We start from the raw sequence: 72,089 nt of genomic DNA, 5'->3' as shown, positions 1-72,089 counted from the left end.
GATGAGAGAGGAATTTGAATTTTAAATATGAGAGGAAATTGAAAGGTTGCGTCCGAGACCATGGAAGAAAATGAACTGAGAAGGATGGGTAACTGCCTTATAAGGCTCAATTTTTTAGTGTTGGACGTCCGAACGAAGTGAAGCGTCCGACACGACCGTCCGAACCAGTGTTTTTAGAAACAGCACGAAGAACACTGTCGGACGTCCGTTCCAATTCATTGGACGTCCGATAAGAATTGACTAGAAACGAAACTTAGAATATTTTTTCTGAAATACCCAGTTTTGTTCTCAAGAACACAAATTGATCCAGTGGGAGAGCTTTTGTGAGGATATCAGCGATTTGCTCTTTCGAACAAACAAACTGAACACGGATTACCCCCTTGGAGACAAGATCGCGAATGAAATGATGCTTTATGTCAATGTGCTTAGTCCTAGAGTGTTGAATGGAATTTTTTGTCAGATTAATTGCACTATTGTTGTCACAGTACATAGGTACACATTCATATACTAAACCAAAATCATTCAATGTGTTTTTCATCCATAATAATTGAGCACAACAAGCACCAGCAGCAACATATTCAGCTTCAGTAGTGGACAATGAGCTAGCATTTTGTTTTTTGCTAAACCAAGATACCAAGCAATTTCCAAGAAAGTTGCATATACCAGTAGTACTTTTTCTATCTATTTTACAACCACCGAAGTCAGCATCAGAGAATCCACATAAAGGAAGTTCATGACATTTTGGATACCACAAGCCAAAGTTTAAGGTTCCTTTAAGATATCTAAAAATTCTTGTTACCGCATTCAAGTGTGAGTCCTTTGGACAGGATTGAAATCGAGCACATAAGTATACAGCAAACATAATATCAGGCCTACTGGCAGTTAAATAAAGTAAACTTCCAATCATACCTCTATACTTCTTTTCCTCAACTTTTGTACCTTCTTCATCTTTGTCAATTTTGGTAGATGTGCACATAGGTGTTCCAACAGACTTTGAGTCCTCCATTCCGAATCTTTTCAACAGCTCCTTGGTGTATTTTGTTTGATTTATAAATGTTCCATCTTGGGTTTGAACCACTTGGAGTCCAAGAAAGAAGTTTAATTCTCCCATCATGCTCATTTCAAATTCCTTTTGCATGATGTTGGAAAAATCCTTGCACAAGCTCTCATTAGTAGCACCAAATACGATATCATCCACATATATTTGCACAATCAAAAGATCTCGTGAGCTCTGTCTTGTGAAAAGTGTAGTATCTACAATGCCCCTTTTAAAACCATTTTCAATCAAAAAACCACTCAAACGTTCATACCATACTCTAGGAGCTTGTTTTAATCCGTATAAAGCTTTTGAGAGTTTAAAAACATGATCTGGATAAGATTTATTTTCAAAACCAGGAGGTTGGTCAACGTAGACTTCTTGATCTATAAAACCATTTAAGAAGGCACTTTTAACGTCCATTTGAAATAATTTAAAATTCTTGAAACAAGCAAATGCTAGAAACATTCTAATGGACTCCAACCTAGCTACAGGTGCAAAGGACTCATCAAAGTCTATTCCTTCTTCTTGAGTGTATCCTTTAGCCACCAGCCTGGCCTTATTTCTAACAACCTCCCCTTTGTCATTCATTTTGTTTCTAAAAACCCACTTTGTGCCAATGATAGGATAGTCTTGTGGTCTAGCAACCAGGGTCCAAACTTTTTTTCTTTCAAATTGGATTAACTCTTCTTCCATAGCTAAAATCTAGTGCTCATCATTCAATGCATCAGCAACATTTTTAGGTTCAAAGTGTGATACTAAAGCAAGATTATCTACTAAGTGTCTAGAGGAGCGAGTTCTGACCTTTTCAGATGGATCACCAATTATAAGCTCCCTGGGATGGCTCTGGACAAATTTCTAGGTTCTTGGAAGATTATTAGGAGTAGTGGTGTCTCTGTCATTCGCTTCTCCAGTTGGACTGTCTTGAGTATCAGCATCCTTTAAATCAGTTTCTGGTGAAGCAGAGCCATGATCATTGATTGCTAACTTCTTTAATTCTTTTTAAACACCTGTATCATCATCTTCACCATAACTCATGGAAATGTCACCATTAAATTCATCAAAAGTAACGTGTATTGCCTCCTCTATAACTAGTGTTCTACGATTATAAACTCTGAAACCTCTTTTGTTTTTACAATATCCCAAGAAAATTTTCTCATCAGATTTCTTGTCAAACTTTCCAAGATGTTCCTTGATGTTCAAAATAAAACATTTACAACCAAAGACTTTAAAGTAACCAACAACAGGCTTTTTGTCAAACATGAGCTCATAGGAGGTTTTGTTCAAGATTGGTCTTAAGAGAACTCTGTTCATGGTATAACAGGTTGTGTTTATGGTTTCAATCCAAAAATACTTTGGTAAATTGCATTCACTGAGCATGGTTCTAGCAGCCTCTTGGAGAGTTCTATTTTTTCTTTCTACTACACCATTTTGTTGGGGGACTCTAGCAATAGAGAATTCATGTGTAATGCCATTGTTATCACAAAAATCTGGAAAGCCACAAAAACGAAATTCAGTGCCATTATCACTTCTAATTTTGATAATTTTCAAGCCAATCAAATTCTGAACTTTAACAAACAGTGATACGAAGTTCTTGAAAGCATCATCTTTATGTGTAAGAAACATCACCCATGTATATCTGGAATAATCATCAACAACAACAAAGCAAAATCTCATACCACCAAGGCTTGTAGTTTGTGTAGGACCAAACAGATCAAGGTGTAAAAGTTCTAGTGGTTTTGAAGTAGAAACACATTTCTTGGGTTTAAAAGATATCTTGACTTGTTTTCCAAATTGGCAAGCATCACATATCCGGTCCTTTTCAAATCTGATTTTTGGAAAACCTCTAACAAGATCCTTTTTAGAGATTTCTTTTAGCAAATCCATATTGAAGTGACAAAGTCTTCTATGCCAAAACCATGGGTTCTCATTTGCTACTTTGAGACATTTGAGATAGGAGGAATCAATTTTCTCAAGAACAACCACATAGATATCATTTACTCTTTTTCCTTTGAAAATAATGTTGAATTTTGAGTCAAATATGAGACATTCATGCTTCTTGAACAATACAAACAGATTCCTATCACACAATTGGCTAACGCTTAATAAATTGTAGTTCAGGTTGTCAACAAGAAGGACATTGTAGATAAAGGTTTGACCATTCTTACCAACATCACCAATACCAACAGTTTTGGCTTTGTTATCATCTCCAAACGTTACCTTTCCACTTGCCTTTGGTTTGAGTTTAATGAATTGTGATGTATCACCAGTCATATGTTTTGAACATCCACTATCAATGAACCATTTTGATTCTTTAGCAATGTTGTCCAGATTCACCTACACATAGACCCACAAGATAATACTTGGTACCCTTTACATGTTGGGTCCTTGAGAGTTAGCATTATGTCTAACCATCCACATGCATCTCATGCCATTTCTCATGTTTTTCTTAACATAACAGTTGCTATTCATATGACCAAATTGAAAGCAGAAACTACACATAGTTGATAAATCACTCGAGTGAACAGGTTTAATGAATATGACTTGCCTTCTCTTGTGGATAGCAAACTCATTTGCATTTTGATTCAATCTTACTTGATGAGTGTTAAAGTGAGATGCAGTGTCATTCTTTTGAAGATGGTTCTGTTTCATATGGAGTAACAATTGACATAAATCATCCATCCTTTTTCTTAGGCTACATTGTTCACTCCTGAGTATGTCACAGAAATTTTTCTTTTTGTTAAGTTCAGCAAGCATATCAGTTTCAGTCCTTTTTAGGTTCTCATTTTCATGCTTAAAACACCTGTTTTGTCGAAAAAGATTTGCATTGTCTTGTATTATAAAGCTAATTTTCTGCTTTAGTTCCTTATTTCTAACATAGAATTCTTTCAAGCTGTTATGCATTTTTTCTAGGAAGGAAGTAACATCAACATCAGACTCACTATCACTATCAGTTTGAGAGTTACATTGGGTTACTTCATCATCTCCAATGGCCATGAAAGCTACTTGAGTATATTCCTCTTCTTCCTCAATTTCACCTTCTGAGTTGCAATCATTCCAGGTAATCTGGAAATTGTTGTACTTTGATTTTCGTTCAACCTTGTTCTCTTTCTTTTTCTTCATTAGACATTTATTTGCATAGTGTCCTGGTTGACCACATTCGAAACACTTATCAGTCTGCTTCTTGTTGAACTCCAGTTTTCCTTTGTTTCTGAAGTCATTGGATTGATTTGGGAAGGAATTGCTGGATCCACCTTTCCTGAATCTTCTCTTGTTGAGTATTCTTTTGAAGCCTCGTGTGATGAGTGCAATATCACTGTCATCACCTTCCAAATCATTCCCATCCTGTGAGGTTGTTTCATTTTCGTCTTGTGATACTTTCAGAGTAATACTCTTTCTTACCTTGGTGTCTTCTTCATCCTGCATCTTAGATTTAAGTTTCAGTTCGTAAGAAATTAGAGAGTTAATCAGAGATTCAATGCGTAAAGTATTCAGATCCTTGGCTTCCTCAATGGCTGTCACTTTGCTTTCCCAGTCCTTTAATAGAGCATTCAGAATTTTTCTGTTCTTCTCACCTAGAGAGTACTCCTTGTCAAGCACCTCTAAATCCTTAATCAGATCATTAAATTTACAATACATTTTGTCAATGTTCTCATGAGGCTCCATCTTAAAAGATTCATACTTAGTGACCAGAATGGATTTCTTTTGCTCTCTCACATTCTCGCTTCCCTCATGGATCTCTCTAAGTTTATCCCAAATTTCTTTTGCAGATCTGCAGCCTTTGACTCTAATGGACTCATTTGAGTCTAACGCACTGTATAGAACATTCATAGCCTTGGTATTTAGAGTGAGATGAGTTCTATCTTCAGCAGTCAACTCACTTCTGGTTTTTTGTCTCGGCCTATGAGTAGTTTCATCAATAATAGTTGCGTCATATGGACCTTCACTAACAATAAACCACAACTCAATATCAATAGATTGTAAGAATATAATCATCCTTTCCTTCCAACTCACATAGTTTGATCCATTGAACATTGGTGGTCTAGTGACAGATTGTCCCTCAAAGAACATGGCATTGTTGGTTGTCATGTTTACTCCCAAGCCGATTGAGCTTAATCTCTAGGAGACCAAGCTTTGAAACACACTTGAGATAGGTAAGTTACTTCCATTTCTCACATCATTAGATCATGTGGCTTTTGCTATAAAGTCACATTTTAATGATCTACCACGGCCTACAATGGTGGATTATTCTTTAACTAAACCTCCTTGAAAAAAAATGAGGTGATATAGTCAAGCTAATGACTATAAAAATGCGCTTGTTGGGAGGCAACCCAACGATTTCTTGTTTTTAGTAAGCTTTTAGTTGTTTAACTAGTGTTTTTGTGTATTTTATAGGTGGCAATGACAAGAAATGAAGCGAATTATTTCAAATGCAAAGGAGTTTATAAGGAGTAGAGACCGATGTGAAAAATGCTTAATTTCATGATATGAGGTTAAGTTAGTCATTTACATGAAATTGAAGTGCATTCAAGTATTTAAATGTGTTCATGACCTATTTGCACTCTTTTGACCATTTGAACACTATCATGTGTATTGCAAGTGTCGAGGGGACTATTTGATTCAAGAACCTCAATCCTCAATTTGCATTCTACATGTTTTTGATTTGTTTTGAGGTGTTGAGATTCATGTTTAAGTCATTTTCCATGTGCGTGAAGTGTTGAATTGTTAAAAAATTTCATTGTAGAGCACGAATTGGAGAATGTGTTTCAAATTGGGGTCAAACTGAAAATTGCAGAAACTTCTGCAATATGTGCAGAATCAATGGATCCGAGGCCTCGGATCTACTTCTGCAATCAGAGAAAAATTTGAGTTTTTTGATCCGAGCTCACTCATCATGATCCGACCTCGGATCCTTTCAAAAACGAAGGCTCGAATTACTTTTTCTTATTCTTCCCTCTCTTCCTCTTTCATTTTGTACTTGAGAGAACTTGATCATTGATGACAAAATGAATAAATGGAACTTACTTTGTTCATGAAGATGGGCTTATTTGTGAAATTAGCTTTCTTTTGCTTTGGATACTAATGCATGTACTTGATTAGCAAAGATTAGCACATTTCATGTTTTTATCCCTTGAACATTGTATGGTTCCACATGCTTGATCCTTGTCCCTTTTCCCTTGATTTGCATGCTTACTTCATGATCGTTGCAAATTTTTACTTAGTTTTTTTTATGTTGATTTTACCATTTGAAGTGGTGTATTAATTGAACTCTCCTTTCTTTGCAACTAAGGTTGGAAGTTCATTGCTTGGCCATGAATTTGGATAGCGCAAGTTTATTAGGGGAGTACTACTTTCTCTTACTTTTGTTATTTTTCCTTTCTCACATTGAGAACAATGTGAAGTTTAAGTATGGAGGAGGGAAATGTTTGAACTTGCATTCTAATGCCATGTGATGATATTTTGTGGATTTAAAAGCTTAGAAATGTTGGAATTGTGTTTGAAATACTTGCCATGTGGATAGTTTTCTTGAAATTGGGTTTGTTAGCAGGGAGTTTCGTCTATTTATAAGGGGAAACTCTGTCCAAATTTTTCTAAAATCTTTTCCAATATTTCACTATGGCCTAAAAATTCTTCAAATTTTGCACTTTTATTTAAGAAGGGCCAAATTGTTCCAACTTTAAGTGTCTAATTCTTCCACTTTTGGAAACTTTATATGTATTTTGGAAGATTTAATCCTCATTTGATTTGGAAATGATTATTATGTAATTAGAATTTTTGCATTTTAGAAAGTATATCTAGTAAAGTGAGGAGAATTATGCCTATAATTTTGCATGTTTAATGTGAATTCTCCTCTTTACTTAATTTTGTAAGTAAGTGATTGATATAATCAATAAAAGCTATACTCTTTCTTTGATTATTCTGCCGTATTTGTTAAGAGGAAATATCTATTTATTGTCTTTTACTTTTGAAAAAGAAAAAAAAGAAAAAAATCAAAAACAAAAAAGAAGAATAAGAGTATTTTTTGTTCTACTTCAATGATTCATGTACCGAGTAACCGGGGGTCGGATTCTACAAATGTCGATATTTGCGTAAAAAGGTAATTAAATTAAGAGTATGCATAGCAATTTAAATAAGTGAAATATTGAGTAACCGGAGTTCTTCACCTAAAAGTGTCGCTCTTGGCATCAAAAGACGTTTTCACTATTTAAGTCAGATATCCGACCGTAAATCCCTCTTAGTTAAACATTTTGAGAAAAGAGATGATTTTGGGAGGAGGAAAGTTATAAATTGACTATATGACTTGCTTATTTGTGAAATTAGGTTAGGGTGAGAGATTAAATTTAACTTGTTGAATTTAGGGCATAATTATCTTTTCTTTACTTGATATTATAAGTATTTAGTGTAAATTGAACAAGTGCATAATGATTGTTTACCAAGTTATGAGGAATTTAATTTGAAAAAGTGCATATAGTGTTTCACCTCTTGAATCATTGTTGTTGGAGATGTGTTGATTGCCTGAGGGCAAGCAATGATTCAAGTGTGAGGGAGTTTGATAAGTACATATTTTGAGTGTTTTAAGTGTGTTTTATTATTTAGTTTTGGTGTGTTTTAACAACTTTTATAGCTAATTAACTAAGATTCAAGTAAAAATATGCATTTTGTGGTTTAAATGGAAAAAATTGCATTTCTATGGATTTTTATGGTGAAAACTTCATGTTTTTATAGGTTTAATGATTCAATCATCAAATGGCATAAATTCAGAAGAGAATTGGATGATTGATGATGGTTTGAAGTGATAAAAAGAGAATACGAAGTGCAAGAAATGAAATGCAATCAAGTTCTAAAGAAAAGGAGTTTCATAGCTTTGACACCTTGTGGTATTTTGGCTATATCTTGGGTTACAATGATCGGATTGAGGTAATTCTTATACCATTTTGAAACCAAGAGATAGATCTACATTTAGTATGAAGACATTGAAGTATAGTTTAGTCCTTTGAATAGTCAAAAAGTCGAAATACTAAAGTGCAATTTCGTAGTCGAAAGCTGAAATAAGGTTCTGACCAGTCAAGGGTATTTTTTCATTTCTTGGTTCACAGAACTCAAAATTGGGTGATTCTTGATGTACTAGAAAGCTCACTCAAAGACCTACAAGTCTTGTGTTTTACACTAAAGCTAGTTCAACCTCTAACATCGAGAAAATATCAGTTGAAATTGGACAAAAAATAGAGCAAGTAATCCGAGCCCGTGTCTGATCTTCTGGAGAAGTGGATCCGAGGCCATAGGATCTGAGCTTGGATCCACTGTAGCAGGCCTCTGATTCCAATGAACAGTGAAGGTAAAAATGAAGAAAAATGCGCGATCCGAGGGCTATTTTGAGCGATCCGACCTCGAATCTAGCCCTCGGATCATTACTTTCGGCTTACCAACTTTTGTTCTGTTCACACAAGCTTTTTGACCCATCTTTCTTGCAAGAATATCGGTGGAAACAGCCCGAGACAGCTGTAAAAGAAGCTTTACAACTTATTTTTAGCTTGTTCATGGGCTTAAGGCATGATTTAACACTTGTCTATTACAAGAAATTCCGCTATAAAAAGAAGCCTTGAAGAACATTTTCATCACTTTGGGAGGCTAGAGAAACTCCACAAAAATGTAGTTCTCATTAGTTTTTCTTAGTTCAATTAGTTTAGTAGTTGAGTATAGAGTAGTGTAGTTCATCCTACTTGTTTATTAGCTAGACAAAGATGAAGATGGAGATGAAGAAGGCAAGGAAGAGCTCATGTGACAAGGGTTACTTTTCCTTTCCAACTCTTTATCTTTTGTACTTGATTCAAAGTTTAGTTAATATACAAGTTTTGGATTTTATGTTTACTATGTGTCTTTAAATTTTATGCCTTGGGTTTGGTTGAACTTCCTATAATTGTTAATGTTTATTATTTGGCTATTTGATTGCTATTATTTGAGCAAGTTATTTAGCACTTTAGCTCTTTAAATCATAATTAATCTGGTACCATTAATTGTGATTATCTAAGGTATTATTTCTGCAATGAAAATTGAGATTTAACACTGGTTCAAGAAGTGTTAAACATAGGGAGTACACTCACGAGAGTAGAGGTGAACCTATGTGGTTTTAAGTGATTCATTTCTTGTAATTTTACAGAAGAAATGAACTTGTACCTAATTTCATAACCATGAGAATAGGTATGGATTAGTTATGAGTATAATCGATTCACTACGAAAGTAGGAATCATATGGATAAGGAAATTACACCATAACTAATCAAGATAGTAGTTCTCAATGATCCAAATATAGCACTTGCATGAGTAGTTAGGGATACCATAACCTAAGGAGCTTTCATTTGTTATTTTTCATAAGTTCAGTAGGATTCATTTCTTATAATTCATTGATAGTCTAAATAATAAAGAAGTTTTAGTAGTGTCGGTAATTGTTCAATCTTTCTCGTGGGATCGACCCGATATATACCCTTAGCTACTAGTTAACCTGTATACTTGCAGTAAAACGGGTGTAAATCGAATTTTTTAACTTGTACGTATAGCAAAATCACGTCAGATCCAACTCCACCAGCAGCACCCAAAACAAGAAATTATTTACCAGCTGAAAGCCCAGCGTTTTCAGGGCCCCCATACGCTGTTTCAACAGCTACAGGAGGGCTTGTTGCCTCTGCAAAACTCAAATTCATGGGCTTCAAAGCTAGTACTTTCTCCTCCACTGCAGTGTACTCCGCCAGTGACCCACATTCCTTTGGGTACAAAGCATGCTCATGAATGTCTCCATATGCTTCATCCCCTACCTCAAATTCCTTCACTTTGCTTCCAACTCTAACTACCACGCCGCAACATCATATCCAGCAACAGTTTACCAGATTAAGAAAAATGAAAGAACAGTAAATCTACACAAGGACTACCTAGTAAATAAAACAAACAACAATTTTTCGGCTGAAAAAAAGAAAAAGAAAAAAGGTATTTACTGGGGGAGGAGAACCAATGGCCTTGAAATAACCATGCATGTGTTTGAAGTCGATTGGATTCAATGATGCAACAACTACTTTGATCAAAACCTGGTCATCATTTACGTCAGGAACATCAACCTCAGATTTCAATTTAAGGACATCTTCGGGTTTCCCATATTGGCCATAGACCCAGGCCTTCATTTTAGAGGGGATGTTAACTGGAGTACTAGTTCCCATGGCCTGTAGGGCACTAAGTGTAGTGCGTGTATATATGCTATAGGTCCTGTGTTTATTGCAAGCAAAAAGAAGGATTATAGGTGACAAGGGTTTTCACTCCCCAATCTCCATTGCTACTATTTTTCCATTTGTATGTAACAATTCTTTCTTTTTCTTCTAATTGGGAACTCAGTAAATATCAAGTTGAAACTGTTGCCTTGGCCAGTGGGTGGGATGAACATTGTGTATGACTGTGAAGAAATCTTCAAATACTGTTTCAACTTTCAACAACACCGATGCGACCGCTTAAATAAAAATATAATGATGCTGGTGTTTCTTTGTGACCTAAAAGTGTATATTTTCTATTCATGTATAGAAGCACATGTGAAAGTATAAACATTATATGCTCAAATTACCTATTCGTAGTGCATTAAGTCTATGGCAACTTGATAAGGAAGGAGTATCCAAAAAAAAAAAAAAAGACTAATTCTATTTTTTGTATCCTGAAATTCATACCTCCATTCTAATTTGCAGTATAAATTTTAATTTTAATTACTTTGCATCCTAATGTCTCATATTTGTTCGATTTAAATTCAATATTATTGTTAGTAATATTGTTAGTAAAATTAATGGAATTGAGGACCATGCAAATCAATAAAATGTCATTATTTTATGGGTAAAAAATAAAAAAATCCCTCGTGGTAAATCTAATGCACAGAAAAGCCTCCTATGGTTTCAAAATATACAATACGACATCTCATATTTTGAACTAAATTATAAAGGTGACGGAATCCGTTAAATTTAACGGAAATGACTTATTGGAACTAAAAAAAAAAATTTATACCTAATTTTTATCAAATATACCTATTCTACCTGTGACGCCTCCACTTCTCTCAAGGGCGAACCCAAGGGTATTGGCGGAATGCCTGCCCAACTCTCGCCAGGACTCAGTACTAATTCAATTTCCACTCAATAATAACCAATCGATACTAAAAATCGAAGAGATAAAGGAAGGTCAATTCCTCAATAAACGTTCAAGTCTTACATCATAATCTACCTAATTACTTTACATTCCCAAAATATACAGCTTCCAAAATCAATTTCTAAACAAATGCATTCACAATTCTAATCAAGTGAAGCATCAAGTAAGTTTCTCCAGGATTCCTCCCATTTCAGCTCCTGTTAAGGAAAACAAATCTAACGGGGTGAGCGGACGCTCGTGAGGCCAAGAAAACGTGCAAGACAAGTAATTCAATAGCAATAGCACTTACACAATAGTGAAAACTATAACATTCAAGAAATTCACAATTTATAATAAACCCCCTTGAGTAGGATGTAGGAGCTCTAAGGAGCTAAACCTTTGTTTACTTTGCCCCAAGTTCAATTCAATACCTTCTCGTGACGATACCCTGTTACCCGGATAGATAATTAAATGCATAGCACTTTACGTATTCCATTTATGTTTCTGAGACGACTCGAAAGGCACCTCCCACCCAAATCGGTGTGGTACTTACTATCGCTCAACTTATGGTCTGAGACGATTCGAGAGGTACCTCTCACCAAATCGATGTGGTACTTGCTATCGTTTAGAGATCGATGAGACACCGCTCCAATCGACTTAGAATGCTTAATGGTTCTGAGACGATTTGAGAGGTACCTCCCACCCGAATCGGTGTGGTACTTGCTATCGTTAAGAGGTTTAGGGTACTGAGACCACTCGAGAGGTATCTCTCACCAAATCGGTGTGGTACTTACAATCGTTCAGTGGTCGATGAGCAACGCTCAAATCGACGATTTCAAATAGAAATCACAAATACGAATTACATCCACATTACTATGTACAAGTCGAATATGAATTCACATAGAAAAATACGAATATAATTTCGTTCGAAAGAGAACGAGTGCTGTAACGTACACACTCGTCTCAAAATTTTAAATTCACATAACAGATAAGAAACAGTTAACCATTTAGCAACAAGTTCATGCACTTGACACTCACCAATCGAACAAGGGAGTAAGTACGTAAACAAGCTTTTAGGTGTTCCCCTCGAGAGCCTCTTGAAGTTCTCCTTGAGCACCTGAGCAAATAGTAATTGACTATCACACATGTTATTTATAAACCCCCCTTGTTACAGGAAAGATTGTACTCTTGTACAATCTAGAAAAATATCACAAGAATGAGCCTTAATTTCCTTGTAAATCGAGGCTCAAGAGTGGGGTTTTAAAATACAAGAGAAATCTGATTTCCATCTTTAGAATCAAGTGTAAAACGACAAAACGATCAAATAATATCAAAGGTAAAAGGTGAGTTCTAACAACTCAATTTCCTTTAAGTTCAGAAATTTTAGATTTGTCGAGAGATCTTTGAAAAATCGTATCTCACTCTCTACAAGTCCAAAATTGGAAAAATTGGTACCGTTGGAAAATACTTTCAAAGTACTAAAAGTTCCTAAAAAACACTTTTCCATGATTCCAATTAGAAGACATTCCAAATGTGGCTCAAAGTGGCAGTTTTGGACCATTACGACAGTTTCGGGTTGATTTTCGGCAAAGTTTGGAAATTTGGTAAAATTCACACAATGTGAACTAGCATCTCTAATTTGAAACTCAATTAGAGTTATAATCAAATTTTACAACACAACAAGCAGAACAAGAATCAGAGTTTTGAATACCAAGATATAGTGGCTCAAAGTTACTGAAATTTCCTCCTCAAATAAGGGTTTTCCAGGTTTAAAACATAGATTTTGAATCTTTGGTTGAGCATCAAAATGAACTCGTAATGCCACCAAATTTTGTATGATTATACTACCATGTAAGGGCAATTCCTATGTCAAATTTCATACAAAAATTCATTCGGGAAGTCGGTTAACAAAACCATTAAATTTCCACAATTTGCTAAGGCAAATCTGCCTTGCACTTTCGTTTTTCTTTTCTCAAACATTTGGCCAATGAAAATTCCTCGAACATGATTCATTTATGAAGACGAAGTCTAGGAAACATCCAAAATACATTTGGTAGGTGATTAACACCAAGAATTTCGAATAACAAGTCCCAAATCAAGATTAGCTATAAATCAGTCCAGAATTAGGGTTTTCTTTCACGAAGATAGCTCTGAAATCTGGCCACAACTCACTCAATTCAACTCAGAATTGAGCATGGTTGGTGGCATTGAAAACTACATTCATAAGGTTACAATTTCTTGGAAGGAATCTTTTTTAAAATTCTGTTCATAACTAGCTCATATTTGAGTATCAAGTCGCAGCTCAAAACAGGGCTTCCAGTACATACGAGAAACAAAATACGTAACTTTACAAGGTTGGTACGGCTCACTTAGGTGGAATCAGAGCATGCATTATACCATTGGAAAACTGGAAATGTCTAGTTTCTAGTGCCACAAACGGCACTTGATTTCGACGTCGGAGCAAAGAGTTAAAGCTGTTTGAAAATCACTGCCAGAGCAATACGGGACACAATTCCAGTTTTGGTAAAATTTCGAAATCTCAACATTTGCTTATCCAAATCACATAATTTTTTTGTGGAAACTTTCCACACAACCTATATTACACATCTACATAAAAAATAAGTCAATTGGACCACAAAAAAGTGCACCAAAGTGCACGGCAATAGCAGGGGCAGAAATGGTAAAATTTCCTTTTCACTTCCTTTGAGTTTTCTTCCACAATACAACTTATTTTCACTAGATTAAGCACTAATCCAACATAAATAACATCAAATCTCATCAAATCAGTTCATCAAGCCATTGTGGGATTTCATAGAGCCCACTCACAAGATTTTCAACAATATAAAGCTACCCATGTGAATCTATGAGCTCACAAGTGCAAGATAACTTTCATAAACCAAGATTTAAGAGGTTGATCGTTGTTTACCTTTGTAGATGACTAAAGCAGAAATTTTTGGTCTTTTAAAACTCAAGAAAATCATGAGAAACAAGCTCCCTTCCTAACTTATGTTGATCTCCAAGTTATTTGCAAAGTGTGTGTCAATTTTGAAGAGAAAAGGTGCAAGATTTGAAGTGGAATGATGATGGGTGTTTCTCTTCTTCTTCTTGGTGAAGCTCGGCTGCTATAAGGAAGAAAGGAAGTGACGTTTCTGATAAAGAGGCTTCCTTGTGAAGCTTATAAGTCTGTGGACAAGAATTGCTCCAAAAGTCAACTAGGAATAGGGCGTGTATGCGTGCGTTTCGTGCTTGATTGCTCTCGTGTTTGTTTCACTAGTGCACTAAACCTCTAATGCACTTTCATTCATACTATTATTATTCATTCTTAATAGCCCCAAAATAAAGGTCTTAAATCCATCAATTAATCGCGCGTGCGAAAACGCGTACTTCCAATTTATGCGCGATAAGGTGAAATTTCTAAGAAATTCTTATAACGATAGTATAACTAACTAATACTTGAGTACTTAAACATAAAAAGACCTCTTTTAAGACGAATGTACAAGTTTCCAATTTACCAAGCTCATTGTACCCTCGCATCGATTATAGTCTCCAAACGCATATTCACTATTCTCACTAAACGAGCTTTCGAAAAAATAAATTTTGTAATGAGTCATTTTTATAAATGCATGTAAGCCATAGTTCCATGTAATTAGGTCTAAAAAGATTGAAATAAAATATTCGGGGCAACGGGCAGTTAAATATTTAAATAAGCTAATAATAGGAGTTTAAAATAGATAAATTTGCGAGTTCTCACACTACCCCTTAACCCTCAATTCTCTCAATTTAGAGAATAAAACAAATGATTTTTTTGAGATGTTTTTTGTTTAATTATATCAGGACATTTTGGTCATTTCATCTATTTTCGTTAAGTTTAAAGGATTCCGTCACCTTTACAATTTAGTTCAAAGTATAAGGGATCGTGTTGTATATTTTGAAACCATAGAAGGTTTTTCTATGTATTAGGTTCACCACAGGGGGCTTTACTGTTTTTTACCCATATTTTATTTCAGTTGCGAACCCTTTTCTCTTTTAACAACTTTCAGCAGAGTCATTGAATTGCACAATCTTTTATTCCATTAGTTCCGGAGTTGACGATGTTATCAATTGCACTTGAGTGAGATAATGGAAAGACACTTTTTAATTATTAAATCCATAGGCCATAGCTAATAATAATTAGGGATATTTTCAAAAACCTCCCCTGAAGTGTCTAATATTTTGACAGTTTCATTGGTCATCCCTGACGTGCGCGGGGTATACATATAAATTAAACTCATCCCAATCAAGTTTTACATTTATAAGCTCCTAAATACCCCACATGTGATTTATCGCAAGTATACGAATCGTGAGCGAGTATAGGGTATTAAGGGTCGATCCCACAGGGAAGATTGCAATTACCAATGTTTTCAAATTCCTTTATTATTTAGACTACCATAAATATAAAATTTATGAAAATAACACTAAAAAACTCCTAGAGATATGGAATATACTACTCTTGCAAATGAGAATACCGGTTAAGTGAATGTTATTATCTTGGCTAATTATGGCGTAATTTCCTTATGTATGTGAAACCTACTCTCGTAGTGAATCAGTTATACTTGTAAATAAGCCATACCAACTCTCGTGGTCATGAATTAAATACAAGTTCATTTCTTCTATGAAATTATATGAATAAGTCACTTAAACCACATAGGTGCACATCTACTCTCATGAGTGTATTCCCCAGATTTATCACTTCCTTGAACTAGTGTTAAATTCCAATTCTCATTACAAACTTAACACCTTTAGACAATCAAAATTAATGGCCGGTTAATCATGATTAGAAAAGCAAAAATGATAAATAACTTGCTCAAAATAATATCATCAAATAACCAAGTAAAGATCATAAACAAGATTTAGAAAGTTCATCCATACTCTAGGCATAAACCTTAACTAAACATGGTAAAAACAAATACCAAACTTGTATTATAGTTAAACATGAATTCAAATACAAAAGAGAAAGTGATAGGAGAGAAGTCACCCTTGTCACATGAGCTTCAAACTCTCCATCTTTGCTCCTCCAATCTTCCTCCAAATACAAGAAGGATAAACTACTCTACCTATACTATACTAAGAAAAACTAGTGAACACTACATTTTTGGTGAGTTTTCCTAGCCTTGCAAAGTTATTTTGAATCTTGCAAGTCCATGGCTTTATATAGATGAATGCAGTCAGGAAATGAGGCTTGAAACATCCCTTTTACAGCTGCTAATTGGTTGTCATACATTCATCCATACCTGTGAATTATTGAAGGAAAAACAGGTTGTACCAGTGGAGAGCAACTATTTCTGACTAGAATCTGGCTACTTCAACTGCTATTTTCTCTATAATGGGAGTTGAATTGGCTCTTGTGCAAAACATAGAAATTGTATTCCATTGAAATAGCTGTCCAATGCCTTATAAATCATCCAATTTGGAGCTCTCTAGACCAAGATATGACCAAAATACCAAAGACTGGTCATAGCTCTGTTTTCAACTTTGGACCACTGAGTTGAATTTCGGTATTTCAAGTTTTGGACTATGAAAACGGCTGAATTGGACTTTGATATCTTCATACCAAATGTAGATACGTCTCTTAGATTCAAAATGGTATAAAGATCATCTCAATTCAATAGATGTAGCCCAAGATTTGGCTAAAATACCAACAGATGCCAAAGCTGACTTTTGTTTGATTCTTTTGTTCTCAAATTACATTTCTCATCTGAGTTGAATTTCGGTATTTCAACTTTTGGACTATGAAAACGGCTGAATTGGACTTTGATGTCTCATACCAAATGTAGATACATCTCTTAGCTTCAAAATGGTATAAAGATCACCTCAATCAAATCTGTGTAGCTCCAGATATAGTTAAAATACCAAAACGTGTTAGAGTTGTCAAAACTGACTTTTCTTGATTCAAATTGCATTTCTCCTTTTACACTTCATATTTTATTTTCACCACTTTAATCCATCTTCAATCATCCAAATATCTTCTCAATGCACTTCATTTGATGATTGAATCATTATACCACAAAATATGAAATTTTTACTATAAAAATCCATAGAAATGCAATTTTCACACTTTAACCATAAAATGCATATTTTCACTAGAATCTTAATTAATTATTTATAAAACTAAATAAAACACACCAAAACTAATTAATAAAGCACACTAAAAATACGTAAAATATACTCTTATCAAATACCCCCATACTTGAACCATTGTTTGTTCTCAAGCAATAAGAAATACAAACCAACAATGATTCAATTTTTGAAAATAAACATATGTGTACCTTTCCACTTTATTTTCTCAAAAACAAGGTAAACAACCATTATGCAATTATTCAATTAAACTCAAATACTCATAATATCAAGTAAAGGAGAGCCTATTTGTGACAACCCCACTTTTCCCTAAGGCAAACCAAAGGGGTTAGCGGACTGCCTGCCCAGCTCTCGCCAGGACTACGGATCAGTTCACGTCGATCTAATACGTTCCGGAACATACCCAGGCGCGTAAACAAGTCAAAATCACAAAATAAAAAAAAATGAAAATCGAAGCCGATGATGAACAGTACCGTCCACGTCAGAATCCGGATACTAGGCCGAGAGTAGCCAAATTTTTCTTTTGCTGTTTGAAATACGAGTTAATCCGAAATCCAACCAAATGTCAACCAAACATATATACATTGAAATGTAACATTTACAAGCCAAAAGCCAAAGCGGCATATCAAAACGATTCATCATGGATATACATGTTCGGTTTGCCAATCAAAAGAAATTGAACCCAATACACATTAGGGTTTCATTCAAAGAGCTATTCAAAAGACATTTACATGAGCTCAACTTGACAACCAACTAACACAACCTTTTCCAAAAGTGGTCATTTCCTGTAAGGAAAACAAATGGAACGGAATGAGTTTAAGCCCAGTGAGTTACTACCACATAAGCAACAAAGAGCATATAGCATAACCTTTCATTTCAAGTACACAATTAAAGAATAAAACAAGTCGGTAAAAGGATACGGACGGCTCACAAGAGCCCATTTCCACGCTTACATTCTTGATCCAATCTCATTGACTCTCCGTCAACGTTTATGAGTACCAACCGTAGAACCCACTTCACTCCCATCCCTTCCACCAAACATACCCCAACCGGGCCCGCACTCCAATCAGTAGCTTTTGGTAATACTCGAGTTTACCGGAATCAAGAGTTTCATTACTACAAGATTCCCCAGTACAGTCCCCGTGGCATGTCAATTTTCACGACCAAGCCCTCGCCGGCTCGATTCAATTGACTACCAACGGGATTGAGCTCAGTAGTACAGTAAGGCCGTTGGATACTCGTCCAAACGACACCAAATCAGTTTTTCATGAAGTGAATTCAATATCTCATATAGCAAGTGCAGTATATCAGTGAAGCGGTAAACAGTCATTAACGGTATCACAAGGAGTGAGGGCGGTCAAGTACACCCTCACCTCAATCAATTCCAATAGCCAAATAAGCCTTCAAGGCATCAAAATCACATATAGCAAAGCCACATTGTAACATTCAAGTGAGTAGTATACTCACTTATCAATTAAGTGTTGTTTCATGCACTTCCGTCAAGAGAATGTCGTGAACCACCGTCACGCCCTAGAACACATAAACAAGTACAATGAGACTCGATAACGAGTCATAAAGCAATGCCAATCACAACCCCAATAGGGTTTCACATTCATATACAAGCATCATGAGTAACCAGAAATTCAAGAAATGGCATTAGCTTTGGCCCTGAATAAAAAACAGTTTTGTCCTTATTTTGCGGTAATGGCACCAATTTCACTACGATTACCGGATGAGGGTGTAAGACCCACCGTTTCGAAGCTAAGAACCAGGGATACAACAATGTAGAAGGTCACTCAGTCCAATTCCTAGCACAACTAGGTCAAATATGCAAAATACCAAACCAGAACGGCAATAACAGGTTTGCAAACTGCATTTTGCTGTAATCAGTACAACTCAGTCTATACAGGTCCAAATTCCGAAATTCCAAAGGCATATGGTAGCTAGGACATCAAGCTACATTTCATCAGAAGACCTCAAAGGCCAAATCGTGCATTTTCATGGTCAAAAATGGAAGACTACACGAAAATAGAAATCTGGGCGCGAAACAGGTTTCGAAAACAGTCCAGGGTATTTCGGTCATTTCACATGCTACAGTGGTCGGATCAAGCTGAAAATTTACAGGCAACTATTTTATAGCCTTGGCTACAACTTTCATGTGTTGGCCAAAATCTAATTCGGTGAGGATCAGGGTGAAAAGTCACGGTCAAATTGTGTGAAAAGGCAACCCTGTTCGCAGCACCCCTTCCTAGACCAGTCTCGGTATTTTCGACTTATCTCATTCTACACTACTCCGATTGACCTGAAATTTACAGGAACCTTTAAAACATCAATACCTACAACTTTCATGTTTTAAGCCAAGGCCAATTTGGCCTCTAACCATGAGATACAAAACCGGACAGAATTGGGGATATAAAACCCTAACTTTCTCAAATTCCTTCCAAACCAGAAATTGGTTACAATCATCTATCCTATACACCTACTAGAGTCATTAAACATCAGTTCCCATCATCAAGGATAGCCACAATATTACATTCATATTAAACCAGAAAATTCATCAATAAATTGAAAACTTCATCAATTCATCCAAAACCAAGAAATAAACCACATATTTCATCACTTTAGCTCCCACTAGGCACAAATTAAGCTTCATTAAGTGTAGGAGAAAGTTCAAACACCACCCACCTAGTAAACAAGAGAGGAAGAGTTGTTGGACACCTTAGCTTCCTCAAACACTTCACCAAATCACTTACTAACACCAAATGGAGGGGTTTTATGGAGTAGAAACAAGATCAAGCAATTGTTTTGGAGGATTTGAGCTAGATGGTAGACAAAACTTTGAAGAGTTCTCTTCCTTCTTATGCTCAAGGTAGCCGGCCAAGAGAGAGATAAAAATGGTGATTTTTGGTTAGTTTTTGGTTTATTTAATCAAAGGGTAAAACATGGAATAGTAGTCAAAAAGTTATATCCAATCTCATGGTGACACTTGTCACCTCCATTAATGCAAGTCTATCCTTTTGTTTCCTCTCATATCAATCACCTCTCATCCTCTACTTATCTCTTAACACCCGATAAAATTTCAACCAGTATCCAAAACTTAACCTAATTGGCCGAATTTTTCTGAACTTTTCGCACTAGTGAGTCCCACGTCCGATATATATCCTTAATTTTTCAAAAACTCTCCAATACTAGAAAAATCATCTAAAAACATAATTACTCATAAAATTCACCAGGAAAATTTTTCCTAAGCCAGAAAATGCAGAAAACATGCCATTAAAGGGGATAAACCCTAGGAAAATTATTAAGAGGAATTTACGGGTTCTCACACTCTCTCCCCCTTAAAAGAATTTCATCCTCGAAATTCCTTATCATTGACTACTCCGGGATTAAATTGAGCATTATACTTAGCTAACAAATCTGTACCCCCTTCACTGGCCAGATTCAGTAAATTCTTACCTTCCACGTCCTCTAATGGGTCAAAGACTTGATGTTGTTCTAAGGAGTACACCCGAGAGGACACTTTCGATCCATCCTTGTCCCCCTTCGACTGGGCAGGGTTGGTCGTAGTTGGTGGCAGAGTCCCTTGCCGCTCGCGCAGGCGAGCTGGACAGTTAGCAATTTGATGTTCGGCACTCCCACAGAGCAAGCATTTTCCTCCTTTCTTCCAGCAATTGTCCTCCGAGTGGTTAATTTTCCGCAATACCCGCAGGGTCCGCGTGCTACAGAAGCCGCGCCTCCTCTTGACGGGCTCTCTTGTGACACTCCCGGCATCCTTACTCCTCCCGTTCCCCGCCCAAACTTGGGAGGGGTACTTTCATCCCCCTGCCCCGAACTACTTCCAGGAAATCCCCTCTTTTTCGCCTGGAAGTTTTTCACCTGGAGCTTAGCATTCTCTACTCGTTGTGCCTTCTCCACTGCTTCGCTGAAGGCGTTAATTTGGGCTGCCGCGAGATCCTTCTAGATTTCTACGTTCAGGCCCTGGACAAATCGCCGTATTCTTCGTTGCTCGGTCATGATGAGTTCGGGCGCAAATTTGGATAGGCGGGTGAACTGGCTCTCATATTCCGCCACAGTTTGAGCTCCTTGGCGGAGTCGAATGAACTCGTCTTCCTTCCTCTCCTGAACCAGAGGAGGGAAAAACTTCGCATTGAACTCTCTGATGAAGTTCACCCATGTCCTAGGTGTCTGTTCTCGTTTCCACTTCTGCCGAATTAAGTTCCACCAGGAACGGGCATCCCCCTCAAGCTGGAACACGGCAAAAGTCACCTGCCGTTCGTCAGGGTAGTGTAGAGTTGCAAATATATCCACCATCTTTTCAAGCCATCTTTCGGCAACGTCTGGGTCGGGTCCCCCAACAAACTTTGACGGAGCGAACTTTTGGAATCGTTCGAGAGCTCTGTCTTCGCTCTCGATATGGTTACCAGGGTTTCCAGGGTTAGGGTTTGGATTTTGGCCCTGTTGCTGCACCACCTGTGCTAGCAAGTTTGTCATTTGCTACATAGCAGCAGTTATTTGCACATTAGGGTTTACTTGCGGTTCCAGATTGGGTCCAGTAGAGGTTTCTCCCGTACCCCTAACCGGTGTGGGTTGTCTAGTTCCGCGCCCACGTCCCCGACCACTCCGTGTACCTTCCATGAGTTTTACTTGGTTTAGGCAATAATACTAAACCAAAATAAGCACGATGCATGTGAGTAACACTCAAAACTTTTATGATAACACACATTTATACATTCCAAACAAGATCAAAACATATATATACAAGCCGGTCAAAATTAAGCCACACACATATATACAGCCAGTTAAGTCAAGTACAAACATAAACGATCCACCGAGGAATGGCCTTTCTAGTTCACCAAATCCTTTCTAACCTAGTCCCTCATATCTTTTGTATCCGGGCGCAAGAATCCCATCTAAGATAATTCACAACTCGAGCCGGCCGGTCCCAAGAGTAAACCATCCTTATTAAAGATTCCTACCCGACATACATACCTAGCTTCCTCGAGTCCCATGATAATGATTCGTACACTTATCACATGCCCGGTTCATAACTTATGCTCAAACGAGCACTTAGACATATTCATGAAATTAGGACCACAACACCACTTGGCCCAGTCTCACTCCGCGCAGAGACCACGCGAAGTGGCTCTGATACCACTTGTGACAGCCCCACTTTCCCCTAAGGCGAACCAAAGGGGTTAGCGGACTGCCTGCCCAGCTCTCGCCAGGACTACGGATCAGTTCACGTCGATCTAATACGTTCCGGAACATACCCACGCGCGTAAACAAGTCAAAATCACAACCCCAATAGGGTTTCGCATGCATATACAAGCATCATGAGTAACCAGAAATTCAAGAAATGGCATTAGCTTTGGCCCTGAATAAAAAATAGTTGTCCTTATTTTGAGGTAATGGCACCAATTTCACTACGATTATCGGATGAGAGTGTAAGACCCACCGTTTCGAAACTAAGAGCCAGGGCTACAACAATGTAGAAGGTCACTCAGTCCAATTCCTAGTACAACTAGGTCAAATATGCAAAATACCAAACACGAACCGCAATAACAGGTTTGCAAACTGCATTTTGCTATAATCAGTACAACTCAGTCTATACAGGTCCAAATTCCGAAATTCCAAAGGCATATGGTAGCTAGGACATCAAGCTACATTTCATCAGAAGACCTCAAAGGCCAAATCGTGCATTTTCATGGTCGAAAATGGAAGACTACACGAAAACAGAAATCTGGGCGCGAAACAGGTTTCGAAAACAGTCCAGGGTATTTCGGTCATTTCACATGCTATAGTGGTCGGATCAAGCTGAAAATTTACAGGCAACTATTTTATAGCCTTGGCTACAACTTTCATGTGTTGGCTAAAATCAAATTCGGTGAGTATCAGGGTGAAAAGTCACGGTCAAATTGAGTGAAAAGGCAACCCTGTTCGCAGCACCCCTTCCTAGACTAGTCTCGGTATTTTCGACTTATCTCATTCTACACTACTCCGATTGACCTGAAATTTACAGGAACCATTAAAACATCAATACCTACAACTTTCATGTTTTAAGCCAAGGCCAATTCGGCCTCTAACCATGAGATACAAAACCGGACAGAATTGGGGATATAAAACCCTAACTTTCTCAAATTCCTTCCAAACCAGAAATTGGTTACAATCATCTATCCTATACACCTACTAGAGTCATTAAACATCACTTCCCATCATCAAGGATAGCCACAACATTACATTCATATTAAACCAGAAAATTCATCAATAAATTGAAAACTTCATCAATTCATCCAAAACCAAGAAATAAACCACATATTTCATCACTTTAGCTCCCACTAGGCACAAATTAAGCTTCATTAAGTGTAGGAGAAAGTTCAAACACCACTCACCTAGTAAACAAGAGAGGAAGAGTTGTTGGACACCTTGGCTTCCTTAAACACTTCACCAAATCACTTACTAACACCAAATGGAGGGGTTTTATGGAGTAGAAACAAGATCAAACAATTGTTTTGGAGGATTTGAGCTAGATGGTAGACAAAACTTTGAAGAGTTCTCTTCCTTCTTATGCTCAAGGTGGCCGGCCAAGAGAGAGATAAAAATGGTGATTTTTGGTTAGTTTTTGGTTTATTTAATCAAAGGGTAAAACATGGAATAGTAGTCAAAAAATTATATCCAATCTCATGGTGACACTTGTCACCTCCATTAATGCAAGTCTATCCTTTTGTTTCCTCTCACATCAATCACCTCTCATCCTCTACTTATCTCTTAACACCCGATAAATTTCAACCAGTATCCAAAACTTAACCTAATTGGCCGAATTTTTCCGAACTTTTCGCACTAGTGGGTCCCACGTCTGATATATATCCTTAAGTTTTCAAAAACTCTCCAATACTAGAAAAATCATCTAAAAACATAATTACTCATAAAATTCACCAGGAAAATTTTTCCTAAGCCAAAAAATGCAGAAAACATGCCATTAAAGGGGATAAACCCTAGGAAAATTATTAAGAGGAATTTACGGGTTCTCGCACTCTCTCCCCCTTAAAAGAATTTCGTCCTCGAAATTCCTTATCATTGACTACTCCGGGATTAAATTGAGCATTATACTTAGCTAACAAATCTGTACCCTCTTCACTGGCCAGGTTCAGTAAATTCTTACCTTCCACGTCCTCTAATGGGTCAAAGATTTGATGTTGTTCTAAGGAGTACACCCGAGAGGACACTTTCGATCCATCCTTGTCCCCCTTCGACTGGGCAGGGTTGGTCGTAGTTGGTGGCAGAGTCCCTTGCCGCTCGCGCAGGCGAGCTGGACAGTTAGCAATTTGATGTTCGGCACTCCCACAGAGCAAGCATTTTCCTCCTTTCTTCCAGCAATTGTCCTCCGAGTGGTTTAATTTTCCGCAATACCCGCAGGGTCCGCGTGCTACAGAAGCCGAGCCTCCTCTTGACGGGCTCTCTTGTGACACTCCCGGCATCCTTACTCCTCCCGTTCCCCGCCCAAACTTGGGAGGGGTACTTTCATCCCCCTGCCCCGAACTACTTCCAGGAAATCCCCTCTTTTTCGCCTGGAAGTTTTTCACCTGGAGCTTAGCATTCTCTACTCGTTGTGCCTTCTCCACTGCTTCGCTGAAGGCGTTAATTTGGGCTGCCGCGAGATCCTTCTGGATTTCTACGTTCAGGCCCTGGACAAATCGCCGTATTTTTCGTTGCTCGGTCATGATGAGTTCGGGCGCAAATTTGGATAGGCGGGTGAACTGGCTCTCATATTCCGCCACAGTTTGAGCTCCTTGGCGGAGTCGTATGAACTCGTCTTCCTTCCTCTCCTAAACTAGAGGAGGGAAAAACTTCGCATTGAACTCTCTGATGAAATTCACCCAAGTCCTAGGTGTCTGTTCTCGTTCCCACTTCTGCCGAATTAAGTTCCACCAGGAACGGGCAGCCCCCTCAAGCTGGAACAAGGCAAAAGTCACCTGCCGTTCGTCAGGGTAGTGTAGGGTTGCAAATATATCCACCATCTTTTCAAGCCATCTTTCGGCAACGTCTGGGTCGGGTCCCCCAACAAATTTTGGCGGAGCGAACATTTGGAATCGTTCGAGAGCTCTGTCTTCGCTCTCGATATGGTTACCAGGGTTTCCAGGGTTAGGGTTTGGGTTTTGGCCCTGTTGCTGCACCACCTGTGCTAGCAAGTTTGTCATTTGCTACATAGCAGCAGCTATTTGCACATTAGGGTTTACTTGCGGTTCCAGATTGGGTCCAGTAGAGGTTTCCCCCGTACCCCTAACCGGTGTGGGTTGTCTAGTTCTGCGCCCACGTCCCCGACCACTCCGTGTACCTTCCATGAGTTTTACTTGGTCTAGGCAATAATACTAAACCAAAATAAGCACGATGCATGTGAGTAACACTCAAAACTTTTATGATAACACACATTTATACATTCCAAACAGGATCAAACATATATATATAAGCCGGTCAAAATTAAGCCACACACATATATACAGCCAGTTAAGTCAAGTACAAACATAAACGATCCACCGAGGAATGGCCTTTCTAGTTCACCAAATCCTTTCTAACCTAGGCCCTCATATCTTTCGTATCCGGGCGCCAGAATCCCATCTAAGATAATTCACAACTCGAGCCGGCCGGTCCCAAGAGTAAACCATCCTTATTAAAGATTCCTACCCGACATACATACCTAACTTTCTCGAGTCCCATGATAAAGATTCGTACACTTATCACATACCCGGTTCATAACTTATGCTCAAACGAGCACTTAGACATATTCATGAAATTAGGACCACAACACCACTTGGCCCAGTCTCACTCCGCGCAGAGACCACGCGAAGTGGCTCTGATACCACTTGTGACAGCCCCACTTTCCCCTAAGGCGAACCAAAGGGGTTAGCGGATTGCCTGCCCAGCTCTCGCCAGGACTACGGATCAGTTCACGTCGATCAAATACGTTCCGGAACATACCCACGAGCGTAAACAAGTCAAAATCACAACCCCAATAGGGTTTCACATGCATATACAAGCATCATGAGTAACCAGAAATTCAAGAAATGGCATTAGCTTTGGCCCTGAATAAAAAATAGTTTTGTCCTTATTTTGCGGTAATGGCACCAATTTCACTACGATTATCGGATGAGGGTGTAAGACCCACCGTTTCGAAGCTAAGAACCAGGGCTACAACAATGTAGAAGGTCACTCAGTCCAATTCCTAGTACAACTAGGTCAAATATGCAAAATACCAAACCTGAACCGCAATAACAGGTTTGCAAACTGCATTTTGCTGTAATCAGTACAACTCAGTCTATACAGGTCCAAATTCCGAAATTCCAAAGGCATATGGTAGCTAGGACATCAAGCTACATTTCATCAGAAGACCTCAAAGGCCAAATCGTGCAGTTTCATGGTCGAAAATGGAAGACTACACGAAAACAGAAATCTGGGCGCGAAACAGGTTTCGAAAATAGTCAAGGGTATTCCGGTCATTTCACATGCTACAGTGGTCGGATCAAGCTGAACATTTACAGGAAACTATTTTATAGCCTTGGCTACAACTTTCATGTTTTGGCCAAAATCTAATTCGATGAGGATCAGGGTGAAAAGTCACGGTCAAATTGAGTGAAAAGGCAACCCTGTTCGCAGCACCCCTTCCTAGACCAGTCTCGGTATTTTCGACTTATCTCATTCTACACTACTCCGATTGACCTGAAATTTACAGGAACCTGTAAAACATCAATACCTACAACTTTCATGTTTTAAGCCAAGGCCAATTCAGCCTCTAACCATGAGATACAAAACCGGACAGAATTGGGGATATAAAACCCTAACTTTCTCAAATTCCTTCCAAACCAGAAATTGGTTACAATCATCTATCCTATACACCTACTAGAGTCATTAAACATCAGTTCCCATCATCAAGGATAGCCACAACATTACATTCATATTAAACCAGAAAATTCATCAATAAATTGAAAACTTCATCAATTCATCCAAAACCAAGAAATAAACCACATATTTCATCACTTTAGCTCCCACTAGGCACAAATTAAGCTTCATTAAGTGTAGGAGAAAGTTCAAACACCACTCACCTAGTAAACAAGAGAGGAAGAGTTGTTGGACACCTTAGCTTCCTTAAACACTTCACCAAATCACTTACTAACACCAAATGGAGGGGTTTTATGGAGTAGAAACAAGATCAAGCAATTGTTTTGGAGGATTTGAGCTAGATGGTAGACAAAACTTTGAAGAGTTCTCTTCCTTCTTATGCTCAAGGTGGCCGGCCAAGAGAGAGATAAAAATGGTGATTTTTGGTTAGTTTTTGGTTTATTTAATCAAAGGGTAAAACATGGAATAGTAGTCAAAAAGTTATATCCAATCTCATGGTGACACTTGTCACCTCCATTAATGCAAGTCTATCCTTTTGTTTTCCTCTCACATCAATCACCTCTCATCCTCTACTTATCTCTTAACACCCGATAAATTTCAACCAGTATCCAAAACTTAACCTAATTGGCCGAATTTTTCCGAACTTTTCGCACTAGTGGGTCCCACGTCCGATATATATCCTTAATTTTTCAAAAACTCTCCAATACTAGAAAAATCATCTAAAAACATAATTACTCATAAAATTCACCAAGAAAATTTTTCCTAAGCCAGAAAATGCAAAAAACATGCCATTAAAGGGGATAAACCCTAAGAAAATTATTAAGAGGAATTTACGGGTTGTCACACTATTATACCGTCATTATAACAAATTCAAATTAATTGTTCATCCTTACTCAATCTTACAAGTAAGTAACTCATATGGTTAATAATAATGCTTCCTAAATTCATGATCATTTTTTTATTCTGTTTAAAAAGATATTTATTCATATAACATAGCTAAATATTACTTAAGACGTGAGAATGCCTTTTGACGCGAGGATCGACATTTTTAGATGAAAATCACCGGTTATTCACCACTTCACATACTCAAGTTGCTTTGCATACTCTTAATTTAAGTACCATTTTATGCGAAAGTCGACATTTTTAGATGAAGACACCCGGTTACTAAGTACAAGAATCATTGGAGTAGAACAAATCTTTTTTTTTCTTCTTTTTTTTCATTTTTTTCTTTCCATTTTTTTCTTTTTTTTAATAGCAAAGATAATAATAATTTCCCCAAAAGAATAATCATGAGAAGAGTATTGCACTTATTGACTATATTTATCATTTAACTTATAAAATCAAATAAAAATTAAATAGGCATAATTTTCTCCACTTTACAAGATATACTTTCCTATAAATGTACAAATTATAATCACATAATAGTTATTTCCAGATTAAGTGAGAAAAGAAGTTTTTAAATCACATATATTTATCTCAAATGTAGAAGGAATTTGAACTACTAATGGTAAGGAACTTGTTACCCCTTTGGATAAAATTGAAAAAAATTTGAAACTTTTTGGGGCAAATTCGCAAATTTGGACAAGATTTTAAAAAAATTTTGAATTTAAACACAAGTCCAATATTTGCAACCAACAAGTCAATCACATACAATGTATGTAATCTCAAATTTCCCCCCACACTTAACATGCACATTGTCCTCAATGTGTAAAAAGGAAAATCAAGATAAAGAAAAAAAATACTCCCCTATTGTTGCGATCGAAATATCAAAGCATGCAGTTCACGAACCATTGTCTACTTATCTCCAATGTTTCATGCATTCCATTTGATAATCATTAGTAATATTAACCTAAAGATGGAAAATGAGAAAGAAACGAAAAACACAAAATAACTCAACACATAATTTAAACATGAAATCATACAAAATAAAATAGTCAAAACATTGGGTTGCCTCCCAATTATCGCTTTTGTTTATAGTCGTTGGGTCAACTTTTGCACCTCATTTCTCAAGGAGGCTTTGTTAATGAATAATTCACCAATTTTGGTTGTGGTGGATCATTAAAAGGTGGCTTAATAGCAAAAGCCACATGTTCAAATGATATGAGAGGTGGAAGAAGCTTACCTATCTCAAGTGAGTCATAGATATTATCTTGAACATGCACCACTTGAGTACTCACCAAAGGAACATCTACATAAATTTCTTGGGCTATAATACCTTTAGAATCTATACAATCAACACATTCCTCAAGAGGAGTGAAAAATGAGTCGTTAAGGCTCACCTCTTGAGGTTCAATGTTAGCTCCAAATGTACTATCTTGTGAAATGGACATTTTCTCATTGAAACACAAATTGGATTCATCATTTTGATCAAAATATAATCCATTTTCACTTACAACATTCCCACCATTCATAATAGGGTTATTTTGTATATTATTAGAAGAAATAACTTCACACAATACATGTAATTGTTCTTGTATTCTACAAAAGTGAGAGATTAATTCATCTAATCTTTCCTCAATCCTATCAAGACGATCGGAAGTCACATTAGCTAGCTTTTCTATGGCTAAATCAAATTGATTAGAAGAATTTTCTACAGCTAGTTGCCAAAATGCATTAGAATCATTAGCTAATGATTCACTTTCTAATTCCCATGGTAGAGGCGCATTAGCTAACTTCTCTATTGCCAATTCCCAAAATGGTTTTGATTCATAGTGGACACATTCAGATTGGTAATCATATAAACAAAAAGAAGCACTATTAGCACATTAATTATCCCAACCATAAGCACAAGAATTGTCCCAATTAGGACCATATTGATCAAGATAAGGATTGCAATGCCCAAATTCATCATAATAATCCACATTTTGTGCTTGTCTACATGTATGAATAGCATGATAACCTCCACACAAGTCACAAATCATTTGATTAGAATTAAAAGCATTAACATTCCTTTTTTCCTCAATCTCATGCATCATGATGTCCATTTGCACTTTTAACATTATAACATCAAATTTAGCCTTTAAACACTTTAAACCATTTTTGAAAGACATACCTTCGGTAATTTCTTGATTACCTCTATTGAAGGAGTTGTGCACTTGGTAACCATCCATTGCCGATCTTCCACTTCTTATGCATTGTCTCCCTATATTTTCTACTCTCCTTGATCCCCTAAACATGTCTTTAAAATAACTCAAAAACAAGTTTAGTCAAGAAGAATAGATAACTCTAACATAAAAAAATAAAAAAAAACATAAAAACTCACAAAGACACTAAAAACAAAAATTGAGACAATAGACACAATAAACACAAGAAAAACAATTAAAAATATCTAAATTAATAAAGTTGCTCTTAGCACCGATATTGACAAATCTTCCCCGGCAACAGCGCCAAAAACTTGACGTGCGTGGGGTATACATATAATATTAAGCTCATCCCAATCAAGTTTTACATTTATAAGCTCCTAAATACCCCACACGCGATTTATCGCAAGTATACGAATTGTGAGCGAGTGTAGAGTATTAAGGGTCGATTCCACAGAGAAGATTGCAATTACCGATGTTTTCAAACTCCTTTATTACTTAGACTACCCAAAATATAAAATTTATGAAAATAAGACTAGAAAGCTCCTAGAGATATGGAATTTCTTACTACTCTTGCAAATGAGAATACCGGTTAAGTGAATGTTGTTATCTTGGCTAGTTATGGCGTAATTTCCTTATGTATGTGAAACCTATTCTCGTAGTGAATCAGTTATACTTGTAAATAAGCCATACCTACTCTCGTGGTTATGAATTAAATACAAGCTCATTTCTTCTATGAAATTATATGAACAAGTCACTTAAGCCACATAGGTGCACCTCTACTCTCGTGAGTGTATTCCCTAGGTTTATCACTTCCTTGAACTAGTGTTAAATTCCAATTTTCATTGCAAACTTAACACTTTTAGATAATCAAAATTAATGGCCGGTTAATCATGATTAGAAAAGCAAAAATGATAAATAACTTGCTTAAAATAATATCATCAAATAACAAAGTAAAGATCATAAATAAGATGTAGAAAGTTCACCATACTCTAGGCATAAATTTTAACTAAACATGGTCAAAACAAATACCAAACTTGTATTATAGTTAAACATGAATTCAAATACAAAAGAGAAAGTGATAGGAGAGAAGACACCCTTGTCACATGAGCTTCAAACTCTCCATCTTTGCTCCTCCAATCTTCTTCCAAATCTAACTACAAATACAAGAAGGATAAACTACTCTACCTATACTATACTAATGAATTAAGAAAAACTAGTGAACACTACATTTTTGGTGAGTTTTTCTAACCTTGCAAAGTTATTTTGAATCTTGCAAGTCCATCGCTATATATAGATGAATGCAGTCAGGAAATAAAGCTTGAAATATCCCTTTTACAGCTGCTAATTGGTTGTCATACATTCATCCATAGCTGTGAATTATTGAAGGAGAAAATAGGTTGTACCAGTGGAGAGCAGCTATTTCTGACCAAAATCTGGCAACTTCAACTGCTATTTTCTCTATGATGCCAGCTGAATTGGCTCTTGTGCAAAACATAGAAGTTGTAGTCCATTGAAATAGATGTCCAATGCCTTAAGAATCATCCAATTTGGAGCTCTCTAAACCAAGATATGACAAAAATACCAAAGACTGGTCATAGCTCTGTTTTCAACTTTGGACCACTGAGTTGAATTTCGGCATTTCAAGTTTTGGACTATGAAAACGGCTGAATTGGACTTTGATATCTTCATACCAAATGTAGATACGTCTCTTAGATTCAAAATGGTATAAAGATCATCTCAATTCAATATATGTAACCTAAGATTTAGCTAAAATACCAACAGATGCCAAAGCTGACTTTTGTTTGATTCTTTTGTTCTCAAATTGCATTTCTCAGCTGAGTTGAATTTCGGTATTTCAACTTTTGGACTATGAAAACGGCTGAATTGGACTTTGATGAATTCATACCAAATGTAGATACGTCTCTTAGCTTCAAAATGGTATAAAGATCACCTCAATGAAATCTGTGTAGCTCCAGATATAGTTAAAATACCAAAACGTGTTAGAGTTGTCAAAACTGACTTTTCTTGATTCAAATTGCATTTCTCCTTTTACAATTCATATTTTATTTTCACCACTTTAATCCATCTTCAATCATCCAAATATCTTCTCAATGCACTTTATTTGATGATTGAATCATTATACCTACAAAATATGAAATTTTTACTATAAAAATCCATAGAAATGCAATTTTCACACTTTAACCACAAAATGCATATTTTCACTAGAATCTTAGTTAATTATTTATAAAACTAAATAAAACACATCAAAACTAATTAATAGAGCACACTAAAAATACGTAAAATATACTCTTATCAATCCCTAAAGTGTCTAATGTTTTGAAAACCTCAAAGAAAGGCGATATAACAATAAAAATTACATATCGATATAACAATAAAAATTTCTACCTCCACATGCATAAAGGGTGTCAAGATTCTTCTAAAATACAATAGTTGTATATTGCTCTAAGAACTCTCTTGAGAGGGATTCACTGATCAGCCTAGCCCGAGGAAAAGAAACATATAAAATTTGCTATACAGAAACAACTAAAAGCGTTTTCCTATAAAAACAAACATCGTATTTTCCAAATTAAATAGAAGATGAAACAAATTTCCACCTGAAATATCTGATGCAGCAAAGTACTGACAGGTGCCGAACCTGTACAATAATAATTACTAAAAAGTCCTAATTACCACTACAATTAATTATAGAGCAAATCCAAGTACTGGAGCAGGGACCCTAGGTGTGCAATAGGTTACTTGATTCACCCTGTTCCCGAAGAGTTTGTTTGATCCGATATACCAAATTTGTCTATAAAAATATTAATTTTGCGTATAATGGCAAGTAGGGTCGATTTCACAGGGAACGGGTAGGAAGTTGTTTCTTTCCAAGTCAATAGAATAAAATTGGGGGATGATTAATAGGATGTAAATGAAAATAAAATAAAATAACTAGAATTTAAAAGATAATTCCACAAGTACGATTTACTAAAAATAGCAATTAATAAAATTCTACCCAAAGGATCAACTGCTCAGACACGGTCCAATTAAATGATCATCGATGCAAAGATATTTCATTCATCCGTCACTAGATTGGTTATAGCTATCAACAAGTTCTGACAACCAGTTCTTCCTTACTTTTTCGACAGTCAAGGTACGACCATTGACTGTTTCTTTAACCAGAAAATAACCCTAGGTACGACCGTAGGAGTTTAATCATCCAGTTGCATTAAAACTAGAAAAAATCCAACCCTAACCAATAAACACGCTAAGAGGGTTTATTTAAATTAGATCTTTCGTTTCCCCAACATAAAATCAATTATGGTGGTTGTCACTAGTTGTCAACTAAACGAACAATTACGGATTCAATTTAATTAACGTGACAGTAGGCTATTAAATTAAATCAAATATCCGGCCGTTGATATTCAATTAATAAAATACCCATGAACAATTAATTCAGGAAACGCATGAATAGCAACAAATTGGAAGAAATAATGAAGATTCAATTAGATCTCACAGATATTATGGACCGCGCCTTCGCGTCGACCTTTGGGTAGAGGAGAAAATTAGCCGCTCCTCATCATATCAAACTCGCGTGATTTGATTAATATCATCCACACAATTGTCCAGAAATTAATTGTCGAGGAATTGGGAAAGGTGAATTAATCGAAATAACAACAAAGAGAAACCTGGCTTCGTCTTCATATTGGAGCCGCAATTACAAAGCAAAAGACTCACGAAGAATTGTCTAGTGCAAGAGTTAAAAGTCGAAAAGGGAAAAGAAAAACTAAGGCTAAGGTATCAATTGGACGTGAATTTGGCTTTCTGATTGCTGCCCCCAAGAAAGCAAACGTCTGACACTCAAGAAAAGAAAAGCCAAAGCTGATCCTAATCTAATTGCTTAGGACGTCCCTGTCGCTCTGCTCTTTTTTTTTTTTTTCTATTTGTAGCGCCGCCCTTCAAAAACATTCTAGGAGCAGGGCTTTGTCTAAGGGCTCTGATCCCATATATCTGGTCCACGTGGACCCAACCCCCCCTAGTTGCTCACTTTTTGCTGCTGTCAATCTCGCGGGGCCGGCTTTTAGGTGTAACTTTTCAGTTTCTGGCGTGGGCACGCCATGAAATAGAGAGTCTTTTGGAAATTTGCCTCGTGAAAGCACTTTTTATACCAATCACCTACAATTCATACAAATATGAAATATGAGCAAAACCTCAATATTTGGCACAGTAAGTAGTCAAAATTAAGAAAAATAACAATGCAAAATGTGCCAAATAATTGCTCTATCAAATCCCCCCACACCTAGACAATGCTTGCCCTCAAGCATTTCAGAGCTCAAAAGTGTAACCAAGAGAGCAAAGGTCATGTAGTAATCTATACTAACACAAGCATCTCAGATCCCTAACAATGTTGCCAAAATTAGAACACACCGGACAGGTGGTAATTCAAAGAAAATATATGAATATTAGGAACGCTCAAATCAATATCACGGAATGGCATTACCATAGGCTTGCATATTTATTAAATCACCACCACTCAAAAGTGAACTAAATACACAAATCAAAGGGACTTTGATAGGGTTGTAATGGGGCTTAGGTAAAAGGCGGGATAGGAAGGTATAGATAAGGGGTAATGTGTCAAGAGACTATCCGAAACCCACCATATAACCACAATGCTTCACCGGAGGAGTTTAACAAATAAGGCAGTTACACCTGCTGTACACACTGTACAAGCGCCGCCATTTTTTTTTTTATACAGGCAGCTTGCAAGGCGTGGGCACGCCCTGTAAGCCAGAGTCGCCTATCCACTTCCTTCACTTTGCCCCCTTTTTTTTTAAAGGAGAATGTCTTGCAAGGCATGGGCACACCCTGTAAGATAGAGTCTTCTGATCAGCAGCTTGTCAATTTCTCCCTTTTTTGTTCCAAATGCTCAAAGATAGCACCATACAGATCCTACTCTAACACACTTGCGACCCCAGATTTATTTGCCTTGCACAAATGATGGAATTCAGACATCCCTTGACAACACAGGGGTGAACAAGAAAGTCTAAAGAGGTTCTGGGTTATCAACATGGCTAACAAACAAACTCGATGGATAAAAACTCAAATTGGTTTACTATTGGGAGACAAGATGAAGGCATGGTTTTTAGAAAGTTAAAGGAGCTTTAATCCTAAATGCCCTTATCATTTCAAATGCATCCAATTCAACAAAATGTGGTCTCGATATGGACAAAATAGCAAGTTCTAGAATGCCAATACCATGTGTGATACCCACTCAATTAAACAAAAATAGAACAAACAAGAATAATGTGCTCAAGCAAGGCTCAAAAGCTTCCAAAAGTTACAAAAGTGGGTGAAGTCCAGCATACTCAATATTCAACGATATTGCCAAGGAAAAACCAGATGCACAACCAGCATATATGACCACATACTTGTGTACCATGATTGTATAATTCATCATAGCAACACACTCCAGCACTAACAAACATAGAAATGAACAAAAAGCCAACTAGCTACATTGTTCTCATCATTTTTTTCATTTTCTTGTTTTTCGATTTTTTATTATTAACGTACCAAAGCCAAAAGAACTAATGGAAACAAGAGAAATAATGGGAACCACTCTCCCCCACACCTAAAATCGATATTGCCCTCAATGGAGAAATGACCAATGAAGTAGTAGGGGAAAAGGAGAGAAACTTTCCTGACCACCGTGAGAGGGCACCGAGACACTAAGGTGGAGGAGGATGAGGCGGGGTGAAACCAATGCGAGAGAAGAAAGCCGCTTGATTCTCTGCCTGGATACGGGCGAAGACCTGTAGCGCTGCAAGACGGCCATCTAATCTTGATACTTGGGTGTTTAGCTCATCGAAGGAATCTTGGAGGTCCTGGTAGCGGGACTCCCAAACAGGAGAAGCATGATAGGAGGACGGACCCGCCTGATCTGGATGGGGCAGAGAGTCACTGGAGGGAGCAGTCGGAGGAACCCGGTGCTGTGGCCCGCCCTCATCCGGGGGCGTAAACTGATAGACATCTCCTACTTTGAAAATGACCCCCATCCGCTCCAAGCTGCGCAAATCCAGGGGGTCAATTTCCCGAGCTAGAGCGAAGTTGTGCTCTTTGTCGAGGTTAAGCAATCCCAATCGAATGGCCAAATGAGTAATGAGTGAGCTCAGAATCAACGGTTTATTGTGCTTTTGAATGACTGATTGCATTTGAGTAGCCACCCAACAGCCAAAGTTAACCTAAACTTTGTTTCGCATGAACCAAAGAAAATAAAATTCCGCCTTGGTAAGACTGCCGGAGGAATCCTTCCGCCCCGAGAAATTGTGAGCCAAGAACCTATGAATGGCCTTCAAAACCGGATCCTTTAGATGAGAGGCCTTGGACTGACTCGGATTGTAAAGTGGACGATCCGTGGACCACTCCCTCCAAATGTCAATGTACTCAGTAGAAAACGGTTTGGTGTAGTCACACGCACTGTTAATATAGGCTCCGGATGCAATGGTATCCTCACTAACAAACCCTAAAGTCAGATTAAACTCATTAATGGACATACTATACTGGGTGCCTCTTAATCTGAATTGGATAATCTCCAGCTCATCCAAAGTGATGAATTCATTTCGGATGAACTCGAAGGTGGAGTAGAATTCACAACACAGCTCCTCAAACGTAGGGTAGTCAATGATTAAATACTTTTGCCAACCTATTGCCGAGAACAACTGTTCAACTTCTCGTGCAATTTGCAAGTAATCCAGGGTTGGGGCATGAAAGCCCTTACACGGAGCAAAAGGACGGTGCACCAAGCTATTAAACCGGTCCTGCTGTGCCCTTGTAAGATTAGTGATTGGTTCCCCCCACTTCTCAGGAGACATGGTGCTCTTATTCAGGCCCAAATGGGACCGAATGGGGGGTTGAATCGGGGCGCGCCTCTGTCGAGGTTGGGACCCAGACGGCCTAGCAGTTTTGCCTTTTTCGGAGGCATTCGGGGACCACAGGTAGAGTATAATCAATGATAGAGACAGCCAATCAACCATCCAAAAGAGGACAAGGGACCACAGTCAACAAATAATTCTCAATAGTCAGTAGTGGTAGAGCAAAAAGGGAGCACAATTACCCCACCAAACGACGACAAGGCAACAAACACAAGAATTTCCCACTGGCGGCACTTGGCAGACAACAATAAAGAAAACAAGTCACAAATTGCAATAGCAGTCAATAATAATCAACAATCGGCTAGTTACTGACCACGTGTACCAAAATCAGATTCACCAGAACCCACAGATGTAGCAAATCCCAATCCGAGTCAAAGACAGCAATAAAATTTCAAATGCAAAGACCAATTGACCAAAAATTTAGTAAAATAGGGGTACCACTTTTATTTTTTGGTCCATGCTGGAGGCGGCCGTGGTGGTGACTCACGGCGAGAAGGAGAGGGGCCTAAGGACGGCGGCGCGCGCTCATGTGGGTGGGGAAGGACGCGCTGCTGAAGGGCTGTTGGCCGAGCGGGCAGCAAGAAGCTGGCCAACAGGGAAGGCCGCGCGCCCGCTGGGGTGCTACTTGGCGCGCAGGGTGCGTGAGGCTGCTAGCGTCTGGCAAGCGCGAAGAGGAGGACCACGTGCTGCTGGGCACGCGCAGGTCTGCTGCCGGGTGAGAAGGGGGGCGCGAGGGAGCGAGCAGGTTAGGCCTTGGCGTGACAGGTCGCGCGGGCTAAGGCGCGCTGTTTGCTCGCGCGCGGCTGGGCGCGCGCAGATCTGGTCGGCAGCGTGAGCAAGCGGCCCGGTTGCCCGAGTGGGTAGGTGGCGGTGGATAGTGGAGCTTCAGAGTTTGGAGCAGCGGCGGCGGACAGCAATGGTGGAAGCGGCAGCGCGCAGGGTAGAGCTGGTGAAGCGGGCAGATGCGTGCTGCTGATGCACGGCGCTCGCCTGCTGCTGCGTGCTAGCGCGCTGCTGGAGAGGCGCGGGGGCGCGATGGAGGCTTTCGAGGTCGCGCGCGGCTGCCCGATCTGTTGGCGTCGGCAGGCGTGTTGTGGCTCTGTCTGGCCTTGCGGACGGTCAGCGATGGGGGCTGAGGTGGCGTACGAGGACGGTTGGTGGCGGCGGACGACGGACGGCGACGGGCAGCGGTGGGAGATGGCGGCTTGACCAAGACCGGGAGAAGAAGTATTGAATCTTAGGCAAAAGAAATTTGGAAGAGATTGGACAGGACCAGTCAAAGAAGGAGGAAAAGTGGAAAAAGTAAGGTCTTGGTCAAAATATTTTTCTTTGATTTTCGTTATCGGAAGGGTTGGAAGGCGTGAGCACGCCTTGGAGGACATGGTCTTCTGACCATTGCATCTAAATGATGTCCAAAAGAATTTCAGTCAAGGCGTGGGCACGCCTTGGAACTGCTAGGTTCCAATTTGCTCAAGGCACCTGGTGTACCCCTTCTAAGGCGTGGGTACGCCTTAGAATCCCTGGTCTTCTGTTTATCAACACAAAAGCAGTTGAACTAAAGAAATAGACCACAAATAATGCAAAGTAACGAAAAATAACCACAACTATTACTGTAAGCCTTGGGTTGCCTCCCACGTAGCGCCTTTCTTTAATGTCTTTGGTTAGACATGGCCATCAGCTGTTTAGGCCTCACGAGTTGGATCATCAAGAGATATAACCTCCACTTGCTCACTATTAAACCCTTCATAATAAGGCTTTAGACGGTGACCATTGACTACGAACTTCTTCTCCGTCTTCAGGCTTTGAATCTCCACTGCGCCATAATGAAAAATATTAGAGATAGCAAATGGCCCAATCCAACGCGAACGCAACTTACCCGGAAAGAGCTTAAGTCTCGAGTGATAAAATAGGATTTTTTGCCCTACTTCAAATGACTTCCTTGAGACTTGTTGGTCATGAAAAATTTTGTTCTTCTCTTTATAAATTGCAACGTTCTCATAGGTTTCATTCTTTAACTCCTCCAACTCTTGCAATTGGAGTTTTCTATGCCCCTCGGCCTCCATAAGGTCCATGTTACACCTCTTGAGTGCCCAGAATGCTCTGTATTCAAATTCCACCGGGAGGTGATACGGCTTCCCAAAGACTAACCTGTATGGGGACATCCCAATCGGTGTCTTATATGCGGTTCGGTAAGCCCAAAGAGCATCTTCCAACTTCAAATTCCAGTCCTTTCTATCAGGCCGCACCATTTTCTCCAGAATTGACTAAACCTCCCTATTCGACACTTCGGCCTGACTGTTCGTTTGCGGATGATAAGGAGTGGATAATTTGTGGAGCACACCATACTTAGGAAACAGCGGAGTGATTGTCTTATTACAGAAATGGGTGCTTCTGTCACTCATTATAACTCTCGACATTCCAAAACGGACAAAAATGTTAGATTTAATAAAATCTGCAACCACTCTCGAATCATTAGTCCGGGTGGCATTCGCCTCCACCCATTTGGAAACATAATCGACAGCAAGGAGAATATATAAGAAATTAAAAGACGAGGGAAAGGGACCCATGAAATCTATATTCCAAACATCGAAAATCTCAACAAACAATATGGGAGTTTGACTCATTTGGTCTCTACGAGAGATATTCCCTACCCTTTGACACTTATCACAAGATTTGCAGAACACATATGCATCCTTAAAAAGAGTAGGCCAATAAAAACCGCTCTCTGACACCTTACGAACTGTTCGTTTTGGCCCAAAGTGCTCTCACATGCAAATGAATGGCAAAAATTCAAAATAGAATGGAACTCACCGGCACTCACACACCTTCTTATCACTTGATCAGAGCACTGCCTTCACAGGTAGGGGTCATCCCAAATATAATGCTTGGCATCACTCTTCAGCTTATTTCGGTTAGCCTTTGGCCAACCTGCAGGCAATTGATTCGTTACCAAGAAATTTATAATGTCGGCATACCATGGTACAGACGAATCAATGGCTAGCAATTGCTCCTTGAGAAACGACTCTCTTAACGGCAGATCTTCCTTATTCGTGAGCAATCGGCTCAAATGGTCAGCCATTAAATTCTCGGCTCCATTCTTATCCTTGATCTCTAAATCGAACTCCTGCAGGAGCAGGATCCACCTAATGAGCCTCGATTTTGCATCCTTCTTCGCCAGCAGGTACCTCAAAGATTCACTAGTGAAGTCGAAGGGCACGTCTTTCTGTAGCAACTTGAACAGGGGTGCTCCTATCTTTGAAAAGTCTTTGATAAACCTCCTGTAAAATCCTGCATGGGCCAAAAAAGAACGTACTTTCCGTACATATACGGGGTAAGATAGAGCAGAAATAAGGTCTATTTTAGCTTTATCTACCTCTATTCCCTTAGCCAACACGATGTGCCCTAAGACAATACCATGTTCGACCATGAAGTGACACTTCTCCCAGTTAAGAACCAAATTCGTTTCTATGCACCTTTTCAGAATTAAAGCTAGATTATCAAGGCATTCCTCAAAACTATCCCCGTATACGCTAAAATCATCCATGAATATCTCGATTATCTTTTCTACATATTCTGAGAAAATACTTACCATGCACCTTTGAAAAATTGCTGGAGCATTGCAAAGACTGAAAGACATCCTACGGTAAGCAAACGTACGAAATGGGCAGGTGAATGTGGTCTTTTCCTGGTCCTCTAGTGCTATCGCGATCTGGAAACACCCTGAAAAATCATTCAAAAAGTAATAGTAAACACGACCAACCAATCTTTCTATCATTTGGTCAATAAAAGGGAGAGGAAAATGGTCCTTTTTTGTCACGAAATTTAGTCTCCGGTAGTCAATGAACTGACATCAGCCAGTAGCTTTCGTAACCGGGACTATATCACCCTCCTGATTCTCCTCTACGGTCACCCCTGCCTTTTTCGGGACCACTTGAACGGGGCTCACCCAAGGACTGTCCGAGAGAGCGAAGATGGTCCCCACCTCCAGGAGTTTGAGTATTTCTTTTTTCACAACCTCCAGCATTAACGGGTTTAACCTCCGTTGTGCCTGCCTCACCGGCTTTGCATCGTTCTAGAGTCTTATCCAGTGCATGCACATCGAAGGGTTTATCCCTTTGATATCTGTTATGCTCCACCCGATTGCATCTTTATGATCTCTAATGAGTCGCACCAGTCTTTCCTCTTGACTTGGAGACAGGTAAGCAGAGATGATCACCGGAAGTGTTTCTCGGTCTCCCAGGAATGCATACTTCAAATGCTTCGGGAGAGGTTTGAGATTTAACTCTGGTGCCTGCACCACCGATGGCAATAATCTTGTATGAGTTTCTGGCACAAAAAGGGAAGTGAGCTTATACCTTGGATGAGTGGTTGGAAGTGAATGTAGAGCTTCAATTGCTTGATGCAACTCATCCCTCATGTCCACATCAGGGGTCACTCCCAACTCGAGATGCCTTGTCAGGGCCACTTCCAATGCGTCTTTACCATCGAACTTGAAAGTTTCCTGTACAAGAGACTCAATAACACTCAAAGAAAAGACTGAGTTAGAGCCCTCTGGATATTTCATCCCCTCAAAAATATTGAAATGTGCCCTTTCATCATCAAATTTCATTGATAAAGTACCCTCATTCACATCTATCTTAGTCCTGGCAGTGCTAAGAAACGGTCTACCTAACAAGATAGGCGAGGGATTTAACGACTTTTCATCTCCCATGTCCAGGATATAAAAATCTGCAGGAAAGACTAATTCATTTACCTGAACCAAGACATCCTCAACTAACCCCTCAGGGTAGGCATTAGTGCGGTCGGTTAGTTGGATTATGATGGTCGTTTCTTTTAGGGGTCCTAGATTTAGAGACGTATAAATAGTTTTTGGCATCACGTTAATTGACGCCCCTAAATCCAACATGGCCTTCCTGATCGGTGTATTTCCTATTTTACAAGGGATCGTGAGCATACCTGGATCCCTACATTTGGGTGGGAGCTTTCGTTGGAGTATGGCTGATACGTTTTCTCCCACCGCTACTCTTTCATCCCCTCTCAACTTTCTCTTATGGGTGCACAAGTCCTTGAGAAATTTTGCATACTTCGGTACTTGCTTGATTGTTTCCAACAATGGGATGTTGATCTCCACCTTTCTGAATACGTCCAGGATCTCTTTCTCCTTTTCTGCCTTCTTCGTTCTCTCTAACCTGTATGGGAAAGGGGGTAAATTTGATTTAATGGGCACAAATGGAGTAAGAGTTACCTCAGGGTTGCCACGGATGCGTCCTTCTTCTTCCATCTCCTTTTCGATCTCATCTTCACTCTTACTTTGCAGGTTCGTGGCCTTAGGCCCCTCCACCTCTTTACCACTCCTTAATGTCATGGCACTTACATTTCTGGGATTTGCCTCAGATTGCGATGACAATTTTTTATAGACGTGGGACTCCAGGCGATTAATGGCAGTTGCCATTTGACTCATTCAAGTCTCCATGTCTTTCATGCCTGCTTTGGTATCGTATTAGAACTGAGTGGTACTCGTGACTAAGGACCTAGTCTCTTGCTGGAGTTGAGCAGTAGTCGTGACTAAGGTTCTAGTCTCTTGCTGGAGCTGAGTGGTGGTCGTGGCCAAACTCTTGACAATTTCCTCCAAAGAACTTCCTGAACTGGAGGACGAGGGTTGAGACTTTGTTTCCACGGTTGTTGGAATCCTGGTGAACGATTAGAAAATGAATTCTGTGGCTTATTACCATAACTGAAATTGGGGTGGTCTCACCAACCCGGATTGTATGTGTTGGAGTATGGATCGTACTGTCTACGAGGCGCGGGCACGCCTCCAGCCATGTTCACTTGTTCAGCCCCATTCTCTTGCAACATAGGACATGAGTCAGTGGGATGACCCATATTTGCGTAAATTTCACAAGCCTTTGCTTGATGCATGTTTCCCACGGCTAATTGTCGAACAAAAATGTCAGCTCCGATATCTGCTGCTGAATGGACGACGTCTCTACCTCGTTGACCCTACGGGCAGGGTTACTCTCACGGAAGCCAAACTGCTGAGAATTTTCTACCATAACTTCAATGAGCGGCCATGCTTCCCTCGGGGTCTTATTTGCCAATGCGCCTCAGCTCGCAGCATCAATGATACTCCTGTCGGACGACTAGAGTCCCTCATAGAAATATTGGATCAATAGTTGTTCACTAATTTGATGCTGTGGGCATCTAGTGCACAACTTATTGAACCTCTTCTAATAGTCATATAGAGATTCTCCAGGATACTGTTTAATGCTGCATATCTCCTTTCTCAGACTTGTAGCCCAGGATGCAGGGAAGAATTTTTTAAAAATTTCTTTTTAAGTTGGACCCATGTGGTGATACTACCTGCAGGTAGGTAATACAACCAATCCTTCGCTGCATCCTTGAGGGAGAAAGAGAAGGCCCTGAGTTTGATCTGCTCCTCAGCAATTCCTGGAGGCTTCATGCTGGAGCATACCACATCAAATTCTTGGATGTGTTTATGGGGTTCTTCACCTGAGAGGCCATGGAACGTGGGTAGGAGGTGAATTAATCCTGACTTCAATTTGAAGGAGGTATTCTTAGCTAGAGTTGGAAATGTGATGCACAACAGCTGTTGGGGCAATTCCGGAATAGCCAGCTCCCTTAGTGTTCTTGCATTTGCCATAGAGATGTCTTCTTGGCCTGGGTCACTTAAATTTTCACAACTCAAATTTGTTGACTCAACCTCAGGATCCAATGCTAGATTGCTAGATTGCTCCTCCCTGAACTGTCTAGTTTCTTTCCTAGTTTGGTGCGCAATCTTCTCTACTTCTGGGTCAAAAATCAGTTCACCTGTACGAAAAGAACAAGACATAAACTAGAAAAAAATGTCAGACAAATCTCAAAAAAATAACTTAGAAAGAAACAAAATTAACCAGAACACTGCTCCCCGGCAACAGCGCCAAAAATTGACAGGTGCCGAACCTGTGCAATAATAATTATTAAAAAGTCCTAATTACCACTACAATTAATTATAGAGCAAATCCAAGTACTGGAGCAGGGACCCTAGGTATGCAATGGGTTACTTGATTCACCCTATTCCCGAAGAGTTTGCTTGATCCGATATACCAGATTTGTCTATAAAAGTATTAATTTTGCGTACAATGACAAGTAGCGCCGATTTCACAGGGAACTGGTAGGAAGTTGTTTCTTTCCAAGTCAATAGAATAAAATTGGAGGATGATTAATAGGATGAAAATAAAATAAAATAAAATAACTAGAATTCCAAAGATAATTCCACAAGTACGATTCACTAAAAATAACAATTAATAAAATTCTACCCGAAAGATCAACTGCTCAGACACGGTCCAATTAAATAATCATCGATACAAAGATATTTCATTCATCCGTCACTAGATTAGTTATAGCTATCAACAAGTTCTGACAACCAATTCTTCCTTACTTTTTCGACAGTCAAGGTACGACCATTGACTGTTTCTCTAACCAGAAAATAACCCTAGGTACGACCGTAGGAGTTTAATTATCCAGTTGCATTAAAACTAGAAAAAACCCAACCCTAACCAATAAACACACTATGAGGGTTTATTTAAATTAGATCTTACGTTTCCCTAACATAAAGCCAATTATGGTGGTTGTCACTAGTTGTCAACTAAACGAACAATTACGGATTCAATTTAATTAATGTGACAGTAGGCTATTAAATTAAATCAAATACCCGGCCGTTGATATTCAATTAATAAAATACCCATGAACAATTAATTCAGGAAATGCATGAATAGCAGCAAATTGGAAGAAATAATGAAGATTTGATTAGATCTCACAGATATTATGGACCGCGCCTTCGCGTCGACCTTTCGGTAGAGGAGAAAATTAGCCGCTACTCATCATGTCAAGCTCGCGTGATTTGATTAATATCATCCACACAATTGCCCAGAAATTAATTGCCGAGGAATTGGGGAAGGTGAATTAATCGAAATAACAACAAAGAGAAACCTGGCTTCGTCTTCGTATTGGAGCCGCAATTACAAAGCAAAAGGCTCACGAAGAATTGTCCAGAGCAAGAGTTAAAAGTCGAAAAGGGAAAAGAAAAACTAAGGCTAAGGTATCAATTGGACATGAATCTGGCTTTCTGATTGTTGCCCCCAAGAAAGCAAACGTCTGACACTCAAGAAAAGAAAAGCCAAAGCTGATCCTAATTTAATTGCTTAAGACGTCCCTGTCGCTCTGCTCTTTTTTTTTTCTATTTGTAGCGCCGCCCTTTGAAAACATTCTAGGAGCAGGGCTTTGTCTAAGGGCTCTGATCCCATGCATCTAGTCCACGTGGACCCAACCCCCTAGTTGCTCACTTTTTGCTGCTGTCAATCTCGCAGGGCCGGCTTTTAGGTGTAACTCTTCAGTTTCTGGCGTGGGCACGCCATGAAATAGAGAGTCTTCTGGAAATTTGCCTCGTGAAAGCACTTTTTACACCAATCACCTACAATTCATACAAATATGAAATATGAGCAAAACCTCAATATTTAGCACATTAAGTAGCCAAAATAGGACAAAATAACAGTGCAAAATATGCCAAATAATTGCTCTATCGAGTACCAACCAGTGCTGCAGTTGCATATGCATTAGATTTTAGCCTTTCATCCAGGGCTGTGCGCCTTGAGCAAGAAAAGCTGGCAGCTACCTAGTAGTATAGATTGAATAACAACAATTAGGGAAAAAGATGCGCTGAATTTGATATCGGAAGTTTTCAGATATGGGAGACAAGCGTGTGTCATCTAAGATAGAAGTGATATAATTTGAAAAGCACAATTTAGACAAGTCTAAACGGATTCTTCATAATACCCGAGTTCTAGACACCAAAATATCAGGATGAACAATTAAAAAATTCTTCTCAAGATTGACATCACACTTTTCCTCGTAATCAAATTCACCAACGATGTGAATGGTATCTCCAGGTGCAACAACACTATAAAACCTGAAAAAAAAGAATAGATATAACAACTAAATAACACAAAGATTTCACTCACAGATATTCGCCATTTGGAATCCAATACCAAAGGAGCAAATAGGGGGTGGTTCAAATATTTGATGAACAGGACCACTGGATGAGAAATACAAGTAACAGAATTGATTTTATATGGAAACTACATTAACGTGATCATCAATTCTAATTGAAAATCAAAAAGCGCATCCGATTTTCATTGCTTCCAGATTGAGAAAATATGGAGTTGAACTTCTTATATTAACAGTAAAGTTCACCTTGCAACTATTGAAGATTAAGAATGTATGTTGCTAGAGATACGAAAAATATAGTGCTACTCAGGAGAATACTCCTCATGTAGCAGTTTGTTCATTTTACTTCCTATTGACCAGTCAAAAAATTTTATGGACACCTATATCAGTCATGAGTGGGATAAATGATTATAAGTATGAAAGCCTAAACTTATTGAGACTAGCCAATAGTCTACCAGAACTTGTTACTATCTCATAAAGGCTAAGACTCTAATAGCAAAGGCACTTTGCCTGAACAAGACATATGTAAGCTCAAGAGTTTCCAACTCCATCTTTTGAGATGGTGTCGGATAAGTCATGATGTGCTGAAAATTAAGACATTTTACAGAAAAGACTATGTATAAGACAGTAGATTAAGTGAATGTAAAGAGAAGGCTCTTTTTTTTTTCAACAAACGATAATAACTTTATAAATATTAACACTTGATACTACAAGGATTACTTACAAAAGGGGTAATAGCCCTTTCATCTAATCTATTTGCCTCTATCAACCAACTTGGTAAGTGACTTTCCTAATCTATGTCATTAACTAGCTTTGATGCAAAAAGTGCTAGCCTATGACTTGCTGTATTAACAGTTCTTGGCTCCCAAGAAATTGTGCAATAGTCAAAATCTAATGTTAGATCCTCAATGTCTTCCAAGATGGTTGCTAGGATTCCATCTTGTACATTGTTGCCTTCGATGTAGTCTGTGGCCATCTTACAATCTGATAGGATGGCTATCTTCCTCCAGCTTGCTTCATGTACCATTTGGAGAGCTAATCTAATAGTTAGTGTTTCCTCCATTAGAGCTTCACCCTTCTTTCGTTCTACTACTCCCTTTGCTCTTAAAATCTCGCCTGTCCAATGTCGTGCCACTATTCCTTTTCCTGTTCTGATCATCCTTGCATTGAGTGCAGCATCTGTACTGATTCAGATAACTCCTCCTACTGCTAGTACCTTCACCTGCTCCTCCTGTCTCACACTCTTTTATTCACTTTGTTCACCCCCTCCTGCTGCCGCGCCTCCTCATACTCCAGCCATTCTTGATGTGCTCTCAGAAGTATTTCCTGCGCTTCACTCCTTTGTTGTTCAAAAACCCCCTTGTTTCTTGCTTTCCAAATGTGCCATAGCATGTTTGTTGTCAAATTTATATGCTCCGTCCAATGATCCTTTGATCCTATCCTAGCAACCGCCTCCTACCATCTCCACAAATTACATTGCAAGTTTCTCAGCTCCTCCCATCTAACTGGTGCTAATTTCCACACTATTTGGGCTCTTGGGCAAGTGAAGAGCATGTGTTCAACTGTTTCTACTTCATCCTCACAAATTGTACAGATCTTATCCCATCTTCCAGTTCTATTATAGATGGCTTCTTTCACAGCAACTCCATCCTGCAAACACTTCCAGATGAAGTGTTTGATTTTGTGCTTTAGATTCAGATTCCAAAGTTGTTTCTAAACACTATGTTTCCTTATTTCCCAGCTCATTTCCTCCCCCAACTTTTGTCTTTTTTTGATTTTACTACCATCCTGCATAACCTGTCTTGACTGTATAGACTCCAGATTTTGCAAAATTCCAAAAAAATTTATCTGGTCCTTTAAACATACTAAGAGGCATGCTAGTGATTTGCTCTCTATCTGCTTGATTAAAAACTTTCTACAGTATCTCCACATTCCATCTTCCTTCTCGTATTAGCTGGCTGACTGTTTGTAATTAGCAATTCATGGGACATGTAGTTGAAATTCGTCCTGTCTCTAATCCTATCACCCATCTGTCATTCCATATGTTCACCTGTGTTCTATCCCCCACTCTCTTCCATAATCCTTCTTCCAAAAAACTTCATGCACTACGTATGCTTTTCCAAGACCAAAAGGCTGGTTATCCAAGGATTTATGATCTTTTAAATACTTCCCTCTTATCACTTTACTCATAAGCTGATTTGGATAGCAAATGATTCTCCAAAGTTGCTTAGCAAGTAAAGCTTTATGAAAAGCTTCCAAATCCCTAAATCCCAGCCCATCTTTTCCTTTGACATCAGCTAGCTTCTTCCAGCTAATCCAGTGAAGTTTCTTTTCCTGCTCATTACTGTCCCACCAGAAATTTGCTATACTCTTGCAAATGTCCACACACAGTCCTTTTGGCAGTTTGAAACAAGCCATTGCATAGTTTGGTATCGCTAGTATCACTGATTTGATAAGCATTTCTTTCCCAGCCATGCTCAACATTTTAGTTGTCCAACCTTTCAGCTTTTTGGTGACTGCACTTTTGATATAACCAAACACTTGACTCTTTGTCCTTCCTATCGCCATTGGTAGCCCCAGGTATTTTCCAACATTCAAGTGAAGGAGATTTTAAAGAGATATTCAATGGCTTCAGGACAGTTAGTGAATTTTGAGAAATCAGCAGTGTACTATAGTAGGAACACCCCAACGACAAGTAGAGTAGCCATCTATGAAAAGCTGGGGAACTTAAAGGAGGCAACCAATGGAAAATACCTGAGACTACCAATGGCGATAGGAAGGACAAAGAACCAAGTGTTTGGTTATATCAAAAGTGCAGTCACCAAAAAGCTGAAAGGTTGGACAACTAAAATGTTGAGCCTGGTTGGGAAAGAAGTGCTTATCAAATCAATGATACTAGCGATAACAAACTATGCAATGGCTTGTTTCAAACTGCCAAAAGGACTGTGTGTGGACATTTACAAGAGTATAGCATATTTCTGGTGGGGCAGTAACGAGCAGGAAAAGAAACTTCACTGGATTAGCTGGAAGAAGCTAGCTAATGTCAAAGGAAAAGAGGGGCTGGGATTTAGGGATTTGGAAACTTTTAATAAAGCTTTACTTGCTAAGCAACTTTGGAGAATCATTTGCTATCCAAATCTGCTTATGAATAAAGCGATAAGAGGCAAGTATTTAAAAGGTCATAAATCCTTGGATAACCAGTCTCTTACCTCAGCCTTTTGGCCTTGGAAAAGCATACATAGTGCATGGAGCGTCTTGGAAGAAGGATTATGGAAGAGAGTGGGGGATAGAACACAGGTGAACATATGGAATGACAGATGGGTGATAGGATCAGAGACAGGACGAATTTCAACTACATGTCCCATGAATTGCCAATTACAAACAGTCAGCCAGCTAATATGAGAAGGAAGATGGAATGTGGAGATACTGCAAAAAGTTTTCAATCAAGCAGATAGAGAGCAAATCACTAGCATGCCTCTAAGTATGTTTAAAACACCACCTAATAAATTTTTCTGGAATTTTGCAAAATTTGGAGTCTATATAGTCAAGACAGGTTATGCAAAGGCTGTGCAGGGTGGCAGTAAAATCAAAAGAAGACAAAAGTTGGGGGAGGAAACGAGCTGGGAAATAAGGAAGCATAGTGTCTGGAAACAACTTTGGAATCTGAATCTAAAGCACAAAATCAAACACTTCATCTGGAAGTGTTTGCAGGATGGAGTTGCTGTGAAAGAAGCCATTTATAATAGAACTGGAAGAGGGGATAAGATCTGTACAATTTGTGGGGATGAAGTAGAAACAGTTGAACACATGCTCTTCACTTGCCCAAGAGCCCAAATAGTGTGAAAATTAGCACCAGTTAGATGGGAGGAGCTGAGAAACTTGCAATATAATTTGTGGAGATGGTAGGAGGCGGTTGCTAGGATAGGATCAAAGGATCATTGGATGGAGCATATAAATTTGATAGCAAACATCCTATGGCACATTTGGAAAGCAAGAAACAAGGGGGTTTTTGAACAACAAAGGAGTGAAGCGCAGGATATAGTTCTGAGAGCATATCAAGAATGGTTGGAGTATGAGGAGGCGCGGCAGCAGGAGGGGATGAACAAAGCGAATAAAAGAGCTGTGAGGCAGGAGGAGCAGGTGAAGGTACTAGCAGTAGGAGGAGTCATCTGAATCAGTACAGATACTGCACTCAATGCAAGGATGATCAGAACAGGAAAAGGAATAGTGGCACGACATTGGACAGGCGAGATTTTAAGAGCAAAGGGAGTAGTAGAACGAAAGAAGGGTGAAGCTCTAATGGAGGAAACACTAACCATTAGATTAGCTCTCCAAATGGTACGTGAAGCAAGCTGGAGGAAGATAGTCATCCTATCAGATTGCAAGATGGCCACAGACTACATCAAAGGCAACAATGTACAAGATGGAATCCTAGCAACCATCTTGGAAGACATTGAGGATCTAACATTAGATTTTGACTATTGCACAATTTCTTGGGTGCCAAGAACGGTTAATACAGCAAGTCATAGGCATGCACTTTTTGCATCAAAGCTAGTTAATGACTAGTAGGATTTGAAATATATAGCACTGTCTGCTCGCGATACCACTGACTATACTCATCGGATGGATATGTAAGATCTTCAGCTACAGTACCGTCTTCCACATGCATATGTCGATCAGTCCACACATCAATATATGCTCCATGTGTAGTTATCCAGTCTTGATTCCCCTTGCCACAATGATCCAGAGAATGTAGTGCTGCTTGATTTTCGGTCAATCTAAGATCAGGCACGAGCTGATGATATCCAAACTATCTCATAACTCGATTCAGAAGATGTGGTTCGACAACTTTCCAACATATAAGATACGTGACAGATCTCCAAATGTTGCGTCCTGCAGTACAATATGCAGGCAGAGAAGCGAGAACATCGTCTGAGGATGGTTGCCATATGAACTGTAAGATAATAATTATTCAATGAAAAACATACAATAAATGAACACAATAATTATCCTCCAGTACATAATTATTTAGAAAATTTGGGCAGCATCTCCCTTATAACTGGACGAAAACTCCCTACCAACCAATTCATTTTGACAAGAACAAGCATAATCTTGTTGCTATACAACCAACATATACAAATTTTAAGCATCCTACTCAGATATAACGGCAAAGAGCAATCACAATGACATCAAATGATAGTTAGTGTACCTCTCGAGCACGTAGGCCTGTCAACTGATCTCGGAATATAGATACAACATGTCTTGCCACTCTATGTACATCAAATTGAACATTCCACCTGCAGAGAATTCTGAATGTTATGTCTTAAAGGAAACAGTTGATTCGTATTAGTATTATACAAATATATTTGATATACATACCAAACTCCATATGGACCAGGATAGTGCTCTAACGGCTTCACTCGATCAGGGCACATTGTTGGTATACGTTCCCACGCCCATAGCTATAATTAAGTTATATTTGAATATGTTAACTGACCATATAATAATTTTATAGTTAAATTTAGACACGTTGAACGAGGGTAATGTACCTGCAGTAAAACTAATGGTCCTGCGATGGTCGATCTAGAGGGAGATGTGGCGCTACACAATGATCGATATAGAGTTGCTAATATCGCACTACCCCAACTATATTGCCCAACAGTTTTCAAATCTCGTAGTAATAGTATATACAGCAGCAGGACTTTATTACCGGATTTATCTGACAATAAATGACCGCCTAATATCAGGAGCAGGTATATGCAGGCCTGCTGTCTACATTGGACATCCGAAGCATCGGATGCCAACTCTGTATCTAATACTCTAGATAAACACCCCAATTTGAGCCGTTGCCCATCAAAATCTGACATCATTGGAGAAAAACCAATCAGCTCCTCACATAAATTCCTCAACTCCTGAAAACTATGAGTTGTATCTATCCCTATAACTGGAGGACCATCTATGGGTAGACCCCACAGGACCTCTACATCCTGTAAGGTAACCGTAGTCTCTCCAACGGGGAGATGAAATGTATGAGTCTCGGGCCGCCATCGCTCCACTAAACTAGTGATCAAAGTATGATCAAGCATCATATATCCACAGTCAAGCACCCCTTCAAAGCTAGCCAATCGAATATAATGCCGAATAGTCTCACAAATAGGTGTATGCTCCCAAAAATCCTTATCACATCATCTGACATCAAACTGATCACCTAGAATGTGCCCGATGTGTAGTACCTGCTAAGATAATATCATACACAAATGGGTCTGGATGCAGGGCTGCCTGTGTAGGAATGTCGGCCATACCAAAAACAATAGCTGCAAGTACATTATGTACTATATAAGGCTACACACATTTGAATAGTAGAATAGGAGTTTCATAATTCATACTAATGCAGCACTTTAGATACAGAGCTATTAAAAATGATACAAAAATATAATGAGTTAAACATTGATCAACAAAATGTATTTCATATAATATACTAATTCCATAATCCAAAAAACCCCAAAAATAGGAGTGCACTGGTTCCTATCTCTAAAACGCCCGACGTCAAGCTTTAAAATTTGGACAATTTCTTCTATTGTGACTCGACTGATGACAATTTGTACATCTTCTTGGTTCCTCTGGGTTTCTCTTATCCATCTCATTCCGAATTCTTCTAACTCGTACCCTTCCCGCCCAACGTGCAACATATTTACTTCTATCTGCCTGTAACTCCCAATCTGGTTGGAGCCAAGTATCCGGATGTGACAAAGGGTTAAACCTTCCTGAATACTTTACCGCCCACCATTTTTTTGTAAATTGGGGATCTACAAGCGCTCCCCGATTATCACCTCCATGCCTGCACACGGCTATCACGTACGAACAGGGAAGTCTGTAGCACTGCCACTTACCACAAGAGCATGTTTTATCAAAATACTTGACCGTTTGTGTATTACCCTCTTTGCCATCCACACGTCGACCAATCACAACTTTGTACACCCCCGATGAGCCATTGACCTCAACAACCCTATGGAGTCCCGCTTTCTGGTTCGAATTCTTAAACCGCCACCATATCTTTGGAGGAATGGATTACGGCAATGTCTGGCATCCTCTCTTCTGGTTTTAAACAACTCAACTATCTGATGAAATGTCATATCAATACAAGCCTGGATAGGCAAATGACGTGCTCTTCTAAGTACATTATTATAACTTTCGGATATATTGGTTGTAAGAATACCCCAACGGTTCTCACCGTCATGTGTTAGATGTGACAGCCCCACCTTCCCCTAAGGCGAACCAGAGGGGTTAGCGGACTGCCTGCCCAGCTCTCGCCAGGACTAACGGTACAGTTTACGTCAATCTATAACGTTCCGAACATTGCAATGCCCGCAAATAAGCCAAAATCACAAAAAAAAAAAAACGAAAGTCGTGGCACTCCGAAATCCAACCAAACATTATCCAAACATATATATACATTGGAAATCAGCATTTACAAGCCAAATGGCGTACAAGTTATCTCATAAGATCATACAAGTGCATTTAGGCCAATACAAGCCATCCATTAAGGGAAACCATACACTTAGGGTTAACACCCTCAAGGAGCTAATCAAAATACATGTACAAGAGCTCAACTTGCATTCAACTATCATGACCTTTCCAAAAGTGCTCATTTGCCTGTAAGGAAAACAAATAACACGGAATGAGCTAAAGCCCAGTGGTATACCACCCAATAAGCGATCAAAGTCACATAAGCATGAACTTTCATTTGAAGTACGCAAATAAGCGATAAAGCAAAACGGTAAAAGGATACGGTTGGCTCTCAAGAGCCCAATTCCACGCTTGTAATCTTGATCCAACCCCATTGACCCTCCGTCAATGTTAAAAGTACCAAACCGTAGACCACACTTTACTTCCATTCCTTCCACCTATCATACCCCAACCGGGCCCGCACTCCATTCAGTAATATTTTGGTAATACTCGAGTTTACCGGAACCAAGGGTCTCATTACCACAAGGTTCCCCAGTACAGTCCCCGTGGCAATTCAATCTTAACGACCAAGCCCTTGCCGGCTCGATCCAATTGACTACCAAACGGGGTTGAGCTCCGTAATGCAATAAGGCCGTTGGACATCATCCAAACGACATCAATTCAGTTTCCATGAAATGGAATTCATCAACCAATATATCAAGTTCAGTAATGCAATAAAACGGTAGCCATTCAGTGACAATATCAAAAGAGGTGAGGGCGGTCAAGTACACCCTCACCTTAATCAATTCCAATATGCAAGTAAGCCTTCAAGGCATCACATAAACATTTAACAAAGCCACATAGTAACAATTTAGTGAGTGGTATACTCACCAAGCAAGTAAGTGGTATTTCATGTACCACGATCACCAAGCCATCGTGCACTACCTTCAAGCCCTAGAACATATAACACATACAATGAGACTCGATAACGAGTCATATAGCAACGCTAAACACAACCCCAGTAGGGTTTCATATACATAAATGAGCATAATAGCAAACCAGAATTTAGAAAATGGCCTTAGTCTTGGCCCCAAATAGAAAACTGTTTTACACTCATTATGCGGTAATGGTACAACTCTCACTACAAATATCGGTTGGGGGTGTAAGACCCACCGTTTCGAAGCTATGGAACAGGGCTACAATAATGTAGAAGACCACTCAATCCAGTTCCTAGCTTAACTAGGTCGAAAATGCCAAATACTATACCAGAATTACCAAAACAGGTTTGCAAAACACAGAAAACTGTAATCGGTATATCTCAGTCCATACAAGTCAAAATGCCGAAATTCCAAAGGCATATGTTAGCTAAGACCCTCAGCTACAATTCATCAGAAGACACCAAATCCAAAATCCATACCAATTCCAGTCAAAATGGCCAATTACTATCGCAGTTTTCGCATTCTGTCCAAATCAGAACAGCTACAGTAATTTCGTCATATCTCATTCTACATTAATCCAAATGACCTGAAATTTTACAGGAATCTACATCACATCAAAACCAACAACTTTCATGTTTTGAGCAAAGTCTAATTCGGCCTCTAACCCAGTGATCTAAAACCGGACAGATTTGGGGTTCAAGAACCCTAACTTTTCCAATTTCACACCAAATCCAAAATTGATTGCATTTAACCACATTTCACATCCACTAGAGCCATTTCCAACCATTACAATTCATCATACAAGCCCCCAACATCAAGATCATATTAAACCAGAAAAATTCCCAATAAAATAAAAACTTCACCAAAACAAACCAAATCAAGAAACAAATCATATATTTCAACTCTCATGCCTCCATTAAGCACTAATTAAGCATCATTAGAGGTAGTAGGGTGTTTCAAGCTTCACTTACCAAGAAACAAGAGAGAGAGGGATATTGGACACCTTTGATCTTCAAACAAACCTCACCAATACACTTATTAACACTAGAAGCAAAGTTCCTATGGAGTGAAATGGATGGAAACAATTGATTTTGGTTGATTTGCACCAAGTGGAAGCTTAAAATTTGAAGAGCTTTCTTCCTTGTGGAGCTTGGGATGGCCGGCCAAGAGGGAAGAGAGAAGAGTGAGTTTTTTGTAATTTTTTTGAGATATTTAACCTTTGGTCAAGAAAGTCAAATTTGTGAATAGTATTTCTTAAAAGGTAACCAATAAGAAAGTGACATGTGTCACCTCCATAAATGCATTCCTATCTTTCTTTTCTCTCTCACATCAATCACTTCACACACACCACTTATCTCTTAACACCCGATAAATTTTTAACAGTATCCGAAACTTAACCTTATTGGCCGAATTTTCCGAACTTATCGCACTAGTGGGTCCCACGTCCACCATTTACTCTTAATTTTCTAAAATTTCTCCAATGCTAGAAAAATCATCTTAAAACTATAACTGCTCATAAAATCCTCTCAGAAAATATTTCTAAGCCAGAAAATGCAAAAACAAGCAATTAAGGAGGAATAAACCCTAGGAAAAATATTAGGGTTTTACGGGCTCTCACACTCTCCCCCCCTTAAAAGAATTTCGTCCTCGAAATTTCTCACCTTAATTCCCGAAAAGGTTTGGGTATTTCTTTCGCATTTCCTCTTCCATCTCCCATGTAGCTTCCTCCACTCCGTGGTTTCTCCAAAGCACTTTCACTAACGGAATCTTCTTGTTTCTGAGTTCTTTGACTTTTCGATCGAGTACTTGAACCGGTTTCTCCTCATAGGCCAGTGATTCATCTACTTCGATATCTTCCGGTTGTAAAACATGAGATGGGTCAGGATGGTACTTCTTTAGCATCGAGACGTGAAATACATCGTGGATTCGAGAAAGACTGGACGGTAGCTCCAATCGATACGCGACCGCTCCAACCCTCTGAAGGATCTTGTAGGGTCCAACGTACCGTGGTTGGAGTTTCTTTCCTTTCCCCGCTGTAAGACTTCGTAAGGGTGTGATCTTAAGAAATACTTGATCTCCAACTTCAAATTCCAAATCCTTCCTTCGGTTATCCGCGTAGCTCTTTTGGCGACTCTGGGCGGTTTGAAGTCGTTGCCTTATCAACTTGACCTTCTCGTGAGCCTCTTCCATCCATGGAATAGTTGTCGGGTCCAGTGCCTTCTTTTCGCCAACCTCATCCCAGTAAATCGGTGAGCGGCACTTGCGTCCGTAGAGAGCTTCGTACGGAGCCATTTGAATTGACGAATGGAAGCTATTGTTGTACGCGAACTCCACCAAGGTCATGTGCTGACCCCAACTGCCTCCAAAGTCCAGAATGCAAGTTCGTAGCATGTCTTCTAGCGTCTGAATCGTCCGTTCCGACTGGCCATCCGTCTGAGGGTGATAGGTTGTGCTCAAATTAAGTTTCGTCCCCAGGGTTTCTTGGAACTTCTGCCAAAATCGCGACACAAACCGTGGATCCCGATCGGAAACGATGCTCACAGGAACACCGTGTAGTCTTACTACTTCGTCCATGTACAGTCGGGCCAATTGATCCATTGAATACTTCATGTTCACCGGCAAGAAATGGGCCGACTTGGTTAATCGATCCACGATCACCCAAACGGCATCGTGTCCTCTTTGCGTCCTCGGTAAACCGGATACGAAGTCCATTGTGATGTTTTCCCATTTCCACTCGGGTATCTCCAAGGGTTGTAACAGACCCGATGGTTTTTGATGCTCTGCCTTCACTTGCTGGCAAATAAGACATTTCTGCACGTACTGCGCGATTTCCCTTTTCATATTATCCCACCAGTAAGTTCCCTTCAGGTCTTGATACATCTTGCTGCTACCCGGATGGATTGTATACTTAGACCTATGAGTTTCCTCCAGAATTTCCTCTTTCAACACCTCTTCCTTCGGTACTACGATTCGGTTCCGATATCTCAAAAGACCCTCAGGACTCAAATTGAAGTCCGTTGTTTCTCCCTTTTCCAATTTCTCTCTCCACTTCCGCACCATCAAATCCTTGCCTTGCGCCTCTTTTATACGTTCCAGTAGAGTGGATGTAACCCTAATATTGCCAAATATCACCTTATGGCTCCCAAGACAGGGTTTCCACTCGCACACGGATTCTAGCAAATCCCATTCCTTGATCATTAGCCCTGCCACTTGCACTTTACGACTCAAGGCATCTGCTACCACATTTGCCTTTCCCGGATGGTAGTTGATTGTACAATCGTAGTCCTCCAGAAATTCCATCCATCGCCGTTGTCTCATGTTCAGTTCCTTCTGGGAGAAAAGATATCTAAGACTCTTGTGATCCGAAAACACTTCGAAGGTCACCCCATATAGGTAGTGCCTCCACTTTTTCAAAGCAAACACAACAGCGGCTAATTCTAGGTCATGAGTCGGATAGTTCTGCTCGTGAAGCTTCAACTTCCTAGAGGCAAAAGCAATCACATTCCGGTTCTGCATCAAAACACATCCCAATCCCTCTCGCGACGCGTCCGCATATACCGCAAACCCGTCCACTCCATTTGGCAAGACCAGTACCGGAGCCATGGTCAATCTTTTCTTTAATTCCTGAAAATTCGTTTCGCATCGGCCGTTCCAAATAAACTGGCCATGTTTCTTTGTCAAGTCAGTTAAAGGTCCTGCCAGTTTGGAAAAATCCTTAATGAACCTTCGGTAGTACCCCGCTAGCCCTAGGAAGCTACGAATTTCCGTGGGGGTTTCTGGCCTCTTCCAATTTGTCACGGCCTCAACCTTCGCCGGGTCCACTGCAATACCTTCGTGAGAGATCACGTGCCCTAGAAATGCCACTTTCTCCAACCAGAACTCGCATTTGCTAAACTTGGCGTACAGTTGATGTTCCTTCAATGTCTGCAACACCACTCTCAAATGCTCCTCATGCTTCTGGCGTGACTTAGAGTAGACCAAAATGTCGTCAATGAACACCACGACAAATCGGTCCAGGTAGGGTTTAAAAACCCTATGCATTAAGTCCATGAAGGCGGCGGGAGCATTGGTCAGTCCAAAGGGCATAACGGCGAACTCGTAATGCCCGTATCTCGAGTTGAAAGCAGTTTTCGGGATGTCCTCCTTCTTTATCAATAACTGATAGTATCCCTGTCGGAGATCCAACTTCGAGAAGACCACTGCTCCTTGCAGCTGGTCAAACAACTCATCGATGTGGGGCAGTGGATACTTGTTCTTGATCGTAACGTTGTTCAACCCCCTATAATCAATACACATCCTCAACGTTCCGTCCTTTTTCTTCACAAATAAGACCGGAGCTCCCCAAGGAGACTCACTCTCGTGGATGAATCCCCGCTCCAAAAGGTCTTGCAATTGCAACTTAAGCTCCTTTAGTTCTGCGGGTGCCATTCGGTAAGGGGTTTTGGAGATAGGTGCGGTTCCAGGTAAAAGATCTATTCGGAATTCTATCTCCCTTTCCGGAGGTAAGGCCACTAACTCATCAGGAAACACATCCGGAAATTCCCTCACTACGGCCACGTCTTCCACTTTTAACTTATCCGTAGGGGTATTAATTAGAAAGGCCAAATAGCCTCGCGCCCCTCTACTTATCAGTTTCCTAGCTCGAATGCCCGAAATGAGAGCAGATGAGGCTAACCTACCCCTTATATCCAACCTTAAGGTTGCCTCGCCAGGAATGCGAAATTCAACTATTTTCGTTTTACAGTCCAGTTGGGCGTTATATTTGGCTAACCAGTCCATTCCCAAAATCACGTCGTACCCTTTAATGGACAAGCTAATCAGGTCTCCTAAAAATCTCCGCTCACCTACCCATACATCACAATCCTTATAAACTATACTAGTCACCAAACGTTGATTCCCCGTAGGTGTACTAACCTCTAAGTCATATGGTAAACTAGCAGGTTTTATATCGATGCCACACATGAAATTAGGGTTAACAAACGAATGAGTGGCACCCGGATCAATTAAAACTTTGGCAAAGCGGTGGAATATAGGGATCGTACCTTCCACCACCTCGGAAGACTCTGGGATCTGGTGGGGCTCTAAGGAATATACCCTAGCCGGAACTTTTGGTTCGGATCCGTCTCCCTTGGCCGGTCCAGTATTGGTCCTCGACGGTAGTTGGCTCCCCTTTCCGTCTTGTTTCAGGACCGGACATGTAGCCAGTTGATGGTCCGCACTTCCACACCGCAGGCATTTCCCCAGTTTCCTCCAGCAATTGTCCTCGGTGTGGTTTGTCTTTCCACAGTGCCCACAGGGACCGCGAGGTGCAGAAGCCGAGCTACTCTGAACGTTTCCCCTCGGTCCTCGCCCAGCTTGACCACCCCTGAACGGAGTCCCTCTGCCTGATCCGGACTGTCGACCACCACCCATGCCCCGTCCAAACTTAGAGGGAGTGCTCTTCTCACCCTGTCCAGACGTACTCCCAGGAAAGCCACGCTTCTTGGCCTGGAAGTTTCGGACCTGTAGCCGTGCACTTTCCACTCGTTGGGCTTTTTCCATAGCCTCGCTAAACGTGGTAATTTGAGCCGCCGCAAGGTCCTTCTGGATCTCAACGTTCAAGCCCTGAATAAAGCGCCTCACGCGTCGTTGCTCAGTCATGATTAATTCAGGCGCGAATTTGGACAGGCGGGTAAACTGGCTCTCGTACTCCGCCACAGTCTGAGCCCCTTGCCGGAGCCGGATAAACTCGTCCTCCTTCCTCTCCTGGACTAGAGGAGGGAAAAACTTGGCATTAAATTCCCGAATGAAGTTCACCCACGTCCTTGGTGTCTGCTCTCGCTCCCATTTCTGTCTAATTACGTTCCACCAGGAACGGGCAGCTCCCTCGAGTTGGAAAACGGCAAAAGTCACCTGCCGTTCGTCCGGGTAGTGTAGGGCCGCGAATATATCAACCATTTTCTCAAGCCACTTCTCGGCGACGTCAGGGTCGGGTCCCCCAATAAACTTTGGCGGAGAGAACTTTTGGAAACGTTCTAGTGCTCTATCTTCACTCTCATTATGATGTCCAGGGTTTCCGGGGTTGGGGTTTGGGTTTTGGCCCTGTTGTTGCACTACTTGTGCAAGTAGGTTGGTCATTTGCTGCATAGCAGCAGCTATTTGAACATTGGGGTTTATCTGGGGTTCAGGATTCGGTTCAGTAGAAGCTTCCCCCGTTTCTCTAACTGGTGTGGGTTGCCTAATACCGCGCCCACGTCCCCGACCACTCCGTGTTCCTTCCATACGGTATACTTGGTCTAGGCAAAATTACTAAACCAAAGCAGTAACAAAGCATGTAAGTAACAAATAAACTTCCACTTAACACATAACGATGCATTTCAAACAAGATCACAAGCACACATATATACAAGCCAAACATATATACAAGCAGTCAGTCAAGTACGGCCAAAGCACGTACGTACACAAAAGATCCACCTGAGGATAGGCCTATCAAAAGAAATTTACACGTAGCTAACTCTACATCCAAAACGGTTAGCTAAGGCTCTATCCCTATCCGCCCTATACACAAGACCAAAACTATCTATAACAACTCTAGAAGTCATAACCTAGCCCGAAGATGAGCTATGAGACCCACTCGACGGAGTGGATCCAACCCTAGCCTCAGACCCCGCACAGGAGTCCTTGTCGCTCACTCCTTCCACCACCTCGGCACAGAGGTTTAGGATTGCAGCGGCTCGAGTCCTCACCTTCCGAGCCCTCTTAGACTCGCTCTCACGCGCCTCCCTCAGCTGGGCACAGAGGTCATCGACTCTATCCTCCGCCTCTAGTACATCGTACTTCAGATCCTCAATCCTTTTGGCTTGCCCCTCATTGGCCGCCTTTAATTGATTCACCTCAACCTCAAGCTTGGCATTAGCTTTTGCCAGCTCCTTTCTTTCCTTCACAACTGCCAAAACAAGGGCATTCGGGTAAGCATACTTCTCCTTACACGCGCACCGCCGAAGACGGTTAAATGGGCTCCAACGAATAACGGCCCCCTTTGGCCGGATCTGGTACTTAATCATCGGAAGCGCTACACGGGGTCGCTTGGCCGCAGGGCCATCACTAGGTCCACTGGAACTGTCCATCCTACACCAAAAGTGTAAAAATAAGAATCAATAAGCTTAAAAACCATAAACAATAAACCCTCAGATCAAGCATTCCTATAACACCCAGGCTAATTCAAACCTAGGCTCTGATACCACCTGTGACAGCCCCACCTTCCCCTAAGGCGAACCAGAGGGGTTAGCGGACTGCCTGCCCAGCTCTCGCCAGGACTAACGGTACAGTTTACGTCAATCTATAACGTTCCGAACATTGCAATGCCCGCAAATAAGCCAAAATCACAAAAAAAAAAAACGAAAGTCGTGGCACTCCGAAATCCAACCAAACATTATCCAAACATATATATACATTGGAAATCAGCATTTACAAGCCAAATGGCGTACAAGTTATCTCATAAGATCATACAAGTGCATTTAGGCCAATACAAGCCATCCATTAAGGGAAACCATACACTTAGGGTTAACACCCTCAAGGAGCTAATCAAAATACATGTACAAGAGCTCAACTTGCATTCAACTATCATGACCTTTCCAAAAGTGCTCATTTGCCTGTAAGGAAAACAAATAACACGGAATGAGCTAAAGCCCAGTGGTATACCACCCAATAAGCGATCAAAGTCACATAAGCATGAACTTTCATTTGAAGTACGCAAATAAGCGATAAAGCAAAACGGTAAAAGGATACGGTTGGCTCTCAAGAGCCCAATTCCACGCTTGTAATCTTGATCCAACCCCATTGACCCTCCGTCAATGTTAAAAGTACCAAACCGTAGACCACACTTTACTTCCATTCCTTCCACCTATCATACCCCAACCGGGCCCGCACTCCATTCAGTAATATTTTGGTAATACTCGAGTTTACCGGAACCAAGGGTCTCATTACCACAAGGTTCCCCAGTACAGTCCCCGTGGCAATTCAATCTTAACGACCAAGCCCTTGCCGGCTCGATCCAATTGACTACCAAACGGGATTGAGCTCCGTAATGCAATAAGGCCGTTGGACATCATCCAAACGACATCAATTCAGTTTCCATGAAATGGAATTCATCAACCAATATATCAAGTTCAGTAATGCAATAAAACGGTAGCCATTCAGTGACAATATCAAAAGAGGTGAGGGCGGTCAAGTACACCCTCACCTTAATCAATTCCAATATGCAAGTAAGCCTTCAAGGCATCACATAAACATTTAACAAAGCCACATAGTAACAATTTAGTGAGTGGTATACTCACCAAGCAAGTAAGTGGTATTTCATGTACCACGATCACCAAGCCGTCGTGCACTACCTTCAAGCCCTAGAACATATAACACATACAATGAGACTCGAGAACGAGTCATATAGCAACGCTAAACACAACCCCAGTAGGGTTTCATATACATAAATGAGCATAATAGCAAACCAGAATTTAGAAAATGGCCTTAGTCTTGGCCCCAAATAGAAAACTGTTTTACACTCATTATGCGGTAATGGTACAACTCTCACTACAAATATCGGTTGGGGGTGTAAGACCCACCGTTTCGAAGCTATGGAACAGGGCTACAATAATGTAGAAGACCACTCAATCCAGTTCCTAGCTTAACTAGGTCGAAAATGCCAAATACTATACCAGAATTACCAAAACAGGTTTGCAAAACACAGAAAACTGTAATCGGTATATCTCAGTCCATACAAGTCAAAATGCCGAAATTCCAAAGGCATATGTTAGCTAAGACCCTCAGCTACAATTCATCAGAAGACACCAAATCCAAAATCCATACCAATTCCAGTCAAAATGGCCAATTACTATCGCAGTTTTCGCATTCTGTCCAAATCAGAACAGCTACAGTAATTTCGTCATATCTCATTCTACATTAATCCAAATGACCTGAAATTTTACAGGAATCTACATCACATCAAAACCAACAACTTTCATGTTTTGAGCAAAGTCTAATTCGGCCTCTAACCCAGTGATCTAAAACCGGACAGATTTGGGGTTCAAGAACCCTAACTTTTCCAATTTCACACCAAATCCAAAATTGATTGCATTTAACCACATTTCACATCCACTAGAGCCATTTCCAACCATTACAATTCATCATACAAGCCCCCAACATCAAGATCATATTAAACCAGAAAAATTCCCAATAAAATAAAAACTTCACCAAAACAAACCAAATCAAGAAACAAATCATATATTTCAACTCTCATGCCTCCATTAAGCACTAATTAAGCATCATTAGAGGTAGTAGGGTGTTTCAAGCTTCACTTACCAAGAAACAAGAGAGAGAGGGATATTGGACACCTTTGATTTTCAAACAAACCTCACCAATACACTTATTAACACTAGAAGCAAAGTTCCTATGGAGTGAAATGGATGGAAACAATTGATTTTGGTTGATTTGCACCAAGTGGAAGCTTAAAATTTGAAGAGCTTTCTTCCTTGTGGAGCTTGGGATGGCCGGCCAAGAGGGAAGAGAGAAGAGTGAGTTTTTTGTAATTTTTTTGAGATATTTAACCTTTGGTCAAGAAAGTCAAATTTGTGAATAGTATTTCTTAAAAGGTAACCAATAAGAAAGTGACATGTGTCACCTCCATAAATGCATTCCTATCTTTCTTTTCTCTCTCACATCAATCACTTCACACACACCACTTATCTCTTAACACCCGATAAATTTTTAACAGTATCCGAAACTTAACCTTATTGGCCGAATTTTCCGAACTTATCGCACTAGTGGGTCCCACGTCCACCATTTACTCTTAATTTTCTAAAATTTCTCCAATGCTAGAAAAATCATCTTAAAACTATAACTGCTCATAAAATCCTCTCAGAAAATATTTCTAAGCCAGAAAATGCAAAAACAAGCAATTAAGGAGGAATAAACCCTAGGAAAAATATTAGGGTTTTACGGGCTCTCACATTAGACACCACTTTTCGGCTCCAATGTTAGACAAATAAGTCCATGCGTCTGGAAACATGTTCCTCAATTCTCGTTTGAATGCCTGCCACTTGCACAATTGTCTGGCTCTTCCCATTGCCCAACACAACCTTTTAAGGTGCAAGCATTTGAAGTGAGTCATTAGATTTCTCCTAATGTATCGTAAGCAAAACCTATGAAAGGCAAAAGGTTGTTGCCAATAGTCAAAATGTGTTATGGCATGGATGATACCATTATGCCGATTTGAAATGATATAAATAGGATACCGATCACGGGCCGCATGGTATCTTAATTGCTCCATGAGCCAAGACCAATTAGAAATAGTCTCTTCGTCAACAATGACATAGGCTATCAGAATAATCTTGTTGTTGGCATCTTGCGTAACTGCAACAAGCAGTTTGCCTTTATATTCGTCACGCAAATGAGTGCCATCAACACATATTACTAGTCGACACTTGTAAAATGCATCAATAGCCGGTTCAAAAGCCCAGAAAACATATTTAAATGTCTTCACACGATCCGTACTATCAGAATGGTGTAACCACCTAATCATAGATCCCTGATTTGACTGCATAAGTGCATCAACATATTTTGGTAGTTCAGTAAAATTGGCATCCCAAGAACCAAATACAAGTTCAATAGCTTTGCTTCTTCCATACCAAGCCTTTTTATAAGAAACATCCACCTTCAGAACTTTCCTAACATGGCTTACTATATTCTTTACTTTAAACCCAGGATCATCTTCAATACTATGAACTATGTGTCTAGCAATAACCGAAGATGTAAGGCTAGCATTGCTATTACTCATCAAATCACCTAGACAATTGTGGTCGTTGACAATTTGGTTATTTGCCACAATCCATGAGTCTTTTTTTCACTGTTCGGACACACCAGTCGCATGGAGGATACGATACGTCAGCCACAGTGGTAGTGCTCCTTTCAAATGCAGATTTACATTTGGCAACCCAGGTGTTACTCTTGCTCTCAACAACCCTGAACTCCCTATTGTGATTGATAGACCACATTCTAATAGCCCTGCTCAGCTGTTGTTTGCTCTCAAATCTCATATGTAGACGTATATTATTATTCTCCTCACTAAATGTCACAATGTGCTCCAACTCACTTTCATTAGTGAGTTGGTCGTCATCATCTATGTTTCCAAGGTTAGAGAAGAATTCGAATTCTCGTGGAGCATATGAAAGGCTCCCAAATGCAACAAAGGGCTGTTGGTTCTCGAAATCCTGATGGACTCCACATCTTTCATTTTTGCCATCTGAGTCACTGCCTGACACATCTACCAACTCAGATTCTTCTACATCTTCTACATCATGCTCCGAATCATCATCTAGTAATGTGTTACAATGACTTGGACCAGCAGTGGAATCGAAGCCATAAGAAGGCACATGATTCGGCGATTCTGGATCTCTAAAACTTTGAATCGAGTCAAAGCGTTGAACATATTCAACATCCGTCCTTAAGCCTGATGTGAGTCATGGCTCTACCGAGTCCCTAACACAATCCCCATGTAGTAATTGTGATACCGATGCTGCCTCTGGTACTACTGTACTAGAGTAGGATCGAAACCTTGTTGGATCCATGCAAGCATGGACAAGCGACATCATCGGACCAACATTGGTAGTTGGTGGAATGAATGTGCTACTGACTCGAAGATTTTGGACTATTTCCTCCTTCTCGATATAAAGTTCGGCGATGTATGGGACAACTTCGTTTTATACATCATACATTATCTTCACAGTTTTATCATCCACCACTAGGGAGACATTAAGGTTGGTGGAGAAATAAATTCAACTTGAACAGCCCCCTATCGACCCTCATATATTGATAAATTCTATCCATCAGCTCATCATATCCAATTCTATGCCGTAATAAGAATATATGGTTGGAGGTACGAGGCAAGTAGCAAATTGACCCATCTTCATAGTGTATTTTACCTCCCCAATAAAGAGACACTCGCAGAGGTCTTTCTATAGACATATGTGTGAAAATAATCCCTATTTTGGAAAAAATAAATTAGAATTAGTAGTACAAGACTACGTAACAAACGACAATCCCTACTTTTTTAGAAGTTAAAAGGGCAATGGACATATTTATCATTTTGCATGTGCGTTTAAGGTACAAATTAGTAAACATTGTTGTGCATGAATTTCGGCAGAAATTGCAGAAAATTTAACAACGCGACCACAAGGTCGCGTATATTTGGCTGCGTATTACAATCCGCGCCCGGCAAGAAGAATACGCGACACACAATATGCGAACGCAAGGTCGCGTATGGTGGCCGTGTATTACAATCCGCGCCCAGTAACAAGAATACGCGACACACAATACGTGGGCATGCGTTCGCGTATTGTGTTGTCGCGCATTAGAATCACTAAACACCAATGAAGATAACGCAACCACCATTGCAGGACAATGAGATCGCGTATTGGGTGGTCGCATACCACTGAATTGCCAAACATATAAAATTTGATCGGATGTCTGCCCAACCTCACATTTACCACTGAATTACCCAGACAAAATGCAAAACAAATAGCATAACCCACATGATATTTACATTTTTTCGCTGTTTCTAAGCAACAGATATTGGAAGAAACGGGTTCAGAACCGACGTGTGGAAACTGCGAAATCTGCTCGAAGCTCTACAATGGCAGATGCGCCTCTTTGGATTTTCGTCTGCCGAACCTGGAGGCTTGAAATGGTGTCTAGCTCAGCAAAAGAGAAGAGAGAGTGAGCTGGATGGAGATGGTTCTGTTCCAATTTATGCCGACTGTTCGTTTTTCAGTGGGCAACAGATTTGAGTGAGCAAGAGTGAGCAACAGATTTGAAAATTGCAGTCTTTAGTAGGCTATTTGGATTATTTCACCAGATTAAGAACCTTGCATTTCATAAATGCGAGGTACGACTAGCTCATATTTGACGAATGCGAGCTTATCAAGCTCGCATTTGCCAAATGCGAGCTATTCCTAGCTCATTTTTATTTTATTTTTTAACATTGACTTCGCATTTGTGAAATACGAAGTCTGAGAACTTGCATTTCACAAATACGAAGATCACATTTCAAGAACTACCTTCAAAAACAACCCCCCTTATAGAACAACTTTTTTTTCATAACAGTTTAAGAATTTTCATAGCATGTTCTGCATGAGGGTCAAAATATATAGCACGGGCTAAGAAGGATATCAAGTATGATCTCAAAAGAAGAAGATTTGCCCAACAAAAACTCTCCTCCTTGAGATCAAACCCATTCACAAAAATCCCCGATTTTGATTCACAATGGAAAACCAATAGTTGAGTCCCTTGTATTGTAATTCTCCAATACATATAGATGATGTATGGCAGGATGAGACCCCATTGTTACCATCTGATCCTTGCAAGAAGGCTTAAGTAAGGTTTCAGGTTGACTTTATTGATAAAAATGTCTTGCCACTACTATACTTCTTTGCCATGTTTTTGCCTTTCGGTTTCCCTTTTTCTTTTTCAGATAATGTCAGCCTGTCAATTATAGAAATATGGTCAGCCTTTTTTTTTAGCAACGCTGAATCTTTATTGATCAGCAATGAATGTGTACGCAAAGGAATGTACTCATTCCAACTATGTAAGCAGCTAGCACTATAACTATTACACAAAATGATGCCACAATCATTAGTTCACCAGAATACTTATCGATTGAAACACACATTAGGTAGCCCTAGCCGCACAGCCAAGCTCCAGTTTTGCGTAGTTAAAGGCATGCGTCTCCAGCTCCCAACTACATCTTTCATAGAATCAAGGACAGCAGAAAATCATGCTAACAGTAAATACCGAAACTTGCTGAAAAATAGCTTGGTTTCTTGCTTACCACAATTGATACACTGTGCTAGCAAACTCCAAAAGCACAAGTCTCCTCACCTGGTCCATAAAAGAGTTTAAGCTACAATGATCACACAACCATTTCAACTGGGAAAATTTTACACTTTTTGCCATACTATGCTTGATACTGGGCAATAAAAAATTATATGGTCCATGGTTTCAACTTCTCCTTTACAAAGCTCACTGAGGTCATAAGCCGTAAGTCTATCTTTTCTGGACAGCTTCCTTTTGCATAATAGCCAAACAATAAAAGAGTAACGTGGAAATGCACCTTTTCCTCACACAAGTTTAAACCAAGCCACCTTGTCCCCCTTGGTTCTAGTCACTGCCATGGCCGAATTAGTGGTGAATCAATCAGAGGCATGTGTAGTGCAGTATACTTCATCCTTGCTGCTTGGATTAGGAAGCAATGAGGGAGCTAGTTGACTTGTTGCGCTAGTCAGTATTTTGTAGCTAGTACCTATGATTTTTTCCTCAATAAGAAAGGCTTTTAACTTTCAATGAAACAGTTCCAGCAGGTTGATGTAATGCTAAAGCAGAGGTTGATATCTGCAACCTTATGTTGATCTTAACTGAAGCTAATATTTCTTTGAGATAGCAAGGTGGACAACCTGTAGAAATAGACAAGAGAAGGTTTTTACATTTTACCGACAAAAGATATGTGGACGTACCTTCTTTCTGTTGTTACATCTTTCTCTTATATCTCGGCCTTTAGGTGTAAGCAGTTGGTACCGTATGTCACTGTTTGGTCGGAATTTTTTGCCGTTCGAAACTTGCAAGACAATTATCAGTGATGGATGATAACAAGGGAAATCTGTCCTCTCTGTATCTTTTCTATTCTCCAGCTGCGATTAATTATTCGTGCAAATCTCCAATTATAAATCCTTCCGTTTACCTGTAAATGTTCACTGGGGCTCAGCATCCTTCATTCAATTTGTTCAAGAGAGAGAGTGAATGAAAGTCAATATGGAGGCCAATCGGGCACCTTTTTCAACATAGAGACCAACTCTAAAATTTCTTATGGAGGAAATTTTCTACGTGATTGAATGGCAACATTTCTCGTATGATCGTGAAAGAAGGTTGAAAATGCTTTACACTCAACTCGAAAGTCTTGCACAAGTTATAACTAGCCCAAAATAAATTCATCCAATAACACGAGATTGGGTAATAAGGTTCAATACATATACCATCTGTTACACACTTTGATTATTGTGTAATACGAAAAACCTCATGATGAATGTCAGTATAAGAAGAACCAGTTTGGATTGGAGTTGTTAAAAATATATATAATGTAATGATGTGAGTACAAAAAGATATTTGAAAAATGTGTCAAGAAAATATTTTAAAAATTTTTCTAAAAAATTCGCAATCCAAATGAGACAGAGATAGTCTAAATTGGTTTAACAGACAACTGCAATCATTTGGCATCATAGGCACAAAGAAACCAAAGATTAATAATCTACATAAGAATTTCATAATGAATTGTATCCACAGCCAATAATTTCAAAATCATTGGATATCCTCTTCAAGAACTGTTCTAACTCCCTTGAAGTATTTCAAGAATGGATGGATGCAAATTGCAATGTGCAATACTAATCAAGTGGGATGTAGAAGAGGTTAGCATCAACTTTAAAAAAAAAAGGCAAAAAATTCTGTAAAATCGTAGAGAAAGAAAAAGAAAGGATGAAGGATTATGTTTCATAATTTCTCTTGAACATGATTTTGAAGGTCACTATGTCAATTGGATTACTAAATGGGAAACAGTCTTTGTACCGCCATAGTTCCCTATCGAAATCCAGAGAAGAAAATACACTATTTTCTATTTTGACTTTGATAGGTGTGGCCTTTTTAATATGGCCACGTATATACGATGGTCTCATAATAATGCCATTTCAGTGTATTATAGGGGAAAACTAGTGCATCGAACGGGATCCTTGTAGAACGAGCGAGATCCCTTTCATCCTTTTGATACGTTAACATGGTTCTAGTCCTCATGATCGTGTTACTTTCATATCTATAGAAGGGGTAGAGCTAGAGCTAAATGATGGCTTTTGAGCATACATAGAATTAATTTTTTACGTGTTGACAGTGTAAATTTAAATTTAAATTTATATTATGTGGTACGATCAAGATCTTGTTAGTATAAAAATAAGGACAAAATACACTTTATGCTCCTGTAATTAGTAATTTTTTATACAATCCTCTTATAGTTTTAAATGTTATATATAAAACTCTCATAGTTTGGATTAAAATGTCAAAAAGATGGAAATGATCATTTGTATTGAAACCTATCAAAATATCAAAATTACCCTGACAAGTTGTCGAGCCTGTGCAATAATAAATGTCTATTCAAATGAAATATAATTTCTGTAGCTAGTGATAAGCAGAGTTGAATCCACAGGGACTGGGATATTTGTCTCTTTTGAAGTTCAAACTAACAATGGAGGGGTTTTTTTTTATAGAAATTAACAATAAGTTATGCTAATCGAATATTGCAATTAAATATAAATTAGTTGGCAAATTGCAAAAACTCAAATAGTATTGGACAAACTCTAGTCAAGAAGCAACTTCGGAAATGGTTCTCCTAATTGATCATCGATGCAAGAATAATTCCATATATAAACTAATAAACGAGTTATAATTGTCAAACAAACGATAACAATCAATTTCTCCTTAATTATCGATAGTTAAGGTACGACCGTTAGCTATTACCCTAATTACAAAATAACTCTAGGTACGGTTGTAGAATTCAATTTCGCAATTGCTTTAAGATTTAGAGAAACCTTATTCTAACCAAACAACATGCTATGAGGGTTGTTTACAAATTAGCTCGTATATTTCCAATCTCGATCGTGTCAGTTGCCACTAATTTAAAACAATTAAATAATTATGGATTTAATTACTCTAATTGGTTTTAGATTATTGAATTAATCTAACATCCGGGTCTAGGATACTTGAATAATACAACAACCATAGGAAAATAAAGCAGAAAATATACAAATACCAGAAAATAATAGGAAAAAGTAAAATCAATTAGATCTCACAATTTAAGTTGAACCAAATCCTCCGTTGTTCCTTGGCTAGAAATAAAAGTTTAGTTCATCTCTGTCGAGGGGATCCTACACAAAATTGCCGAAGTAAATGTTGAAGGCATTCTTCCTCCAATTGAATATAATGAAAAAACGATGGAATAGACTCCAAAAACAATGCATAGTCAACCTCCCAGGAGAACTAGCCGACAAAGTCCAAAAAAAAAGAAAGAAAAATCAAAGTCGTCTGACCACCTCTTCCTACCTAATTTTCCTTCCTATTTGGCCACTAAGAGGAATAAAAGGGAAGACTCCTAGTCTCTGTTAACCTCCTTCCTCTTTTGAAAACTACCAAAAGAAGAAAAAGGAGAGTCCCCCAAAATTGCTCCTCGTCTGACGCAGTTGACCACTGGATAAGGTATACCATCTCCGTTTGGACTCTTGTTTCCTTTTACTACTCCAACTCTTCTGTTGACTATCGTAAAAATTAATTTGACTAACCTGAAGGTGTACAACTGGGCAAATTTGCACTTTTTTATGATATTTTGTTCCAACTCCCTGCAATAAGCACAAATACCAAAAATGAATAGAATCTGCTAATTAATGCATATT

General features: G+C 39.4%; 4 protein-coding genes, 1 non-coding gene and 1 pseudogene across 5 annotated transcripts; 1 reads left to right on the top strand and 5 right to left on the bottom strand.

The window, feature by feature from the left end:
- Positions 1-8,221: 8,221 nt before the first annotated feature.
- Positions 8,222-10,205, bottom strand: LOC113699896 (2-methylene-furan-3-one reductase-like; annotated as a pseudogene).
- Positions 10,206-38,877: 28,672 nt separating this feature from the next.
- LOC113719972 (uncharacterized) lies at positions 38,878-39,444 on the bottom strand. Its single transcript, XM_027245073.2, has 2 exons — positions 39,072-39,444; positions 38,878-39,008 (listed from the first exon to the last, which is right to left on the bottom strand). Exons 1-2 carry the CDS (start codon positions 39,442-39,444, stop codon positions 38,878-38,880), a joined length of 504 nt encoding a protein of 167 aa, XP_027100874.2.
- A 1,823-nt stretch (positions 39,445-41,267) lies between these two features.
- On the bottom strand, positions 41,268-42,647 carry LOC113699894 (uncharacterized). The gene has a single exon (XM_027220238.1). It carries the CDS (start codon positions 42,645-42,647, stop codon positions 41,268-41,270), a length of 1,380 nt encoding a protein of 459 aa, XP_027076039.1.
- A 731-nt stretch (positions 42,648-43,378) lies between these two features.
- On the top strand, positions 43,379-43,485 carry LOC113700252 (small nucleolar RNA R71). Its single transcript, XR_003450596.1, has one exon. It is a non-coding gene; the product is annotated as a small nucleolar RNA R71 (small nucleolar RNA).
- Positions 43,486-48,244: 4,759 nt separating this feature from the next.
- On the bottom strand, positions 48,245-48,766 carry LOC113699893 (uncharacterized mitochondrial protein AtMg00310-like). The gene has a single exon (XM_027220237.1). It carries the CDS (start codon positions 48,764-48,766, stop codon positions 48,245-48,247), a length of 522 nt encoding a protein of 173 aa, XP_027076038.1.
- A 1,606-nt stretch (positions 48,767-50,372) lies between these two features.
- LOC140010691 (serine/threonine-protein phosphatase 7 long form homolog) lies at positions 50,373-52,287 on the bottom strand. The gene is made up of 7 exons (XM_072058008.1): positions 51,748-52,287; positions 51,578-51,660; positions 51,408-51,495; positions 51,067-51,152; positions 50,787-50,976; positions 50,515-50,595; positions 50,373-50,384 (listed from the first exon to the last, which is right to left on the bottom strand). Exons 1-7 carry the CDS (start codon positions 52,285-52,287, stop codon positions 50,373-50,375), a joined length of 1,080 nt encoding a protein of 359 aa, XP_071914109.1.
- Positions 52,288-72,089: the final 19,802 nt, after the last annotated feature.

The sequence above is a fragment of the Coffea arabica genome, chromosome 7c (genome assembly GCF_036785885.1).
Source record: "Coffea arabica cultivar ET-39 chromosome 7c, Coffea Arabica ET-39 HiFi, whole genome shotgun sequence".
Lineage (NCBI taxonomy): Eukaryota > Viridiplantae > Streptophyta > Magnoliopsida > Gentianales > Rubiaceae > Coffea > Coffea arabica.
This window is presented reverse-complemented; position numbering and strand designations above follow the sequence as displayed.

What these genes read in the sequence shown, in the direction of transcription:
- LOC113719972 (XM_027245073.2), bottom strand. Translation starts at nt 39,444, where the DNA reads ATGGTGCGGCCTGATAGAAAGGACTGGAATTTGAAGTTGGAAGATGCT. An exon ending in GAGACTTAAGCTCTTTCCGG is followed by an intron (nt 39,009 to 39,071) that starts GTAAGTTGCGTT and finishes ATTATGGCGCAG; the next exon opens with TGGAGATTCAAAGCCTGAAG.
- LOC113699894 (XM_027220238.1), bottom strand. Translation starts at nt 42,647, where the DNA reads ATGGCAACTGCCATTAATCGCCTGGAGTCCCACGTCTATAAAAAATTG.
- LOC113699893 (XM_027220237.1), bottom strand. Translation starts at nt 48,766, where the DNA reads ATGGCGATAGGAAGGACAAAGAGTCAAGTGTTTGGTTATATCAAAAGT.
- LOC140010691 (XM_072058008.1), bottom strand. Translation starts at nt 52,287, where the DNA reads ATGATGCTTGATCATACTTTGATCACTAGTTTAGTGGAGCGATGGCGG. An exon ending in GACCATTAGTTTTACTGCAG is followed by an intron (nt 51,661 to 51,747) that starts GTACATTACCCT and finishes ACTTAATTATAG; the next exon opens with CTATGGGCGTGGGAACGTAT. An exon ending in CCTGGTCCATATGGAGTTTG is followed by an intron (nt 51,496 to 51,577) that starts GTATGTATATCA and finishes AATTCTCTGCAG; the next exon opens with GTGGAATGTTCAATTTGATG.